This window comes from Haliotis rubra, unplaced genomic scaffold (assembly GCF_003918875.1).
Source record: "Haliotis rubra isolate DU_JTF1 unplaced genomic scaffold, ASM391887v1 Scf57, whole genome shotgun sequence".
Lineage (NCBI taxonomy): Eukaryota > Metazoa > Mollusca > Gastropoda > Lepetellida > Haliotidae > Haliotis > Haliotis rubra.
Genome location: NW_025767268.1, coordinates 2,683,955 through 2,756,043, shown reverse-complemented (window position 1 = coordinate 2,756,043; position 72,089 = coordinate 2,683,955). Strand labels below are relative to the sequence as shown.

General features: G+C 38.8%; 1 protein-coding gene across 3 annotated transcripts; it reads left to right on the top strand.

Moving 5' to 3' along the window:
• The first annotated feature begins 29,741 nt into the window (after positions 1–29,741).
• On the top strand, positions 29,742–60,650 carry LOC124254321 (homeobox protein araucan-like). 3 transcript variants are annotated; one of them, XM_046688245.1, is made up of 7 exons: positions 29,742–29,885; positions 41,484–41,726; positions 43,014–43,123; positions 43,439–43,818; positions 51,928–52,584; positions 58,873–59,031; positions 59,565–60,650. In XM_046688245.1, exons 1-6 carry the CDS (start codon positions 29,868–29,870, stop codon positions 58,908–58,910), a joined length of 1,446 nt encoding a protein of 481 aa, XP_046544201.1. In that variant the 5' UTR covers positions 29,742–29,867; the 3' UTR covers positions 58,911–59,031; positions 59,565–60,650. The 3 variants fall into 3 exon arrangements, with proteins under 3 accessions (XP_046544201.1, XP_046544200.1, XP_046544199.1); XM_046688244.1 differs by lacking the exon at positions 29,742–29,885 and adding an exon at positions 39,973–40,361 and having other exon boundaries at positions 58,876–59,031; XM_046688243.1 differs by lacking the exon at positions 29,742–29,885 and adding an exon at positions 39,975–40,361.
• Positions 60,651–72,089: the final 11,439 nt, after the last annotated feature.

Here is a 72,089-nt window from a genome sequence, read left to right as displayed (position 1 = left end):
CGTCTAGGCCGGGGACGGGCTATTAAAGTAGATGTTTTGACCATCAGATAAAGAATGAACAGTGGTTTACAAAGACAAAAATGTTTGGGAATTGTTTACAAGGACGGCTAAAACGTTGCTTCAAAAGGTCAATGAGAAACTTAAAGTTTTACAAGTGATCTTTTCAGAGTTGCTAGAACTGACAAATTCCATACGTCTTACATCTTTAATCTTTCACAGTCTGGCTTTTCAAACATAATCCAAACGTTCAACGCTACTAACAACAAGCTTAACAATGATATGAAAGAATGTGTGAAAAGACACAGACAAGAGTATAAATGGCTTTTTACAGACCATTATTAAATTTCATTTGATCTTGATGATAAAATCAGGCGGTGTGTGAAATGCCGCCTTAATTTGCTCGTCACTTGATGTTGTCTGAACTAAAAATTGTAAACGTTTTTAAATAGACAATGCCAGTTGCAATCGTAGGCATCCGTTCGATAATGGAGGTAAACAGTCGTTTTTTGCGGCCGTCGTTCGATCAAGCAATTAAAATGTGAGCTTTTAAAGGTATTTTTAACATTAATTAGTTTAATAACCATGGAGGACTCACATCACACCCCACAATGCCAACAGAAAACTCGAACCCAGTCGGTCACGTGAACAGGACAGTATTTCGGACATAGGGGTCATGTTGTCTGTGAAATCACACATACACAATACTTGTCTCTGTATATGTTTTGCTTTTATAGCACTAATTTCATTTGGCTAGCTGGACTTGCTTAATTTTATTTCAACCAGATTAGTTATAAATTAATCAATTTAATCAGGATATTACTTACAAACATCAAATTGCAATTTTTCCATTGTGTATTCATGCAATTTTTCCGTCAACAATTACAAAGTTCTTCTCGTGTAAAGCCACAGATAACCACTCTCACTGCGCGTCACTGAAGTAGATATCAGTATGGAACCAGTTTACAAGGTTTGATGTCAACACAGCACAACTTTACAAGGATGAATATCAATATAGCACACCGTTACTGGGAGTTGTGTCAATATAGAACACTTTTGAAGAGAACAAAGTAAATATAGTACAATTTTACAAGATGGGTGTCAATATAGCACAATTTCACAAAGCGGTTTAAAAATACATAGCACAATTATACAAGACTCAATGACAACGTAACACAACTTTAAAATAGAATGGTGGGTAAAAATATACAGACATGGATATAACTGACGTAATTCTACAGAGAGCATTGGACATAAGCACACTTTTGCAATGATGAATATCAAGACGGTTCAATTGTGAAAAAGTGGACGTAAATATAACACAATCAATGGAAATAAAACACATTAATTTACATGGACACACTTTTGCAATGATGAACATCAAGATGGCTCAATTTTGAAAAGTGGACTTAAATATAACACAAAGGATGGAATTAAACACATTAATTTACAAGGGTGGACTATACATTTCATTTTCTAAAAGGTTTATTCTCGAAGTACTTATGATATATTTACGCATGTGAGCAAATGCTTTGATATTGACCATACCCACATCAGCAAATTCTCTGCTATTCCAGGCAACTTTATGTTATAAACAGAAGTACATGTATGTTCAACATAGCCAGCTTTCATCGGGCGTCTCTACTGGACTGACATTCTGTCCAAGAAATAAATCTGTTATATTAGAAAATATACATTTTAAAACTAATAATAATAATGAAATTCAAAGGGAGACCAGGACAACTCCCGGAACTGAGGTAATTTAAACCTGCACAGTCATTCCCGGCTTGAGATGGACTCAATTTATTTATTTATTTTTTAATGCTCAAGACTCTAGCAGACAGACTAGACTTTGAGCATGTTCTATGCAATGCTTGGCAATGTCCATAAGTCGATCTGGATAACAGGGACTGAAACTATGTAGTTACAAGTTATACTGCTCAAAATAACTCAAGGATCATCCGATTCTTTCCTATTACGATACTAGTTAATTTTTTTCTCATGGTGTGACACATTATCTATAGTATGAACGACTCGAGTCACCCTTAACTTAATTTGAATAGTATATATAGAGTGACATGTGCAACCTTCGCGATGTTAATAACATGGTCGACGATGTAAATAACATGGTCGACCATGTTGGATTGATCGTTCATGTAAAGCAATTATTAGAGAGTTTAGCATTTTTGTCAGCGTTCTGACACTACCATGTCATTTGCTGATATGAACAACTTGGGAATACGTGTGTTGATTTCTCCTGTTGTGATTGTGTAACTCTACCGGCGCCGATGGCGACGTGTTAGATTTTCACAAGTCGGAAACGACACGTACCACCACAATTACGCTCTTATAAAAAATGTCTTTAAGGTGTCACAAGTGTCATATCCTCACTTTAACACATTTAGGACTTTTTTTATTTAAAAAAATATAATTTCATCGTCATGCAGAACATACTTACTGCTGACAAAAACACTACCACTCATTGCTCATTACAGAAGCATGTTAATTTCTGACAGCTGGTCATGGTCTGGCGTTTCTGGTCACGTGAAGCTGTCAATCAGCCGCCATGTTGCAGGGCCGGGCCACACTTCCGATGGTGGATAACGTCTTACTCATGGGGTTAGTCGAACAGAAAGAGAGATGCTATCTGATAATCCGTAAATCCCTCCCTGATTGTATCTAGAAAGCAAATCATTGCCCCTTGTAAACACGGCCAACTATTCCTCCAGGCAGCTGTTCATCCGCATGTGTCAATTGCTTGCTTATCTCAACATGGTAATTAGGTTTTTTGAATGGAAAAGGCTGATTATCGAGAAGTGGTCAAGATGGATGCTGTTTGGTGTTCGGCGCCAGTTAATTCGTGGGTGAAATTGAATTTTTGAATTTGTCAAGGCCAAATTACCCCATTTGACTGAAATAAAGTTTTAAAAGTGACCGCCTTTCATCAAAACGTTTGTTTATTGGTTTTAAACAGGAAGGATGCCAATCCCCTGCTCGAATATCATCACCCAGTCACATCGCTCACAGATGAATCAAGACCACTTATGACCAATCTCAAAAGTGTTGAGAAAAGGGTGCGACTGCAAGTGAAATTACTGAGAGAAAAAACGAAACATAAACCGTACATATATTTTTTCGGCGCCCATAATTATTTACAATGAATCTGCGTTGAATCTGCATATAAAATACGATGTTATTTGTGTCCCGGGGTACCGCGCTGCTGATCCCGAATATTCTTTACATTGGCCTGGAACCAACCCTCTGTTGGCAGCATTGGGAGGGCAGGATGTTAGATTATGGTAGATGATGGTAGTTGATGCTAGATTATGGAAGATGATGGTAGTTTATGGTAGATGATGGTAGTTTATGGAAGATGATGGTAGTTTATGGTAGATGATGGTAGTTTATGGTAGATGATGGTAGTTGCTGCTTATACTTTTAGGCCAGTGGAATTCAAATGCAGGATATTTAGCAGTTAGAGTGAGTGGGTGAGTTGTGTTTACTCCGCTTTTAGCAATATTCCAGCAATATCAAGGCGGGGACACCAGAAATGGGCTTCACACATTGTCCCCATGTGGGGACTCGAACCCGAACCTTCGGCGTGATCAACGAGCGCTTTAACCACAAGGCTACCCAACCGCCCCTTTAGCAGTTTAGTCCAATTTGGGTTCATAACGTCAATGTACAACTGATATATTTTCCTTTTTGTTTAAAATATAATTAGATATAATACATCAATGCCAGAGATTGACGCTGGGTGTAGCAAGGGTGACGTTGGGTGTAGCAGGATCGACGCTGGCTGTTAGCAGGGGTGACGTCAGGTTTTAGCAGGGTTGACGATGGGTGTAGCAGGTGTGACATTTGGTTTAGCAGGGTTGACGCTGGGTTTTAGCAAGGGTGACGTTGGGTTTAGCAGGGTTGGCGCTGGGTGTTAGCAAGGGTGAGGCTGGTTGTACGCAGGGTTGACGCTGGGTTTAGGGTTGACGCTGGGTATTAGCAGGGGTTAGCAGGCTGGGTGTTAGCAGGGTGATGCTCTGTGTATCAAGGGTGAAACCAGGTTTTAGCAGGGATGACACCGGGTGTTTTCTGACTCAGGTCCCGCGGCGAGCATCCAATATAACGATGAGAACAAAACTAAATTTAGTACTTTCCAGGCTATCGTTTCATTACGTTCTTAGCAGATAAACATTATCTTCACCACATAATTTGTTTGACTATCAACAAATAGACAAGTCGTTAATTTGGAAAGAAATCAATGAAGAAAACAACCCCAAAATTGAGTTCATGCCTCTTAAAATCACTTGTACTACTGTAGTAATCAGACATGCTTTATGCCCTTGTTTTTCAGCACTCGCCGACCCTCCCAATAATGATGCAAATCCAATGGACTAGCTTGCAGTATACATTACATCTTGTAGTAGCAAAGCCTATATGTAAACACGCACCGACTAAGAATACAACTGCTATACATAATACTCTATCGTAATGAATGGATTCCAAGTGGACGATAGCATCAGCGAGAGGCCGTGTAGAGATGCATATTAACAAAGACAAGTGTAATCGCGCGGAGTTCTATTCATCATCTAGGTGGTAGTAATCTGGTGATTGGTGGCGCGGGGTACTATTACATCAACCCCACCCTGCAAGAAAACGCTGTCTTAATTGTGGGACTTATGCTTGAAGAACCTTCTTTGCGCAATGCTTTTTTCAAACGTAATAACCTCTCCCAGGGTTCCGCTGAGAAGGGAACGCAATGCGCATATGTTTAAAGGTTTAATTCCTTAGTATGTGGATATGTACATGAGAAAACTCTTAGAGTGGTTATTAGTACTGGAGACGAACCAAAAAAACGATCTGATCCCTGGAGATAATGTGCTCGGTGGTGTTAGACGTGTATAAATCACAAGATATTTTATTCAGGGAATTTATAAGGGGATAAGAGTGTTATGACCCTTCTAGTGTGCTGTTGATATCTCTGACATGCATTTCACCACCTGACATCTGATATGATATTGACAAGATATGAATCACGGAATGGCTGTGTTATGTGTAAGTGTCACCTGGTACAGATGTGTAGATTTACATGCATAAAGACGGGCGTGATTTGAAATAAACAACCTGAAGAGTGCTTTAAATGGTATCAATGCGCTCCTGGTGTGTTCCACTGCATACATCGAAACCTGGTTAATGAGGACCGTCGGATTGGGGTGCACATTAGATTCACAAGGTGAAATTTACCATTACAGAAACCATGTTTTATCGCCGGTGTTCGTTGTTCTGTGAAATGGAACAGTGACAACAAAATTTATGAGACAATTGCATAGGTAATGAACTATCGAATCGCCGGAACCAGGTTCGCAAAACGGGTTATTATTGTGCGTTTTGTTCTCGAATATGGTGAGTGGGCAGAGCTCCAGATAAGATTTAGCTCATGTGGGTACTGTACCCACTGTAGTTTTGGAGTGGGTATTATGAATGTTGAGTGGGTATTTCATTTTCCGTTACCCACTGCTTTCAAATATGTGCGTATTTCAGTCATTTTACTAAGCAGGTATGTTCTGCCTTATGTCATACCTAATCAAAACCAAGTTAAATATAATGGAAATGATTTCATAAAAAATCACTCATCCTATACTGACAGTACAACACTAGTCCTACACTAACAGACAACACTAGTCCTATACTAACAGTAGAACTTGATAGCAATCGATGTCTTTGTCATTACGCAAGCGATTTTTATAAATATATTCCGTACGCATTTGTTTTAAACTTTTTGCGTATCTAACATCTTAAATGCGTAATTGGTACGCAACAATTATTTTTCAATGCGTAATTGGAAATTTTCTATGCGTATTTTACCCGGATACGCAGCTTATCTGGGCCTCTGTGAGTGGGTATGGTTTTACGCCGCTTTTAGCAATATTCAAGCAGCATCACGGCGGAAGACACCATGTTGCTTCACACACTGTACCCATGTGTCTCACATCCCCTGACCGCCATTTAGCAAGAATATTGCACCGTGCGGCGTTAAACAACAAACAAAGAAACAGTCCCTGAACCGCATTATTTTCCCTTCCACCTGCCCTCCCTGCAATGCTAAAACCCTAAATGAAGCAAGTATACATTTCCTCAGGTTTTGAATCTCTCTTGTCACCGGGGCTCCTTTACAATTAAAAAGGAATTGTTTGTTTCTATCAACATGTTATACATTCAGAGACTAAGCGTTAGCCTACCATGTGGGCACCGCATCTATGCTCTTTGGTGTCGCCAACGCCGTGAACGTCCGAGACCTCCACCACTTCCAGATTTCACACTGCAGTACTAAACCCAGTTAGTGAACATTGTCCCATTCGACAGTGTCCATTTTTCATACAAATTTTTTTTTAAAAATAATCCCACTGGTGTTTGTACGTAATCATTTCTATCGTAAGAGGCGACTAACGGGATCGGACCGTCAGGCTTATTATCGGAGATCGAAGCTCATGTTGTTGATCACTGGATTGTCTGGTTATTTATAGACCCCATCATATAGCTGGAATATTGGGAGTGTGGCGTTAAACAAAAACAAACAAACAAAATTCTCTTTATATTTCAGCGCAAACGTGCCTACTTCACAAATAATACTATATCAAAAGACAAAATAACTTTTGCATTGAAAAATAGTTTTAGAGAGTTATGTCAAGGTAATCTCAATACACATTACTGCGTAAACGCACCCCAGGTAACATGATGCACAGTTAGCATAAGTAAACATAGATCGTCTTGTAAATAGCACAACACGAATTTGAACTGTCTGAACATCTCGAGTGTTTAGAATCTGAAGCGAAATAACAAACGGAGGACGTATTTCAGGTAGGGCACATTTACGATAAAATATTTACCGTAATGTTAATATAACACCAACGGCCTCACAATATGGTGTGTCAATCAACTGGTGACATCTTGTCATGAACGTTATTTATAACATTGATGCTGATATCTGAACTCTACGGTCGATATACGTGACGCCCAGAGCATACGAACGTTGTCCCAGGCTGTATTCACCTTGTTTCGTGTCACTTTCACGGAGGACAAATGCGTAATCAATTATTTGTTCTAGTGCAGACGTTTTTGAAATATATGAGTGCTTGTGTAACGGGATCAATCATGCTTGACAGCAGCCATTACGTACTGTGTTGTGTATTAGCCAGAGTGCCAGGGTCACACATCGAAGTAGACGACACCACTTCATAGTGTCATATACACCTGGCGTCATACGATATCTCGATATGCGGTGTAAAACGATGTAACTCTATGGCACAGCCGTCCTATGTACATGTTCTGCTTAACTCAAACCAAGGAAAATTGGACATATTTTTTATTGACGCGCGTTAACGAGCTTTCGCTTCATATGGTTGTGTTACGGCGTTGCTTAATATCACATATACTTTGTTGTAATGTTTCGTGTTGCATCTTGTTACATCCAAGGGCGTTGGGGTAGCCTAGTGGTTAGAGCGTTCGCTCGCCAAGCTGAAGACCCGGGTTCGATTGACCACATGGGTGCAATGTGTGAAGCCTTTTTCTCTTGTCCCCCGGTTAAAGCGGCGTAAAACTAAAACTCACTCACTTTTCCCAAAGTGGCTTCACTGGTAGATACCGTTTGGGTCAGATCACATATATCTCCCAGAAGATATCACTAATATTGAAACCACAGCACAATGCTTTGTTGACCAGGGTGACGTCATCGGCTACCATGACGTCACAATCAAAAGGCATCACTTTCTCATTCTCTGAAGCTAGACAGGTTGCAGAATATAATTTCACCTGCACCTATTTTGATATCACGACAAACGATTAAAGCTCCAGGACAACGCCTTGGAGTTCTTCATAAGTCGTGCCTATTTATTTCACATCAAAAGACGCCCGGCTGACATTCTCTGCTTCTATTCGGGTTAATCATGATACCTTTCGGCACCGGCTACGAACTAAGTCATGTCAAGATTTCCTCATATGTTATGATAAAACTGAACAGATTTCAGCTGCCTTTCTGACTAATGCTGTGATCCACGTCTCTTATCACACAGGGAGCCCATTTGACCGCTTCAACAACATCCACGGATGTCATGGAGCCTTCTAAGTGAAAGTTAATGTTATCGAATGGTATGCAAGATGGCGACGGGTTATTGTATACGCCTACGACTATTATGCGATATCAGATCTATAACGGCATAATGACCCTGATAATGGACAAAATGAATACATCCTTCTGCAATCGATATGTTTTGAGTATAGCACACTTGTAAATAACAATGACAACACTCTTTCCACATTCACGAGAAATCTCCGTAGAGCTGATGGTACCATTCCGACTATATGATGACCATGTGTTTATGAACAAAGGCTATTGCCCCGACTAGTAAGCTTACGATACGACATTTACATATTTCGTTCATTATTTTGATCAATTCTTTGAAATGAGTGATGTATTCCATATTTAAAACATGGCTGGACATCTGATATAAAGTTGAGACTAAACCAGCAGGTATTAACACGTTTTAACCTATCTTAAGTGACTTACAAAGAACATCGTTATGGCGGAATAAATCGTGTGTTAAATTACGCAAATACAAACGCCATCTCCAGGGCAATATGGGAAAGGGTCAGAAAAATAGATCCAGTGTAGGCTTGAAACACTGAAAGATCAATAAAACAGCGGGCATGGCGTTTGTGATAAACTGTTGTTCACAACTAAAACAACACTTAACCCCAAGAGGGTAATTATGATTTTCAACAAGCGTTACACACCGAAACTCGCTGGCCCGAGCAAAGCTTGTGGAATTCGAAATGTACAACTTTCGATCATGCAACCGCCTACTCCATCCTCCTTAAGTTATCTCCCTTGGGAAGTGGGCGCGCGTTAGCACTACCAATAGTGCGATAACAGTGCCCAGCTTTCACATGAAGCAACCGATCGCGAAATTATTGCCCGTTAAAGACCTCAGAGGAATGAATCGCAATTTTACGCCGTCAATATATAGTTGTAGTAGAATATTGTGACTTCAAATGTCCTCTAAAGTTTGAAGGCAAAATACCGCGTCTCTACCCATTTGACCGTAGACGACCCATCTAATTTACATGCTCGGGTAACCGTGACCCGGAAATGAACTTGATGACATTGAATGAGTGTAATTAAGGTTTTATATGGACACTTTTACGTGGCCTATGACCTTGGTGGGCTCCTCAAGTAAATGTTGTGTTAGACGTGAATGCGGAATATTTCTTTTAAGATACATTGATTTATTGAGAAAGTTAACTAAACATTTTCTGTTGAACTCCATTTAATTTTTAATGGCTGTTCGCTTATCTCATGGTGAGGACTGTCACCGGTGATGCTAACAACGCTCGTAAATAACCAAACATAATCAGAGGTAATAATTAGTGTGAAATTGCGATGTAAGGCCTCGGAATACAACGAGTACAACTGTGTAAACCAGAGGACTGAGCAACTGAAACAAAACAATGCAAATGGGGATTATGGATAGAAAATGAAAGTCCAAGTCAACCAATGCCAGTTACGAAAGGCGAAAAAAGAATCGGTGGTTGCCGTCATAAGATATGAGATTTACGATCACCTCAGTGCCGCGGTCGCTGGAACAGACCTCTCACATCCGCTCTTATTGGTGTTGTCAACCTTCGAAAGTGAGTCTTTCGAATTGTGGTTAAACCTACTCTGGCTTACTTGCACAATGCTACGTCTATCCTAGGTATATGTTTGAATATGGGAGGTACGGTCATCGTATGGACTTCACTCATTATACCCATGTGGGGAATCGAACCGGGTCTTCATGGTGACGAGAGAACGCTTTAAACACTAGGCTACCCCACCACCCCTGGTGTTCAGCGTGGAACGTAATGAAACACATGCTTTGCTTTGTATTTTGTTTAACTCCTCACAATGAAAATCATGATTTTGTTTAATCGCAGGTCCATGTTATGCACCAACAGTATTAAACAAAGTGGATTGAGATTGTTAGTTGTATACTTGTTGAAAGGCGCACATCAAAATGCAAGATTGTCAGTAGTGGAGCGAGAACAAGCCATTGGAATGACGCAGACTGGGCCTTCAATCAACCATGTTGCCAGGACATTCGACTATACCAGGCAGACCAACGTGAGACCAATGACACGCGTCAACCAGACTGTCCCCGCAAGATGTCCATCTCCTCTGCATTCTGAAACTGTAAAACCGGCGTTGGGCCGCGTCTACGCTAGGCAAAGAACGTGAGGCGTTGGTCACGTTACATTTGGGTACGACATCTGAGGTGTTTGGCGAACAAAAAACCCCATCAATCCCCAATTATCATTTGTGCACCCCAGTTATTCCTGATATTTAGATAATTGATACCTGAACTACACTGTTGCGTTCGTGTGCGTGTGCGTGCGCGTGCGGGTGCGCACGTGCGTGCAGAATCTTGTCCCTTGAGCACGCAAGAGACATATGTTCGTGGGTTCGAATCCCAGTTCGTTTTGGTTATGGTCCTAGATTTGTTAGCTCCATACCCGTGCTGAAGGGTTGTACCATAATGGTAAACGTCTCAGGCCATTAGGGGCGGTGGGGTAGCCTTGTGGTTAAAGCGTTCGCTCGTCACGCCGAAGACCCGAGTTCGATTCCCCATATAGGTACAATGTGTGAAGACCATTTCTGGCCATGGTGTCCCGGGATATTGCTGGAATAATGCTAAAACGGCGTAAAACCATACTCACTCTCAGGCCATCAGACTTTCCTCCTTCCATGTCGTGATTTACTGGAAGCTGTTCAAGGCGGTGTTAAGCCAAACTCACTCACTTATATACACATTTGCATCTTGAGTTAAGATCTTGGTTTCTCAGCTACAATTAATAGTCTTGCACACCTATCTTTTCAAGATAATGTGTTTTTAAAACTCAGAGAACATCAAGGGATCGGCTGTCCACTACGCAAACATTTGTCCTTGTATATTATCTACTCAGAACTCTTTACTGCCTATTAACTCATCTGGTTTAAGGGCAATTAATTTGTTTTCGGGTAAACATATTGTAATATATTGCTCTGGAATGGCAAAACGGAAACCCCTCATTGGCAAAGCGGAGTTCCAAAATTCGTGGCAATCCCTGCAGACCGCTAAAGAAAAGGTGAAGTGTGAAATCTAGCACGTTGTAAAGCTTGTGATGAATCTGTTGTTTGACCGTTTCTAACCTTTCCTCCGCGGGGACTACTTTCACGTCGTAGCAAACGTTACATGTGTTGTATACGTTAAGCCGACACTGCTGCCGTCGGGGCACGGATGACGTCGACTTACAGCGTCCAAACATGCAATTTTACCATTAGCTTTCGCCAAGGACATTCCTGGCGGGACCCGAGCATATTCCAACGCGGCGTGGTGTTGAAAGTAGGAATGGATTTCATTCTGGAAGTGTCAATAGCTGTCAGTTTGCAGTACGCTGCAGGCATTGTTTCAGTGGAGTAACATTCTTATCGTGGTCAACTGCTCTTTGTTGTGTTGGGTCGTGTGTTAAAGGTCCCTTGGTGTTTCGTCTGCATCTCACACCGAATCTGAAATACGTATTTAGCGTTTATGGCTTTGCCCTGTATGTAGGCAATAGACGTTTTTTTTCGCGAATGCTTGATTACTTCTAAGAGCGAGCGTAGTCTTTGGGAATATGTGACAATATTTTTCAAGGACTGTGAACTTTACACAGTATTTCGCAATAAATTACACTCTACTTCTTGAGGTCGAAACATATTTATTTCAGTCATTGTATAATTTTGAGAAAGGACGTATCTTTACGCTCAGGGTATAGGGGCAGATATGTTATGGCCTATAGTGTTGTTAACAAAAATGGCTGTTCTTAAGGGAGTTGACGCAAATGTGTTATAAACCCCAAAAACACACATAAAACTGACACGTTGACCATGCTGTAAAATTGCTAAATCATTTCTTTAATTTAGGATAATTTCGACAGCCTTACATGTTTTGGTTTGCTCTTAAACTTTTACTTACTCATTCCTGATTATGTTTCCGAGTTTGTCGGAACCTTATCTCAGCTCATAGATTTCACAAATGGTAAATGTCCAAAACCTGCATCACCTACGGCGTTTCTCCCTCATCGTGTGAATGAGTAACGTTTTACGCCGCGTTTAGCAATATTCCAGCAATATCACGACGGGGGACACCAGAAATGGGCTTCACACATTGTACCTATGTGGGGAATCGAACCCAAGTCTTCGGCGTGACGAGAGAACGCATCAACCACTAGGCTACCCTACCGCCCCTCCTTCATCAAGCTGACACACCATGATATACTTGTAACTGGAACACTGTTTTAATCGGCCTTACACCAGACAACGACTCTTTCACTTGGGCCTTTTCTTTAAAATCTAAAGTTTCAATTCAGGTCCTCATGAAAAGCCCACTCAGGCTGATATTCAAGGAAGGCTGATTCACCAGGTACGGTCACGGCAGGTACGATCTTTCACGTCATTTGGCAGGGAAACAACAAATGCCTTTTTTTGGTACGACGTACCAGGAAAGATATCAACATGTACCATCTCTCTTTTGATATGAGCGGGTGGTGGAGTAGCCTAATGGCTAAAGCGTTCGCTCGTCACGTCGAAGAACCGAGTTCGATTCCTCCCATGGATAAAATGTGTGAATCCCATTTTGTTGAAATGTTGTTAAAAGCGGCATAAAACCAGACTCACTGACTCACTCTTTTGATATGAGTATCTCATCACCGACCGTCGCCTCCGATAGACGCTCTTTCCGCCCTATCACGGAGGCGGTCAATTTCTAATTATTTATTTACCATTTGTGTCAACAACAATAGTTGAGAAAACTTTGCAAGAAATACTTTTCTGTTTCATATGCCAGCTGTCAAAGGAAACGTTATAGGTTCGATAATTTCTGAGGGTCAACATAGAGCTCATTGCAGTTCCAGTATGAAGGATCCTTCTTCCATATTGAATAAATAATTTGCTCCAAATCTTCTCTCGGGTTCAAAGTTAAACCCACTTCCACCTGCCAGATCTACACAGGTTTTGAGAACAAACATGTCAGCGACAAAAACTAATGTTATTTGTACGCCGGATTTTAAATGGATTTTATGTAGCAATTAAAAAACTTGACAGCTTCAAAAACTTAATCTTGTTGCAATTACCCGACAGTTAAATCCCCCATTCGTATACAAATGTACATTGTCAGATGGGGACCTACATCTGGTAACGGTCAATGAGCGCGTAATTGTAATGTTGACTAAGAAAAACCTAGCACTTCCGCTCCAGAGACGTAAAAAGGTCTAGTTGCTAAACACGGTGGTATCGAATAAACATCTCTGCGTGGCGGCGGAAAACAATAATAAATATTTATCTGGTGCAGTGCCCAAGACACTAACTCGTCGCTTGTGTCCGTTTCGAACCATTTACTACGGCACCTGTTCCCATTCCTCATGCGCACGCGTCGAATTCGAACCTGTGGCAGAATTTGTTATGTGCAGGTGGGGCAAGTATCCCATGCTCCCTACTTCCTGTGCGATCTTATCTGATCGCTTAGACCAATCAAAAGAAGGGTGACGAGCAAGTATTCGCAGCATTTATTTAAAGCTTCCATCTCGGGGCAATTAGGGCTTATTACGACCGGGCTTTGATGTGATTAAATAGACCATTCAATCTAATTACAGAGGATATACTGTCTCTTCGAAGACGATAACCTTCCACTGGTAGCTCTCAGATGTTAATAAATCAATTTACATGGATAAAAAGTAGTTATAGCATGGTAACCTCGTCGACAGCTTCTAGAACATATGTTCACCCCATGAAATGTCTCTACTGTTATTACACTGCATCCTGATTCCTTGCGAAGGATGTGGCAGAGATTTGAGACGAGAGTGAAAGCTTTTAAATGAAACTTGGTATCTCTTAATCTACCCTGGAATCTGTCTATTTCTGTAGAATTACCCCCTCGTTTACCTGATGCGATGTCAGGTATAGGGTGTTAGGGTGTCAGTGTTCCTGTAGAGGCTCTGACACGAGTTACTTGTATCCTCGTCTTCAGCACTGAGCTATAATTGCAACGTAAAGCTAGGATTATCAGTTTTATTCTACCGTTGTCAAATTTCAGGATATAATATATGTGTCTCATGTTTCATGTCTCGGGAAATCGAGTGTAGCTGTTGCATTGACCAGGAACTCAGCAATCAGCAATTTACATTAGTACAGATTTACAGATTATTTATTTGTATAAGTGGCCCTGAGGCCAATAGTACATGTGTAAAAATTAAAACAGTGAATTTATGCGCAAACTGTAAATACGTGAGTAATAGGAACATCAATAAATCAATAAGTACCCATTAACAATTTACTTTTTTTCCCTCAACCTAAGTATGTGGTACAGCACAAGGGCTACCTTAAACAGGAAGTCAATATTTTCTGTGCGAAGTGGCATACAGAATTTATGTCTCGACGGTTGGTTGTAGAAAAAATAAGGCAAATATTTTTATCTTATTTCTAAATATTTCTGGCATATAAGTAATACATGGTACTCATCTTCTTGATGATAGATTACAGAATGGACATTGGATGTCTGTTACATTTACAGTTTTGGTAAATCGTGCAATTTACATTAATCTGGTATTTTTGCATTTACATTAATCAAGTACTCGTGTTTACATTAATCAAGTGCCCGTATTTACATTTATCAAGTGCCCGTATTTACAGCAATCAACCACTCGTATTTACATTAATCTGGTCTTTATATATTTACATTAATCAAGTGCCCGTATTTACATTAATCGAATACCCATATTTACATTAATCAAGTACCCGTATTTACATTAATTAAGTACCTGTATTTACATTTACATTAATCAAGTATCCATATTTACATTAATCAAGTACCCGTATTTACATTAATCAAGTATCCATATTTACATTAATCAAGTACTCGTACTTACATTAATCAAGTACTCACATTTACAGTAATCAAGTACTCGTATTTACATTAATCAAATACTCGTATTTACATTAATCAAGTACTCGTATTTACATTAATCAAATACTCGTATTTACATTAATCAAGTACTCGTACTTACATTAATCAAGTACTCACATTTACAGTAATCAAGTACTCGTATTTACATTAATCAAATACTCGTATTTACATTAATCAAGTACTCGTATTTACATTAATCAAATACTCGTATTTACATTAATCAAGTACTCGTATTTACATTAATCAAATACTCGTATTTACATTAATCAAGTTCTCGTATTCACAATCATCAATCTATGATAGAATCTTGTAATATATGACATACAGGGTAAACACACAGATTAGTGGGTTCGGTGCCAGTATACTGTGACTGGGTGGAAAGGTTGAGCCGTAGTATCTCCATACAGCAAACCCTACTGTAGTCCCGACTTATACAACCAAGCATAACACACGCGTAGGCACGCAGACAACCATACACGCCGCAATGCACGCACGCAGGGAACCACACACGCCGCAATGCACGCACGCAGACAACCACACACGCCGCAATGCATGCACGCAGGGAACCACACATGCCGCAATACATGCACGAAAGCAGGCACACACGCCACAACATCCGCACGTGCATGCACGTCGTTATATAGGTGCAATGATTTTGACAGCGACGTTAAACTTCACTGCACAAACAGAAGTGGTGAAGGTCACATCGATGCCCGCGTTAAAGAGGATTGTCCTTCAGGTGTTGCGCCAGACGAGCAATTGACACTGTCATGAGCCACCATGACACATAACAGATATAAGCACAGCGTGTTCAGCACAACCACCACCGCCACCAGCACCGACAACAACACAACACAACAACAACAACAACAACAACCAATATACCACATATAATTCTTGCTTAAATGACAAACCATGTCGAAGGATATACACACTCACGCACGCACGCACGCACGCACGGACTGACGGACTGACAGACATACAGACTGTAAAATGCTTTGTAATTGCAGTGACCATTAATATTACAACCAAGCAAGCTAACCCTACAAACAAGCAAGCATGCAACCAACCCAGTTAATCAACTAACCAACCATCCTCTCTAACCAACTAACAAACACACCAACCAATTCAGGCTGGTGTCACATTCACACCAAAGTCAGTCCCGGTTGCGATGTTAAAGTTTCCAATTCGGATACAACCTCTGTAGCCAGTGACCAATGTTTTGCTGCAGGCTTACATACGGTAACCATGGATCTAATGTATTTGAAATAATCATTCCTATGTTTTAGTTACATTCATGATCTATTTGAGATGTTACCAGCGTACAATAGTGTGTGTTACTTCGACTATTATAGATACAAGTGAATCTAAAAATCTTGAAACCCAGGGCATTTCAAGTTAATGTTAATTAAGTTTAGTGAAGTTTTGAAAGCGTCTCTCATGTCATATATTCTTCAAATGTGAAATTTGTAGCATGTAAAAAAGCGCTGTGTCAATATTACAGTAGTTAGATGTATTCCCAACTCGAGGATTGGAGTAAATTATGCTGACAAAATGTCCTAACCTTTGAAACGAGAAAACAACAAAAGTATTACAAGTTTCTCCCAAGGCTCAGAACTGTCGTTTCAATTGCTTCATTATCGCGCCTGCAATAAGAAACTGCAATTAAACCAACCAATATTCCGCGAAGAAGCGCGGTACTGAAAGGCAGGCACTCTCCAGACAATACGTTGGCATCCTCGTAACAAAAACAGCCCTCATTCCCTTTGTCAGTAAGCCCTTGTTTGCAGAATTACAAATAATTGCCAGGAACCGCCTGGAGAAGAACTTCGTCCGATCTTGTGGAGGCCTGTCGTGACCAGCACTCTGTCTTGATAGCACCACAAGAGCAGTTTCGGGTCACAATCGCGAGAAATTAATTTATATCTCAATAAATGTAAGATTTATCAAATATTTGGTGCTAAGGGGCCAATTCTTCCCCAAGCTATTCATTATATGGTGCGTTGAACACAACTAAACCAATCCGACCCGCCATCGGATAATCCGTCTTTCTTACAAGGGTTTTTCACCAGTGTCAACAAATTGAGTTGGTGTGTAAATACGTGGTGCCCATGGGAATTGGCCATAATTAAAGAAGAGGTGCCATACAGTAGCACAAGATTACTGCCTGACAGCACTCATCAAACTTTTAGACCTCATTACCTAGGAGCCAGTGTAACAAGGGGTTTGATTAAATTAAACAGCATACCGTTTACCACTCGGGACTGGTATCAAGGATGGGGAATGACGCTTTCAGTAAAGCTAATTTAACTACACTCTGTTGTACACTTAAACATTTTGTAAACCATCCCCCGTTCCAAATGTCAAGATTTATAACATTTCAATCTACAAAGCTTCAGTCCGCGTTCGATTCGCTGTTAATTGAGGTTCCAAAGGGCCACCCATCAGTGACAGAAGACCCTGAAAGATTCATGATTGTACATAGGACGATACGGCTGCCCCGTTGAAACACCGCGACAGAATGTGTGAATAGCATGTATTTAAATTCTGATTGTCTCAGCGCCGAGTAATTAATTCTGTCGGAATATTATTCCAGAGGTGCCTCACCCTTTCTGGTTGCAAGGGAGATGAGGCACTTAATGGAACTTGATTAAATATCTGATTGCAAGACTTGTTTTGTTAGTGTGTCTCCGTAAATATTTGGAAACAGATCAAATGAAAGCGTGTTGTGTTTCTTAAATTCGTTACAATTGGACATGATCACATATTAAGGTTGTCTACACACTGTGTACTTGTCACAGGATATGTTTACTGATTAATCATATCTCTGTACCCTACTGAAGCCTTGTTCAGATTTTATGGTGATTGGACAATACTGAGTCAACAGTAAAGATGACTTTCCTGACCCTCGCTCTCCATTGAAAAGCAATAAACAAGGAAATGATAACAACCAACGGTTCTTTATGGTAGGGATGTCGAGGGGCCAATTAAATTATTTTAAACAATCATACATTTTTAAGCAAAGTAAACATTATGTCAAACTGGTGTTCAGGGTGTTTTCGCGAACACCTATTATCATCAGTGATTTTTCTGTGGTTTATATATACTGAGAGAAACAAATAAAGGATCACAGGAAAATTCCAGCGTTCATTTAATATTTTCCCGTTTTCATCACCCGCTTTGAATAGCACAGTAGTGATGAAAACTGGAAAATAATAGAGGAACACTTGAATTTTCCTGTGATCCTTTATTTCTTTCTCGGAGTATATATAGTGGATACACTTATTCTACGACAAGTAGAATCTGTTTCGGTGGTTAGTACATATTTTCAGTCCTTTTGTATTGACGTTATATATTTTACGAAAACAAAAGAAGAATCGATTTATTCTCTCCAAATACCAAGTCAGTCAAATGGCTTACGAACAATCTTTTAATGCGCTTTCATCCCAGTATAACTTTGTATGACATTTGAATTTATTACAAAAATCAAGACCAATATAATCACAAATAAAAATGGAACGAAATTTGAAACAAACTTTTAAATGGTCCAAACATGCATGTCAAATCAAAGAGCATTCTCTTTCATATGTTGCTTCGCATCAACATGCACCGTTTTGGCAGCTGACACCTTTACAATACATGGCTACTATAACAACAGCTAGCAACGACATGGCCAAATTGCTGTCGCCGATCAGAACCTTGTCATGAGAGTGTTCTGATTCTCCAAGTTTCGTGTAACTAAAGATACGAGATCGCGACAAACAAACCAACTTGATTAATGACTAAAATTGCCCTGAAACACAATCAGTTAACCACATTGATTGAGCCAGCATTGTATACATTTTCTAAACAAACAATCAACAATTACCATTAACAAAGACGGAGGTAAAACACCACCCCGTCTGACACAGCATCCCCAGACATCTTTGTCACCCGCTGTGCTGAGTTGACAGCCGTGGACCCAATAAAAGGTTTCAAATAGACTGATAACCGGCAAATTACCTCCTTCAATCAACCTGATCATTTTGTGGGCTATATGAACATGTAATTATCACAAGGCAGCCCGATGTCGGAAAACGGCATTGCTTATTTATCACTTGACTGCCTCTGTCATTAAACGTCGAGAACGGTGCATCAACTAAACGCAAAAACGTCGTTGCAAAACCGCTCCGACAGTTGCCGTGTCTGTCACAGGCGTGCAAAGCTCTCACAGGTTCAATAGAAGCTTCGTGCAGACCCACAATTCTATGAAATATGATAGCGTAATAACGATTACTATAAGATGTCTGCGCTGAACAGAGTGATGAACGTTTCCTGTAGTGTTTTCAAGCGTATCTATCAGTTGGTCGAACTGGGACCATTTTCGCATCCTCTGGCGCTCAGGCTGTAATTGGTAATTAGCTAGCGAGAACAAATGTTAGCAAATTAAGAACACTCGGAGAACATGTCTATATTAACGAGAAAACGCTATCTGTATGTCGCAACGTTCAGTAACTCCTGCGGTTATAATTTCGAATAATTGCTCATAATTGCAAATTCGTATCATCTCGGTGGAACAAGTCCTTGGTATGTTCGGTCGCATTTCGGGATTGTTTTACATGCAATAAAGATAACTTTTATAGTAATTGGACAATTAATGGTAAATTAGAACCTCTGTATAACATAATTGATGCCGCTATACTACAGAATCAATTTATTGTGTTTTATTGTTCCAAGATGAAAAATCCCATCCACACTCCACCGAGAGATGTGATCATTCCTAATCATTTTTCAAATCAACAACACACCAGATGTTTGCTTTAGGCACGCTATGTTGTGTACAGTTGCTATGTATCTCGTCAGTGTCGTGAGTATATTTTTAAAGGTTTGACGGGGTTAAAGCAACAATCACTCACCAATTCACCCAGTAAGATATTTTCATTGATTTCCCCAATAAACGTTTTGAAGAAACGAATCATTCCAATCAATTCTGTATAGAGTGATGGCGTCAAAGTAACACGAACTCACATATTCACTCACTCAAATATTTCTTATTGATTTTCTCCAATAAACGTTTAGATCATTCGTCCCTGCATAGAGAAACGTCGATACATGAAGCATCAAATGACACAAAAGAGAAACTGACAAAGTGAGATTGCAAATTGCAAACATAAGAGAAGACAAATAATGCATATTAGAGAAGACAAACAGTGCATATTAGAGAAAAACATGCCCACATGAAGAAGAGAAAACGTGCAAGTGAGAGAAAACAACCCATGCATGATAGAACAGACATTTTGGGCAAACCATGAATATATATGGAGACAAATCTTGCACGTTAGATAAGTCAGACACAAGGGAAGACCAACCATGCACACGGGAGAAGACAAATCGTGTCTTGGGAAGACAACCCGTGCTCATTGGAAAGGTCATACCAGGCACGTGATAAAAGACAAATCATGCTCATTAAAGAAGAAAGAAAACTATGCATTTCACAGAAGACAAACCCTGCACGTGATAAAAGATAAACCACTTTCTACTGATCAGTGCAGTTCCTATTAGAATAAATAAAGAATATTAAAATTTAGCAAATATTCAGCGAGTGGAATTCATGTTACATCCCATTCCACACAGGCAGCACAAGTTTTATACGGAGGCTGCAATTACCGCCTACACGTGAGGCTGCTACACCCTGGAAGTGTGTGTTTTAGTGTGCGCATTCAGAGTACAAAGGTCAGTGGACCTGTGCTGGAGATATCATTAGATCAACATCCGAATCCATCCATCTACAAATGGAGTCTGAGGAGTATCAACGTCTTCTCAGCCTCCTGCAACGATGTGAAGATGTGCTGGAAGCAGTGCATCTTTTGCAACAGGGGAATCAGGACACTACCGCTCGGAACTGGTTCCTTACTTGCCGAAGTCTGGAGTCAGCTAGATGGTGGGTGGACGGAAACCACAACTTGAGATCAGTGTCTGTGTGTGGATCATGGTGACATGTGGCATGTGTTTGCCACTGACGCGTTGTATATTGATGGTATGATAGATGTGTAACCAGGTCTGTGGGACCTGCAACATGCAGTCAGTCCTCTGTATGGGGAGTGACACGATGTACCCGATTCTATTTCCACTGTCGCCAACACGAACGCTAGTCGTTCTTCCCACTGAGCAAATGTATAAGATTACCAGCTTTCCCCTTTTTATATACCACATTTTCTGTATAAGGTCACCAGCTTTCCCAAAGTTATATACCTCACTCTCTGTTTTAGGTTACCAGCTTTCCTTTTTTACATACCACAATTTCTGTTTAAGGCTACCAGCTTTCCCCTTGTTATATACCTCACTTTCTGTTTTAGGTTACCAGCTTTCCCTTTTTATATACAAATGTACCACAATTTCTGTGTAAGGTTACAAGCTTTCCCCTTATTATATACCACAATTTCTGTATAAGGTTACCAGCTTTCCTCCTTTTATATACCTCACTTTCTGTTTTAGGTTACCAGCTTTCTCTTTTTATGTAGCACATTTTCTGTGTAAGGTTACCAGCTTTCCCCTTGTTATATACTTCACTTTCTGTTTTAGGTTACCAGCTTTCCCCTTTTTATAGACCTCACTTTCTGTTTTAGGTTACCAACTTTCCCCTTATTTTATACCACATTTTTTGTGTAAGGTTACCAGCTTTCCCTTTTTATATACCTCACTTTCTGTTTTAGGTTACCAGCTTTCCCCTTATTATATACTACAATTTCTGTATAAGGTTACCAGCTTTCCCTTCTTATATACCTCACGTTCTGTTTTAGGTTACCAGCTTTTCCCTTATTATATACTACAATTTCTGTATAAGGTTACCAGCTTTCCCCTTGTTACAGACCTCTCTTTCTGTTTTAGGTTACCAGCTTTCCCTTGTTATATACCTCACTTTCTGTTTTAGGTTACCAGCTTTCCCTTTTTATATACCACATTTTCTGTATAAGATTACCAGCCTTCCCTTTTTATATACCTCACTTTCTGTTTTAGGTTACCACCTTTCCCCTTATTATATACTACAATTTCTGTATAAGGTTACCAGCTTTCCCTTCTTATATACCTCACTTTCTGTTTTAGGTTACCAGCTTTCCCCTTGTTATAAACCACATTTTCTGTGTAAGGTTACCAGCTTTCCCTTTTTATATACCACATTTTCTATATAAGGTTACCAGCTTTCCCCTTTTTATAGACCTCACTTTCTGTTTTAGGTTGCCAGCTTTCCCCTTGTTATATACCACATTTTATGTGTAAGGTTACCAGCTTTCCCCTTGTTATATACCTCACTTTCTGTTTTAGGTTACAAGCTTTCCCCTTTTTACATACCACATTTTCTGTGTAAGGTTACCAGCTTTCCCCTTGCTATAGACCTCACTTTCTGTTTTAGGTTACCAGCTTTCCCCTTGTTATATACCACATTTTCTGTATAAGGTTACCAGCTTTCCCCCTTTTTATAGACCACATTTTCTGTATAAGGTTACCAGCTTTCCCCTTGTTATATACCACACTTTCTGTATGAGGTCACCAGCTTTCCCCTTGTTATAAACCACATTTTATGTGTAAGGTTACCAGCTTTCCCCTTGTTATATACCTCACTTTCTGTTTTAGGTTACAAGCTTTCCCCTTTTTACATACCACATTTTCTGTGTAAGGTTACCAGCTTTCCCCCTTGCTATAGACCTCACTTTCTGTTTTAGGTTACCAGCTTTCCCCTTGTAATATACCACACTTTCTGTATGAGGTCACCATCTTTCCCCCTTGTTATAGACCTCCCTTTCTGTATGAGGTCACCAGCTTTCCCCTTGTTATAGACCTCCCTTTCTGTATGAGGTCACCGGCTTTCTGCTTGTGTATTAGGTTACCTGACCTCATCATATCTCAGGTGAGTGAGTAAGGGTTTACGCCGCTTTTTGCAAAATTCAAGTAATAACAGCGTATTAGCGTGGGACAGTAGCAATAGAAATTTTACCCATCTGGGGAATCATGCAAGTGCTCCTCCATTTGGTTACCAGATCCCTACGTTAATGTTATAGCCATCTCTTGGGGTTTCTTGCTTAAATTGCACCCGTGAAGATCCGAGTTAAAATATTGGCCTTCAGTAACCCATGCTTGTCGTAAGAGGCGACTAACGGGATCGGGTGGTCAGGCTCACTGACTTGGTTGACACATGTCATCGGTTCCCAATTGCGCAGGTCGATGCTCATGAAGTTGATCTCTGGATTGTCTGGTCCAGACTCGATTATTTACAGACCGCCGCCATATAGCTGGAATATTGCTGAGTGCGGCGTAAAACTAATCTCACTCACTCACTCTTCCTATAATTGTGGATGTCATAATACCAAGTTTTGTTTTGAGACTCCCCTCTGTGTCACTGTTGTCATGGTCACAGCGTCTCATCCTTACATATGTTTTGTTTGTTTGTTGATTAACTCTATAAGGCGGCGGTCTGTACACAATAGAGTCTGGACCAGACAATCCAGTGATGAACAGCATGAGCATCAATCGACGCATTTGGGATAAGATGATATGTGTCATCCAAGTCAGCGAGCATCTCCATGTATGTAGTTACTGGACCTTCATGTTGTTCATATGCTGACTGTCCTCCTCTAGTCTACATGATTACCACTCCATGGGTCCACAAACTCATCTTGATATATGTTTAGGTGTGGGAGCTATGATTGTTTTTGTGTTCACGTTGCATTGTGGAACACGGCCCAGGCATATGACCTATCTATACGGCCATCTTATACATATTTCTCCATGTATCCACGCCATCTCCTTATCTATATATTTAATTGCCTCTTCATAACGCTACTGGTGTTTCTAATCTGTGCCATTGCCAAACTTTCTCGGTCTAATTTAATGCAATACTTTGTGCAATGTCGCCTCCATGGTCATGTTGCTAGACAATGGTATTTATGTATCATTTGATATCAAATATTCACATGCAGAGTATAACTTGTAAACCAGCTGGTTATCATCTCGGCGACACAGCAAGCGGAAATTAACTACAATCACAAAAACATCCCTACGAGAACGGGTTTACTTGTGTTACATATGTAGGGACTCTCGATGGTATAGCGATGGAAGAACCGTGGAGATGTGCGCCATTGCATGTTACAGGTTGCTTCAATTTGATATTGACGGTATGTGTGCAACTACTTGTCTATCAGCACAGATTGTGGTCAGATGCTGTGAGATATGTCCATAACTGATTGTGGCAATTTCTAGTCTTTCTCCCGGATATTGCTAAATGCGGCGTAAAACCATATTCACTCAACCACTATAACTTACTGGGAAAGCTTGAGAATACATACCATGGTCATCTTCTACTTATCTCTGGGTAACCTGGCCTTTCCCTTGTATTATTAGTGACCAGATCTTTACATTTTCTACATAACTACTTTATATTTTCCATGCGGTTAACATATTCATTTACGTTGTACTTGGGAGACAGGGCCCACTGTATGTATGTATGTATGTATGTATGTATGTATGTATGTATGTATGTATGTATGTATGTATGTATGTATGTATGTATGTATGTATGTATGTATGTATGTATGTATGTATGTATGTATGTATGTATGTATGTATGTATGTATGTATGTATGTATGTATGTATGTATGTGTGTTAATTAATTATTTGATGAATATATTTATTATCTATCCATTCATTCATTCATTCATTCATTCATTTATTAATTTATTTATTTATTTATTTATTTATTTATTTATTATTTATTTATTTATTTATTTATTTATTTATTTATTTATTTATTTATTTATTTATTTATTTATTCAGTATTCATTCATTCATTCATTCATTCATTCATTCATTCATTTATTCATTCATTCTTTTATTTATCATACTCTTCCTCATTTAGACTATCTGACCTTCTTGACCTTCTTTGGTTTCTCCTATTCCGTATCATTATTGTTACAGTGTATCATCCATATCTATATGCTCTGGACCTTCTCCTTACCTGTATCGTTACTACACATCTAACTTGTCTATGTGGTTACCAGGAATATTATATGTATGTTACCTCATAGGGTAACCATACTTCATCATCTATAAGGATACGCTTTATGTATGTCGTGAACATATCTCATCACGGATGAGATTCCCGATTTCCTAATTATCTACAAGGTTTACGGACCTCCTAATCTGTAAGGATATGTGTATGTGTATCGTCAAGAGAATGATGCTCCTCATGTATATCGTCAACATGTCTGATCATGGGGATATTTACCAGACATGCTTCTGTTCCATAAGGATATGATACCTAATTTTGGTCAATATATTTCCTTATTTATAAGGACACCCGTCTCATCCGTACTATACCAGGTCATCACATTTGCCAAAATTCCTCATCTCTTGGGATACCATAGTCTGTCTCACAGTCCCTGAACCAACTTATTTTCCTTACTGCACAGCCCTCTCTGCGATGCTGAAGCAAGTCTAGATTTCCTCAGGTTCAGGATCTGAATCTATGGTCTCCCTTGGGCTCCTTTTCAATTTGAATGGGTTTATTTGCTACATTCAAAATTATATATATTCAGAGACTAAGCGTTAGTCTAGGGAACCAGACAATCTCCTTGTCGATAAGGCTGCCCGACCTTCTATCTGTCAGAATATAATACTATGCCCTTATCGATAAGGTTGCCTGTCTACCTCTTATGTATAGGTTATTCGGACTCTTCCAGTATTATGTATATGCAATTTATTTCATTTGAACCTTGATATTCATGTGAATATTTTATCACGAAAATCAGATATGGATTACCGAGCGTCTCCTTGATACACTACCGAGGAGGAAATTAACTGCAGATATTCAATATAACGGGAATAGGTTTCAGTGTTTTACATATGTAGACGAGATGGTTTATCACCTGGGATTACGTAACATGTTGCTCTAACTAGAATATAGTGATTTTTGTTTATTTTTCTGTAAATTAATGGGACATATAATTCATATCAGTAGCAAGTTGAGATTCATTATTAGCAGTTTATCATTTCTACAATATCCTGGGAAAGCAGGTTGCTGGTGCGGATAACACCTCTGCGAACTGTTATATTACACAATATATTTCCCTCGTTCTGTGTTTTCTGATGCTAATTTCATGAGTGAAATAGAGCTGGATGGACTCGATGTTTCCTAAATTAGATTGGGTTTGTTTTCACAAAATGTACATGTTTTACACCAAAATTGTTTATTTGATGGGGCGGTGGTAGTCTAGTGGTTAAAGTGTTCGCTCGTCACGCCGAAGGCCCGGATTTTCGCCTCATGGGTACAATGTGTGAAGCCCATTTCTGGTGTCCCCGGATACTGCGGGATAATTGCTGAAAGCGGCGTAAAACTAAATTCACTCACTCTGTTTATTTCATAGAAGCAGATGTTGGCGTTGTTCTGAGGATGCGAACAGATTATGCTCGTATGCTTGTTGGTGGTCTTCCTGGCCCGCGTCTAAAACTAATATAAAACATGCAGTGCATATTGTAAACAATGATATCATATTTGATAAGCTGTAGGCTGTATAACAATTATTTATCCACACGGATCAAGATAAGAGTGTTAATGAAAACGATGACGAACCACGGGAATTACACCACCTTTTTACAGAGGCATATCGCAGAGGTGTTTAAAACTTTAAACTATATTATTTACAATGTTGACATTTAAAAACTTGTTAATGATTAGCAGTTCTTATCTCTTCCACCGTGAGTTGCTCTTGGTGGTAAGTACAAACTGATTGATGCGACTTAGATACAATCAGTATGAAATATAAACCAATGTAAATATTAAATGTCAACAGCAGAGAATAATCATTCTCGATTATCTGCCGAAATAGATTCCACTGACTCAAAATCCTCGCTGATACCGGGTGTTCTAGAAAAGAGAAACGCTGTCTTACTCTACACGTAAATAGAAGAGACAAAACACTTTCCACATCCTTAATAAAACTCTGCTAAAATCACAGTCGATTGTACAATTGTGACTATATCATGAGTATGTACTGTATTTGTTTCAGCAGTATTACAGCTGTATGATGTTGTTTGTAAACAAATCGAGTCTGGACCAAACAATCAAGTGATTGTCACCATGCGATACGATGGCAGAGCATGAGTTTGTGAATCATTATCAAATAATGATAATACCAGGTGTTCGGGAAAAGGTGAGCGTATCCCTCCCCACTGCAGCACCCACCACGAACAATTCACATAAAAAGGGAAATATCATTTGCGGGACTGTCTAAATATTACATACTCGAATGTATCATTGAAAATGATATAATATCAGTAAGACCTATGTTGGGTAACCACGCACAATAACACAAGATCCCCCTGACGTTGTTGTGTGTTCTTCTGGTTGTAGCTGTATATCGTTTCTCATTAGCTATATGTGTTTTGCCAAGTGTAAACACGGAGTAGCATGGTGGTACTGTGTTCGGTCGTCACGCCAAAGTCCCTGGTTCGAGTCCTCGCAATGATACAGTACATCCCATTTCTGGTGTGCCCATCGACATGATATTGATAAAGGTGACGTATCCCATTTCAAACACTAGCGCATTTTATGTTTTATCATGCATTTTTTTTTCAAAATGGCGGCTGAGTGCTCCTCATTTGATTTCAAAGAACACAGTTAAATCTGTTTCATAACACTTAGACCATAAGAAAGTAAGATACTTTATGGATAACAGCTTCTTTATTATATATGTTTCGGAAACGTCTCATCATATATAATAAAGAAGTTGTTATCCATAAAGTATCTACTTTCTTATTACTCACCAACTTCTAAAATGTCAGTCACACAGATCACTTAGAACATATCTGTACAATACATGTTCAAATATACTCATGCCAATAATGGTTGTCACCCCCTTCAATTTTTAATTGAAGAGGGGTGTGTGGGTGGGATGGGGGTGGGCTTTGGGGGTGACAACCATTATTGCCATGAGTATATTTAACAAATGAAGTAAAGAAAACATATGATTGTTTATTGATAAACTGGGAATAGAAACTTTAGGAAGGAATTTGAATATCGTGAATAAAACAAATATATCGACACGTCCATTAGCTTAGGATGCATATCTCTTTCAAACCCCCCCCATCCCACCCCACACACACACACACACACACACACACACACCTCCCTACAGTACCCACGCGACTTATACGCTCTGTAATGTCTTCCATCCATAATGCCCTTTCAGCACAAAACATTTTTATGGTTAAAAAAACTAAACCCGACAGAGGTTTCATTATTTAGTTCTTTTTGTCAAATCCGCAAATCCGATTGGTAAAGGAAAGACAAAGCTTATTATTGGTTTTTCTCGTGATAATAATTTCTGTTTAAAATTCTCTGTATGTTCAGGGAAGAACGTTACACAGCCCAACCACCTCTTTCAAAAAGATATAATGTTGAAAAGAGAACGTCTCAGGGATTTGCAATTCTGTACTTAGGCCATAGTGCGAATTTGACCATCTGGGCTAGATTTCCCAAGAGAGTGATATCAGAGTTACCTCCCCTCGATTGACCACCAATCAAGCGAAACATTTTATGTAGCTCTCCGTCAGGGCCTCTGCTACCACCAGTATCTGACGGCTTGTGTTTCACACGATGATCTAAGAATAACCCTCAGCAGCACCGAAGACAAGCAGTCGAAACACACACGCGACTCTCGGGCTTGGTGATTTGTAATTAGAGTTAATTTTTAATGTTTGTTGGGATTTGAAATTCGAGGTAAATAGGTTGGAAGTAGGTTTGTTTTAACATTGAAATCAGCGATGAATGTTGAATGGTAAGATACAGCATGTTTATGATATTCTATTCAGGAACAGATGCAATATAGCATTTTTGATACAACTGCTAATGAAATACATTCCCAGTCGAGGCACGTATATCATCCATGACGTGGTTATAGGAACATGGTGTATTTTGTGGACTTTCATCAATCGGTGAATAATAATCTTGGGAGGTCACTTTGGTCTGCAAGCATCAAAGGACCAGGAGCAAGGGCCCTAGTTTTTGACTCGAGGTTTGACACACGTCATAAGTTGAGAGTTCTACTTCCCAGGAGTATACACATGCCATCCACACTAACCGTACACTTTGACCATCCGATACTCCATAATTATCTTTTCAGCTGATATGATACGAGGGGTGTGTTCTTTTCCACGGCTGATAATATCGCAAAGAGATTATAAGTATTATGTGACGACACTTAAAAAATAACACCTATATTGCAATCAGTTTGGACAGGTCATGTGGCAGTTATGAGTCATGGTATATGATCATATATGATTTCAATATGCAGTTGTAATGTTGTTTTAACATTAGGGAAAATAAGCCATGATAGTGAGTGAGTGAGTTTAGTTTTACGCCGCTTTTAGCAATATTCCAGCAATATCACGGCGGGGACACCAGAAATGGAAGCCATGATAAATGAGCTACACAATACAAAAACAATTACGTATCGAATTCTTCACACGTGATTGTGAAGTGTATAACTGACGTTTTCGTCTTATCAAAGAGCAATGTCGAGATCATTACTGCTCCTCAAATGATGATGAAGATATTCATCATGATCATCATCACCCAACTCCATGAGTCGATTATCATCCATTCATTATCCAGGTATTCTGTTTCTGCGAATAAGGAAAACCACAGCTGTTTCGAGCTGTTTGCTCGCCTTGAATCAAGATGCTCTGTTGAAATAATTGATGGCACAGTTAGTCTTGCCACGGAAGCCTAGACAAGGGAGATAACCCAACCCATCTTATGACTAAGCTGTTCCCAATGGACCTTGTGCAAAGTTGAGTCCAAACCTGAAACGAAGGTCTTTCAGCACGGCACGATGTTTCTAGGCAGAAAGGTGAGCTCGTTAAAATTGTTATTTTTCACATGGTGGTACAATTACATTCAGAACATAATTACTTACCACTTCTAGAATATTTGGTGCCATTGATTTCCAGGGACCCGTGTACATATTTTTCATCGTTGTTGCCTTCGACGCCCTGTACAATCTGTTTCAGTTAATAATCTAGTCTGATTAGTCTCTGGTGTTGAAATATTTAATCTATGTCATATATTCAATGCTGCATTTAACATTTCTTATAAAACACGTAGACTGCAGAATAGTCTTCAGATAAGAGATATGTCTAAATAGGACGGGTTGTTTTGTCATTTTTACAGTTCATTGAGTACAGAGTATCAAATTTTCAAGTGTGAAATGACAAAAACAATTCGAACCTGCCGCAACCCGTACCGTTTCAGTTATTCAATATCCTGTGCTTACTCACACACTCATGTAAGTACGAGGACACACCAGCTTATGTATTCAAGGAGTTTCTATACTATACATCTTGACTGGTACGAGAACATAAAATACAAACCTAGCATTATGTGTTCTGAAACAGAAAGTCGTTTTAAAAGTGATATAACCATTTCTTACATGTAAATTGTTCGTAGTCTAAACAGACCTGGGAAGTAACACTTACATTTCAATGCAAAGGAAATAGAAATATCAAATGACAAGTTTCATTTTTGTAGTTTATGTTATGTTTATATATTCTGTATGTACATGTGTTCAGGAGGATATCGATATTTAATATAATATATGATATTTTCATGCAATTAGGATGTCACTGAATTCTATTCCGTTATAATTTCCTGCATATCTTCAAAATCGTGTATGTATCTGCCTTAAAAATGCAAGGAAATTGATTAAATCAGCACTTATGCAATTCAAACATTTTCTGAAAATTTGTTAAACATAAAGGATCGATGCTAATTCTGTTGCTTCTGCTTGGATACTTTGAAATATGATATGAACTGTTGATTTTAGAGTGTTAATTTCGCCAGGTTTTTAGTATCCGTGTAATATGGATACTTACCAGGGCTCGGCATTGTAATATCCCCGTGTAATCTCATCCTCCTCCCCAAACCGTCGAAACTGAGCGAAAAATGTTAAGGCTCAATCAGTTTATTTAATCCACCGTTGCTTGTTGGAGATGTCACTAATATACTTGAAAAATATTCAACTCTCTTGGCCGGTCGGTTGCGACTTCATTTTATCTTGACAGTGTTGAAATGTTTACACAGGCACAGCGACGTGAAATGTACATCGACAATAATGTACATATCAGTCAATTGTCATGATTGACTTGTCGTTCGTATGTACATATCCTTACGATTAACAGCAGTCTTGACGTTTTCAAAAGTTTAAAAGATTTTACTTTTACTGATGACTTTAAACGCGTACCTTTGGTTACATGACGACATAGCGATGTGTTATCTAAACAAGCATTGGAGAGGCTTACTTGGGAATAATATTAGCCAAGATAGGATTTTGTAGTTATATATTGTTACTGTAGTAATGGTGATCATATGAAAAACGACTCAAGTGAGTAAGCTGAGTTCAACAACGTTTTGAACAATTTTTCAGATATATCGGTGTGGAAAAACAATTAAATCGTGTGGATAAACAAGCACATTGTGTGGATAAACAAGCAAGTTAGTATGAAACACTCCCAGTTATAAGTAATACAAGTGGAATGAACACTCACATGTCAAGATCATGAAATGCCGGCCAAAAGAAGTTATTCACTTGAAAACTTGAAGTTGGATTCTAAACGTTATCAAAACTTAAACTGGCTGTCAACAGTCGCCTCAACCTTGCCAACTTAAGGTCTTAACTCAACTATAATACCAGTATCAAATCAACGCCATCGATTAGCCATTTTGTCTTTGTTTCTTTTTAACGAAATATGTCTGTTTGTGTGAACATTTTAACATGGTTTAAAAATATTGAATAATTACAACAATAAGTAAAGATGGATGTGAAGATAACACATACAATAACCCCAAAACAAAACATACTATATTTTGAGAAAATGTAGAGATCGAAATATATATTGTAAACAGAAAACAAATATTGTTTGTTAGTCAAATGTATAAACAAATTATATAAAGAATATACTGTTACATATAGATGATATAAATTAACATGATTAGAAGTGAAATATATCTCAAATCACATTTATATCATACGAAGGAGAAATATTACGACATATAGGCTGGAATATAGATGTGTTAAAAAGAAAGCACGGATAATCTGTGTCTAGATGTATGTGTTATCAGTAGCAACACTCCACTGTGTTGACTTCTAGAGCCACTGTGAAAAATCATTTGGTTGGTAAATCAATGACGTGAGTCATGATGTGAAGGTGAGACCGTATATATTGTGAATCACACAGTAACAGTTATGACATAGATGTATGATAAGAGTATTTGAATGGAGGTTCTTTGTGATAACGTTACATAAAGAGAAACATATTTTCTTTTGAATACACTCCGTCTAATATTCATTTGACATTATATATTCATTCGCCTTAAGCAAAATGTTCCGTTGAATTGTATGTTTCATGTAGAACACTCATTTGTTCAATATGCAGTCGGTGAATATTAAACAATTTGCTATTGGTGTTTGTGAAGACGGCATTGATGTTTATAACATGGATGCCGAATAAAGGTAAACTTGTATGTATATTGAATAACACGAATTCATAGCTAGTTGTTCATGTTCAATGATTGTATCTTTACGTATTGCACAAATAGATTGATGAAAATTATATAGCTACAAAAAATACATAAATGAAGTCCTCAGAGGATAAAGAAATTATGACATGAATCTGTGTAAAGGAAGCCATAGCTGAAGTGATGACAACGTTGATATTAGAAACAGTGCACCTCCTGACCCGCGTGTTAATAACAGTGGGCAAATATGAAAATGACAATTTACAAAGTAATAAATCTAACGCCGAGTTGACCACACGTTTATGACCCCGTGAGCTGGCCTGAGGCCACGCTCGGACATGGAATGGACACGGACTGTCAACGGAGGTGTCGCTTTCACCTGTTTACTTATGTAGATTTCAGCTAGATATTTGATGGACAGAAATATACATCTACAAGTAGCATTGTGCGTGAGCCTTCGTGTTTCACAGGTGTGGAGGCATTCAAGTACGTATTGCTGAAGGTCAAAGGTCACATATACATCCCAATGTATACACGCAGGGGGCGGAGCTTCCAATGAACCTTTGATGTGTTAGTCTTTAAGAACAGTAATGTCCAAGGTTTAGTTTATGAGTCGGAAAAACGATTCATTTAAAATTTAACGGGATCACACATAAACGACGGTAAGATTCGCTCTCAAAGTTATTGAAACAAATCTTTACAAAGTTTGAAGTGAAATTAACAAAGTTTATGTATCGATGGTGTTTTAATATGATTTGGTTCTCACACGAAACTGATAATATATAATATATACTGTATCATCCTCATCACCTCTTTCCCCACTCGACTGTATCCCCTTCCCAGTCCCCCATTCACTCTCTACTTCTGTGTCTGTCCAAAATGTAAGATATATTGTCCAACACACATATACAGTGATTTATCTTCTGTTTTTTTGGTGTGTTTTCATTACTATTCAACATTTTATTTGAATTATTTGATTCACGTTAAGAAGGAGTGGTTTGCAGGAGAGAGAGAGAGAGAGAGAGAGAGAGAGAGAGAGAGAGAGAGAGAGAGAGAGAGAGAGAGAGAGAGAGAGAGAGAGAGAGAGAGAGAGAGAGTTAAGAATACTGGTGGAGTGGTTTGAGAGAGAGAGAGAGAGAGAGAGAGAGAGAGAGAGAGAGAGAGAGAGAGAGAGAGAGAGAGAGAGAGAGAGAGAGAGAGAGAGAGAGAGAGAGAGAGAGAGAGAGAGAGAGAGAGAGAGAGAGAGTTACCCGGTTCGATTCCCAACAACGTGTGAACCCCAAATCTGTTATCCTCGCCGTGACGTTGCGGCGTAAAACTAAACTCATTCTCTAGAGAAAACAATAACAACACAGCATCGTGGATTTGAAGTCGGTTCTTTAACATATCATCTGCAGAAAACAAATCGAGGTTACACATTCATGTGCCGACACAGGTTCCTCTGCGCGACACAGGAACGCACAGACCACTGTGACAGTCACAGCATGCATACACTAGTATACGGCACACTCAGGTACATATGCACACGAGTTCAGGTATGGAAGAGTGAGTGAGTTGGGTTTTACGCCGGTTTAGCAATATTCCAGCAATATCACCAGAAATGGACTTCACACATTGTGCCCATGTGGGGAATCGAACTCAGGCCTTCGGCGTAACGAGCGAATGCTTTAACCACTAGGCTACTCTCTATGGAAGAGATCACAAACATCGAAATGTGCAACATTGTGGATTCTAGACGTGTCATGTGTTTCTTAATTATGCAGCCTTATTATTCACAATGCCATCGTTTACGTCTATGTTATCGTATAATATTCACATTTAAAGCGCACAGGAATACCAATACCAGAATTACCAGACAGTGTTATGCAATCGTCACTGTTGTGGTGACATTATATCTGAAATCAACATGAAATGTACGTGCATTGCAATCCCTGCAACTCCTACAGATCAGAAACACATACAAATGATTGACAGCTATGTGCAGTATGGACAGATATGTAAGAACCAAATACCTGGGTTATGATTACACGATGCCATTCAGAAAGTGGTCAAATGTAACATATGTTATATATGGGATTACACTTTCTAAGTAAAGTACAGATTCTTAAACTTTTGTTGGGTTGAGTTCCATCCGGGATTCGAACCCGCACCCTCAGAGTCAGGCAGCGATTAGATGCTTGACTCTTGAGGGTGTGGGTTCGAATCCCAACAACAGTACAAGAATCTGTACTTCACTAAGAAAGTGTAATCCCAAATATAACATATGTTAAAAACCTTGGTTGTGGGAGAACTGCTGCAGATGTAGTAAATGGCTGTAGGAGCAGATATCTGTGGTACAAGCTGCAGAAACCTTTCCATATTAACATCTGCTAGAATCAGAGTCGATATACGAACATGACTGTATCAGGAGCATGTGGTTATGAATCAATATGAATTAACGGTAACACCTGGTGTTCGCTGAGATGAGCCTCTCCTGCCCGTCGGGTGATACCCGTCTCAATGCATCATCAAATGACTCTGGTTAAGCGAATTAGGACAATACACGACGATACACATATAACGCTGATGTATGGTCTAATCATAACAATGTGTCCTGTGATATTATAATTATCATCATGAATGCATTTGGGTTGATGTTGACTAACTGGAAAAGGATCATCTCCAAACACGGTTATGGAGTTATTTTATACTACGTAAACCCTATAATAACCGTGCTTTTAAATAATGGATATAATTTATATATCAAGCAGGGGGGGCTTTATGGGATTGACATTCATCATCTAAAACGCATGTTAGGTTCATGTATTGTTCAAAATCTGCAATGTGATTTCTTTCTCAAAAAGAAAATCAGAAAAATTATTCTGAATACTATGTAACACGTATAAAACGTACTGAATACTGTGTAACATATAGAAAGTACTGAATACTGTGTAACACTATAAAACGTACTACTGAATACTGTGTAACATATAGAAAGTACTGAATACTGTGTAACACGTATAAAACGTACTGAATACTGTGTAACATATAGAAAGTACTGAATAATGTGTACCATATAGAAAGTACTGAATAATGTGTAACATATAGAAAGTACTGAATAATGTGTAACATATAGAAAGTACTGAATAATGTGCGACACACATAGAAAGTACTGATACTGTGTAACATATAGAAAGTACTGAATAATGTGTAACACTATAGTACTGAATAATGTGTAACATATAGAAAGTACTGAATAATGTGTACCATATAGAAAGTACTGAATAATGTGTAACATATAGAAAGTACTGAATAATGTGTAACATAGAAATAGAAAAGTAGAAAGTACTGAATACTGTGTAACATATAGAAAGTACTGAATAATGTGTAACATATAGAAAGTACTGAATAATGTGTAACATATAGAAAGTACTGAATAATGTGTAACATATAGAAAGTACTGAATACTGTGTAACATATAGAAAGTACTGAATAATGTGTAACATATAGAAAGTACTGCATACTGTGTACGAACACATATAAAACGTACTGAATACTGTGTAACATATAGAAAGTACTGAATAATGTGTGACACATATAGAAAGTACTGAATAATGTGTAACATATAGAAAGTACTGAATAATGTGTGACATACATAGAAAGTACTGAATACTGTGTAACATATAGAAAGTACTGAATATTGTGTAACATATAGAAAGTACTGAATACTGTGTAACATATAGAAAGTACTGAATAATGTATGACACACATAGAAAGTACTGAACACTGTGTAACACAGAAAGTGGTGAATACTGTGTAACACATATAGAAAGTACTGAATACTGTGTAACTTATAGAAAGTACTGAATACTGTATGACACACATAGAAAGTACTGAATATTGTGTAACATATAGAAAGTACTGAATACTGTGTAACACATATAGAAAGTACTGAATACTGTGTGACACACATAGAAAGTACTGAATACTGTGTGACACACATAGAAAGTACTGAATACTGTGTGACACACATAGAAAGTACTGAATATTGTGTAACACATAGAAAGTACTGAATAATGTGTAACATATAGAAAGTAGAATACTATGTAACATATAGAAAGTACTGAATAATGTGTAACACACATAGAAAGTACTGAATACTGTGTGACACACATAGAAAGTACTGAATATTGTGTAACATATAGAAAGTACTGAATAATGTGTAACACACATAGAAAGTACTGAATAATATGTGACACACATATAAAGTACTGAATACAGTATGACACACATGGAAAGTATTGAATACTGTGTAACCCACATAGAAAGTACTGAATACTGTATGACACACATAGAAGGTACTGAATATTGTGTAACCCACATAGAAAGTACTGAATACTGTATGACACACATAGAAGGTACTGAATATTGTGTAACCCACATAGAAAGTACTGAATACTGTATGACACACATAGAAAGTATTGAATACGGTGTAACACATACAAAGTATTGAATACGGTGTAACACATAGAAAGTACTGAATACTGTGTAACACACATATAAAGAAAGTATTGAATACTGTGTAACACAGAAAGTATTGAATACGGTGTAACACATAGAAAGGACTGAATACTGTGTAACACACATGAAAAGTATTGAATACGGTGTAACACATAGAAAGGACTGAATACTGTGTAACACACATGAAAAGTATTGAATACTGTGTAACACACATAGAAAGTATTGAATACTGTGTAACACAGAAAGTATTGAATACGGTGTAACACATAGAAAGGACTGAATACTGTGTAACACACATGAAAAGTATTGAATACGGTGTAACACATAGAAAGGACTGAATACTGTGTAACACACATGAAAAGTATTGAATACTGTGTAACACACAGAAAGTACTGAATACTGTGTAACACACAGAAAGTTTAACACGACACACATAACGTTAACGTATATCAATTACAAGTGTCGGTTTATAACAGGAATGAATTGCAATCATTTCTCAAGAATAAAAAGTCTGAAAACTGAAATGTGCAAAATCGTTTAATGGCTTTTTTCGAATAAAAGATCGCAGAGGACCGGTGATTATAGACAGCCGGCTGTTCTACATGAAACACTTTTGTAACCGTTCTTTAACAACTTTCCTCCCTGAAGTATCAAAAGAGTTACCGGAAATTATAGAAAATAGCCCCTTTCCAAATGTCGTTTCCAATGATTGTAATGAGTGTGTCATTATGAAATAAAACACATCTTCCCGTATAGAGTGTCGATGTTCATTTGAAATGACACTCATGTTTAACATGTAACTGTGAAATTGACGACACATTAATGCAATTATTATAAACAATAGAATGGTATATTCATTGTTCTGAATCACTACTGAGTGTGAGCGGAGAGAATCGAGAGCGGTAAAGACGGACACAAAACTACCTCTGAAATGTACATTTGTCGATTGCTGTAATGAACATGTAATTATGAAATAGATCACACGATCATTCCCCCACGACGACTACAGCGGGCGGTTGACACACACATGCACTGATGAATCATCTGTGTCATTTGCAAGCTAAATTTATTCGCAATCTTGGCCACAAAACCGTCCACACTTTATAGGTTATTGAAGCTTTTATAGGGCGAATTTCGCGCGTGGCTACCCAAATAGCACTGGGGTAAGTGTCTCGAGACCATAAACTATCGCACTTGTCAATATACAAACTGTAATAAACACAAGCGACCCGTGTAGAAACATGTAAATGAACAATGTCCGTATCAATGAAAATGATGATTGGGCCAAGCATCTTTTGTTACGTGTGTTCAAAGTCTCTCAACGTCGAGGCAATGTAACATATACCCAGTACAAGCTGTTCGGATACTCTGGTGGGGACGGGCCGTGGGGAGGGGTGACGTTTGCCCTCTGCCCTCATGCCCTCAAGGAGCACTGTGGGGGTCAGACTGTAGCCTCAGAACTTCATCGCTACCATCCCTGTGTGTAGGTCTTTAATGTTAAGGTATGGGGAAATACCAGTCACTAAGCTTTTATTGAGCATGTGTTATTATATTTCACGTTGGAAGATTTTATGAGACTGAAGGTAAAATGTAAATCAGGGTGACGGGATAGGGATTTCGTATAAAATACGCTTTTATGCCATTACCTTTGGGTACGTTGTAAAAGAATCATCGAGTTTATACGTTTTTGGTCGCCATAGCAAAACATTCAGAAATAACACAACACCCGGCTCTTAAAGTGCGTGAGTCTTTCATAGGACTAGACGGGATATTTACCAGGGATATTTTGGTTGAAACCATAGGGTGTTCATACAACACTTCCATGTATATCAGTGTCATTGCAGTTTTGGGACTGTTTCCATTTAGAAAGCGGCGTTCGTGTGCTTGTAATCAATGTGTATGGTCGTGACGAAACTAGCTTCTGTGCATGCCCCATAGACAGAAACAATCCAAGACATTTACATCCATATTTTCTTTGTTGTTTTGTCCAGAGTTGGAACTGTTTACAGTATTCTTGCCACGGGTTTGGGTATTTCGAGAATGCACGTTTAGCAACTCAAGGTTACAAATTCTGACTTTTTCAAAGAAAGCGGCTAGTTTGACCGCAGTGGTCAGGCAATTCTTGACTGACGATTCTGTTTTTAAAAGGTAGCGTTCTCAACTGCACGGCAAGCACGTAAGGAAGGGTTTACACATGTTAACAAAGTTAAAATTAGCGAAATACGCATCGCACTGTACACTCATCCACGTGGCCCGTCCGTGTTGACAACTTGGGCAAACGAAACAGAGCTTTCGAAATAGCTGATCGTTTCTGCTTACGATGACCGTCAAGGGGCACTGTGCACAAACACCCTCTCCCGTGGTCATAGCGAGTGGTGTTCGTGGCGGGACCCACCATATTCTTCTTGAACACACCTTCGTATTGACACAGCTCTGATTTCAGAGGCAGCTCGTCCCGGTGTGTGTACAAACGCACGCCGCGTTCGGGTAATATTGTCACATATATGTGTTGACATTGTATTGAAGTTGTGTGGCCGGTGAATTACTTCGGTTGACAAATCAGGGCTCTCCTATTACAATTTAATGCTTCCATTGTCCGCAGTATATGCAGACAGAACTTAACTCTGGTCGCAGAATTCGCCTCCCAGAATTTCTGTTTTCTAAAGTAAGCGATAGTGTTTGTTTGGCGAAAGCGAAATGAATACCCAATGCCTTCTCCGTGGCTATATTAACGGATAATTATTCACTTGTCTTCCGTCTAAATCGCGAAGGCAAACACGAGATTCAGGAGAGCTCCCTTATCGCTGTCAATAAGCACTGCGTGAAAAAGGGGCGGTGTTATTGGCCGCGACCAGCGAGAGGCGGAGCCTAGCGAGAGTCATTACTAGTCGATCAACTTACAGCCGTGACGTCAGGTTCCCGAAAACCAATGAACATAGGGCTTTTGTTGGAGTAAAAATGCGCTAAAAAGCTGCTCTATTGGCGAGATTTAGTTCATAATAAATAACGAATGATTCAATATTGAGGGGAGACATTTGGTTTTGGTGAATCTTAGGTTGACCGGTAGCTCTCTCGCGTTCCTGTTGTTCTAGGATGTGTCTAGAGTCGACACAGTTTTTGTGATTTGAGTTGTGGGAAACACGCATCGAGACTCTGGGAGTACGTTTCATTGGACCGCTAGCTACCGGAGCGGTCAGTCTTTATCTGGACACACTGGACTTAGGAGAGTGGTCAGTGTAAGGTTATGTCTTTCCCCCAACTTTCAACATTAAGCTTTGCATCCAGCTCGGGTTCCCCACTGACAAGTACACAGGTAAGACAGTGTATGGTGGCAACACTTCAACGATACGGAAAGAATTCAAACTATTTGAGGAGTTTAGCCTCTAGGTCTTTTACTTGGGGAAACGTCCCCCGTAGTTTGTGTACTCATACGATTGATGGGTTTGCTTAACTGTTACAAGCGTTTCATGACAGTTGATTTAGAACGTTTTTTTATTTAAGAATTTATACAAGATGCAGATTGGGATTAATTTCATGTCAATTTCATGAAAAATTTTTACACGTAAATCTAATGTTGGTTCAGTTGGTTTAAAATAACACTATATGTTTCTTTACAATCGTTTGTTTTTGTAAATTAATCATTTTAATTTGAATATTTCAGACTGTATTTTATTGTATTAATATATTAGCCAATTTGTGTTATTTGTATTTTGATATCCTATAAATGCATCATTTTATCATTTATTTTACGATGATATTACAATGCATGGCAATCGTAACTAGATCAACAGTGATATGTAGTAAATAAATAAATTCTAATATTTACTTTCGAGATAATACAACGAATACAAATGTCAGTAATAGTTGTATGTCGTTGCTGTAATGATGGCCACATGGATTATAGCACAGAGTACAACAAGGGGCTGATATATAAAACTACCCTCATTAGAAGATCTGCTTTCCATAAAATCCTGGCTCTGTTCGATGTCATCATGAATGGACATGACAGGTGCATTATGACTAGAACGTTGTGTCAGGGTAAAAGAAGTATATATTTTTTAAATTACGTTTCTGAATATGCATTGGGGATGTTTCTTATTGATGTCCGAAATTTTATATTTTGCATATGTTGTCTAGATTTCTTAATATATAACTCACTGTCATGATGGACCTTTAAATATAACCCTACCTTGTGTGTAATAATACTCTTTATTTATAGTTTTCGTTATAATGAAATTTAATTATATTTCAATTCTAGGAAACATACCAGTGTCAACAGTATAATCTATCTGCACCCCACCCCAGCCCATATACATTGCTGTCTCCCCTTACCCCCGCAAAGTAGCTCCCCTCATAAATAGCTGTTCATTTTCCCATCTTACTCAAGTCAGCCCCACCCCAATACATCACAATTAAGTTATTTTTTGTGTTCCAGATGACTACGACCACGCCCGCCGCCCCCACCCCCCGGGCATGTTGTGAAAATGGTCGGCCGATCATGACTGACCCCCACACGGGTCAGACTATATGTTCCTGTCAGTATGGCTCTGCCCTCCTAAACTACCCCCGAGTCCCGGGGCTGGCAGAGAGCGTGTACAGCGCCTCTGCCTACGCTGCTGCAGTGTCACAGGGGTACGTGTCACTCGGAGCCGAAGGATCAGCCTTCTATTCACCCCTCGTAAGTATATTTATTAAAACAACAACAATCATATTCATATCTTAATCTCTTACAGAAATCCTTATAATCCCTCTCATCAAATATACCTGAATGAAAATAACCATTTTACTCGAGAGACAGTTTAGTTGTAATGGACATGATTTGATGTAAGTCAAATTCGTATTTGATTTAATATTCATGATATCTTGATCGATGAATTTCTTTGTTACCAAGCTGAGAAATTCGTGAATTATTTATTTTAATCGGGATTAATTTCATTTGTTATCATTATATTTAGACTGTAATAGAAATAAATAAAAATATGTAGCTAATAATAGTTTTAAAATGGGAATCGACAAAATACATACATATCAAAATATCAAAACAACTCCAATTTGACAGTAAACTATCCCTGTTAAGCTCATTTCAAGAAAGAAAAAAAGGTGGAAAACAGTATCAATATTATTTTCAAACAAACCGCCCTCTTAGTAAGAAAATCCCTTAATTAAGTGTTGTAATCGCTCTCGGAGGAGTTCAAACCGGCACTCTAAGAGCCCCCAAGTCGTGAAAGGGTTCAATGACTGTGTTGGTGTGTCTCAATTTCACGCTTTTGGCCACTTCTTCAGTTATCAGTCACGCTCGAAGCCCCTCCGTACTCCCGAGCGTTAGCGCAAGAGGAACTCGCATGGCCCCAGCAATTATTTAACTATTATCGGTCACCATGGTGGCCCGATTTCGACGAAAGCGATAAACAAGGGATAATAGTACTTTCGGATACAGCTGAATAAAGCTGAATTGTTTGTTTATTTATCAGAATGTCATATTCGTGATTTGTTGGCTGTCAGGTGGATATTTAGTGTTATTAATCAAACCTGGTGGCAAAAAGGACTCGTTTTTAATTAAAATAAATATTTATGATTACTTAAATTTCTTTGGATAATTATGAGATTTTATTGAAGGGTATTCTGTCTGCTACAGTCTCACTGATAGATAATAGTACCTATCGTTCATTACGATATCTCAATTTCAGTGAAATATCGGTTTTGATCAGTTTCATTGCTCGTTGAATAATTTTCTTTCCAAGGAGTACGTGATCACGTACTTAATTACATACTGTGGTCTGTGTAGATAACTTACTTCGTCTTTAGTGCAAATATTAATTATCAATTTACATTCAATACTTGTTTTGATAAAAATGATGAAAGGCCGGTTTCCTGGAGATGAAATCGAATATATTTTCATGTTCTCTTTAAAAGAGAAATTGTTTTGTAAATATATTTCTCATTCAATATTTTATTCTAAATTTAGACTGGCACCCCGTATGACTTGAAAGACACGTCAGAGGCATGGCGAACTGCTTTAGCACAGCCAGGGTTTCCTTACGACCCAACAATGGCGGTGTACCCTTACGGACCAGGGTAAGTTCACTGATTAGAATACTATGTAGCATTTTTTGCATATTAAATTAATTTGTTTCTATTCCAATAGACAATAAATACAATTACTTCTAACATTTTACAAAAAACTCAAAGATAATATTAAAACTAGTACCATCTCTGAAAAAATGTGTAAACAGAAACGGCCGACTTTTACTTCCGCATCAGCGCTGTGATCTTGCTGAAGCCACGTGTAGTTTAGAATGTAAATGTACTATTAATAAAATATGCAACATTACTAATGTCTGTGTGTGATTGGTTTTATCACCTTTATCAAAATACATATTTTAATTCCAGATACGGCGGCTTAGATTTAAACGCAAGGAGGAAGAACGCAACTCGGGAAAATACGAACACTCTGAAAGCATGGTTATACGAACACAGAAAAAACCCATACCCAACAAAAGGTGAAAAGATTATGTTAGCCATCATTACCAAAATGACTCTCACACAAGTTTCCACGTGGTTTGCTAATGCCCGGAGAAGGTTAAAAAAAGAAAACAAGATGACCTGGTCCCCACGGAACCGATCCGAGGACGGAACGGACAGTCTGGACGGGAACGGTGATGGTGATTCAGACGCTGGGAAGGACGACCACAACGATTCAACGTCAAACGCCGGAAATATAGACGATCTCGACAACATCGACTGCAACGACAGGTCCTTGCTATCGCCAGGTAGGTAGCGGTTTGTTAAAATTGTTGCGGAAAAATCCTGTTCTTTTAGTTATTTTTAAATGCAATTATACCGTGTGAGTGGTAATTACAAGGGGAGGTAACTCTACCTTTTGACGTGTTTCTTTACGCTGTCTACTTTTTGAACTTGAGATTGTTGTAATTTTTTTAAGTGTGACACTTTGAAATTTTAATTCATTTTATTATCGTATGTCGTTTCCACGACTTGTGAGAAATTAGCAGTGGAACACGTTCTCTTAATGTGTCTGTAGTAATGGGATTTATTGTGATATAAACATATGTGCTATGAACCTATTTTTCATCAAAAGAAATGCCTTTAATGTGGAAGCAATTTGTATTGGGGTCCGTTTTTACATGTATTATAAAAATATATTATTGAAAAAATTGAAATGTTTTGGCCGATATGGTTACGTTTTTTTGACAGTCATTATCCGAACGTGACACGCCTCGTGCCAAAATACGTGACTCGCAAATTCATCACCTTCTTTCCTCTGCGGTGTACCCCCGACCTATGTTTTAAGTATTTATTTATCTTGGGAGGGCCATTACCTAGTATTGCAGCAACATAACTCGAGCTATTAATATCATAAACTTGGATGGGCCTGTTAAGTAGGTTTAAACTGCTGTAAAGCGAGCAATGAGCTCCCGCACTATATCATATGTGTGTTATTGTCGATCGGCGGTCATTTAAGCTGGTTTACTGCATAGAGCTGCCTTCATTCACAAATGGTGTATATTTCACTAATGGCTGATAACGACATGAAACTGACATGGTGTCGGTGTATAAATGAAAATATGCCATAGCATTTTCTTCCTATTCAACGTACTTACAATCTTTTAAAAACATTTTGTGAAGACAATTCTCCCTGTGTATCAATTTAGTGATTTATTTATCAGCATAATTGTGTTTTCGAATTGTGAAATGAACAAGCCTTGAAATTGACAATATTTGATCAACACTTGAATGATGTAATAAATCTGCTATCGGCGACAAAAGTTATTGACAATGCTCATCAGTCCAATAATCTGAGGATGTTTTTTGCCCGACTCTCATTTGCTAATGGGGTCTGGTTTCAGTTACGGAGTCGAGCTCTCTGATTCATGAAAGTGAGCGTTAGCAGCATTGTGACTTCACAAAGGCGGGACGTAATTGTATTGCAAACAGACTGCAAATAAATTAATCAAATATTTGATTAATTGATTTTGCCTTCTCTTTAGCGGTGAGGATGCAAACTGTCCTTTTGGTACAGAGCGCCTCGGATTGAGTTAGACTTGGGCGATTATGTTCCTCTAACGGCTAATGACAAAAGCATTTGACACCCCTCGCAGCGACATCTAGCGGATGAAATTGATACCCTTCATTACGCTGCCTGTCAGCTGTCTGACCGAAATAGACAACAAAAGATGAAGCCTGTTTAATTTAGGTTATCGATTTACTCTCCTGTTTAGGGTTTTCAAAAATTTCGCTAAAACTTCCAGTGAAAACTTCTTCCTTTTATTGCTCAATTGAAATCGAATTGTTTTCGAATTTGTGATTTTTCCCGTCGTTCAGTGAAACAGCGTTTTGTTGTGATCAAGGAAAGAGTGGTGTTTAAAATGTAATTTATAGGCTAGGTTGATTAAAATCATCCTCATCATATTGGATTTTTCTTCACTGCATTAAGAGTGTAAATACGAGTTAATATGCATCATATTACGATTAAATTGCGTCGGTTATCAGGAAATATGTTGTGTTGGATTTCATTTTGTCACTGGGCAAATACGCGTATTAATTCAACATTAACATACATTTTATTATTTATTTTCAATTAAGCACATTAACGTGGGATAGAGTAAACAGACTAACAGCTGTTTTTCATGCCTTATGTATCAATGGGAATCGTCTCCTTATTATTTTAATGCAATCGCAAATCTTATTATCATGATAATACCAGAAATGGATATTTCGTAAAAACAAAACCAACAAACTAGCTTTGATATAATTCAGTGAAGTAGTGCTATCGTTACTGATCAAACGTATTGAATTAGGAAACACTTTCAGCGCCTATTGACGGGAATATTATCACGAAACATTATACAGTATAAACACACGTCTTTGTTTGTGATGGGGTGTATTTGAGCCGGGTTTGTTGTACAATCATATTTAAGTTGCAGGTATATAAAACTCATTTTTCTCCAGAGAACAAATATGTCGTGTGGAGATTAATATCAGAATTTATATGTATTTTCAAAAGCTAATCGTATTCATGATATAGGGGATATGTCATACATGATTTAAACTCGTGACGTGTATGGTAATAGATATCACAATATATTGGACATGAATATAAAAATATATTGACTGACGTGTTGAATACTAAGACGGGTGGTGAATACATGCGGGACATGTCCAACCAGCATTGAATAACAGAATGTATCGTGTTGTACACAATATTCAAGCCCTCTAGGCGAGACATACAACAGTACACACATCTCGTCAGAATATCAAACAAACTTTAACAGTAATGTTTTGTGAAATATACAAACCCATTGCACTTTTACCAAAGTACAGAACACCGTGTGTATATTTTGTGTTTTCATGAACTACAGCCTACTTTGGTAGAGCATAACAAAACAAATATCCCCATGTAAGTTTCATGAAATAGCGAGGTTTTTGTTAGTTTCACCAGGTATAATACTGCATTAACTTTACCAAGTGTCACATTTCTTGTTAATTTCAACAGGTAAAACCTTTCTTTTTAATTTTATCAAGTCTCAATTTCTTGCGTATTTCATGAAATCAATTTTTGTGTGAATTTCAAGTGCACGCCTCCATTGCTTGGCGGAGAATGTATGTTGTCAGTTGCATGAAATAGACCATATCTAACACGGTAATGCACCGAGAAGAACTGCAACAGACACCGACTGGGTATTAAGGGTTTATTTACACACACCACAAATCACTCACCCATAAACGCCAGCCCTTGATCTTTCTGCGTCACTAGAGCCTTTCAATCAAAGTAATTAATACCGATAATGATGGCCAATATCAATTATACATTGCTTCAGTGGGCTCTCTTCTTTAATCTAATGCTCTGCGGCAATCTGGGCTGGAGTCACCCGTCTATTGTTCTCAAGCGTTTACCTGTAACCGGGAGATTCTAAGGGATCAACTGAACCACGGGAATATGCAAACATTCTCCGGCCGAGCCGTTACGATGAAAAACAGAGGAGTCATTCGTGCAGTTGAGTTGTCTGAGGGTCGCAGGGGTTCCGATAGCGCCGTGGGGAGCGTAAGCGATAGGGTCGAAAATGCGGGGTGGGGCGTGGGGGGAAGAGTGGAAATGTTGTGGGGAGAACATGGGTGGAAGAGGGCCAGTCCAGGGTGCTGTACAGGTGTTTGAGAGGGACGTGGTGGGATACTGGGGGTATTGGTGAGGTGACTGGTAACCTGGCAGGGTGATGGGGTGCGTTTCTGTGTGTGGCGTGAGAGGTGGTTATGTTGGGGTGATGCATATTGGAGTAGGGGTGGGGTGTGGTGATGGTGGTGTGTGTCACGTGGTAGATACTGACTGTGTGATGTAAAGAACACTTGGGTGGGTACTGAGGGTCTGGTTGGTCAAGGACAGTGGGATCTCGGGTGGCATTAAGTCAAAGAAGTTATAAATTAACGGTTATAGATTAAAGGGTGACCAAAGTTTAGCGTGAAATAGTGATTTGCTGGAACTGGAACCGAAGTAACTTTGCATGCCACTTCACAATTACAACTTTCACTAAACATATGTGACATAACATTCTTCCGGGATATAAAAGAGTTAGTCGTATGAATGCCACAGAGACATGGTTTTACCCACTGTTGCCATGGAAATAACCGTACATTAAGTAAACTCTTAACCAAACTGTCTACACCCCACGTTATCAACTGATGTACGTTTTTCTTCAAAACGTCACACGCTATTTATTATTATTAATAACCGTTTCATCTCGGTTCAACCCCCAATATATCCTCGGGGCCACCATAGACGATAGGTCCCCCTTCCCCCGCAACGTTTCGTATCAAGTTACACGCAGTTCTAGCGCCTCTAAGCTGCTGGCAGTCACAGCCAAGTCGAGTTATCACAAGTTTGTGGAAAACGGCACGAAAAATCCTTTTATCGAAACAGTTACGATTTAGCAAACGGATCTTATGTGCCTAATCGCCAAATTTAACAACTATCAGATACTTTTTACTTGTTTTCATTTTGCAAGCAAGAATGTTCTGGCTATTTTCGTAAACAATCTGTTAAGAATTTTGGAAGTTCGCGTACATTTATCGTTGATCATCAGTTGTTTTCTGTTTTATAGTATGGCCTCGTTGTGATCTCGGGGTCTCGCGCATTCTGTGGTGTTGTTGATAAATCTCTATATAGCTGTTAGAATGTGCATGTGTGACTCTCGAATCGTCTTGAGATTTGTTTACAAGTAATAGTATATCTCACCCTTCCCGATACAAATCGTGATAGGTCCAAAAACACGAATTTCTTCCAGAAACAATTTAAGATTTATTTTTGAAACACGCCATCAGTATCTGATTGAGGAGAAAGAAGTTGTAATATATGAGACAATTCTTTCTCCTATTTCAATAGTTTGACAGTTTTACTGTACTGGGATGGAGTGCAACTCTGTTTCATTTGATGAATATGTGTACGTACAAAGTGTTTAATATCAGAATAGGAAGCAAGTATATGAACAATTATCACAACAATGCTAATATTCCCTGATGCATTTACGTCCGAATAATAGTAATATTTATGTTAATAAATCCAATAAATATCAAGGTAATACATGTCTTTTTAAAATATTTGCACTGGCTTTCATGCACGTACTTTTTAGTGAAATTATTATTTTGTAAATACTAAGTCATTAAATATATGTTAATGATTTTATCATTAAAGGCCTGGGCGTATGCCATCGTCCACACTAAAAGCATGAAGGTATGAATATATTTGTTCGAACTGAGTATCAAGTTATGAATATATTTGTACGAACTGAGTATCAATTTTATTTCGATGTCGTTAAATAAATTGAAATAAGACATATCCTTAGATTTTTCGAGTATATTAAACAAATGCATTTTGTCACCTCGAAATCCCTACATTCTAAAACACGTCTCGATTTCCTTGCTATAAATCATTCACGGCAAGACAAATATTGTCAAAGGAAAACAAGAGATCTTCAAATCAAGATTCTGTCAAACGGTTTATCACAGCGCACGTCCCCCGTGGATTCCATCATGGGATGTCATCCCAAATCCCCTTCCCCTAATCCGTCGGATTAACCCTGGATCCTGGTTGATATGGTCTGCCCGACTGCCATAGCCCAGTACATATCCGGTCGCCGCTGCAACCCACCTTTTTCGTGTTTTGCCGAGCTAGTTGTCCATTTCATTCTTGTCTTGTCAGTTTCAGTGCTAACGGCTACTGTTCTATTACTCACAGTGCGAGTTTCATGGAGCACTGCCAGGGATAGCTAGTCTCAGGGGTGTCTATTTCGGGATTAGGTCATAAGAAAAAACAACAGCACTTGGTGCACAAGATAACAATTTCATTTATTATCTGCTTAATTTTCCAGTTTATTTGTTTACTGACTTTGCCGTTAATTCTCACCAGTTTGCTAAGACAAATGAAACTAATAATTGATATGATATTTAAGGAGTGAGTTTAGTTTTACGCCGCACTCAGCAATATTCCAGCTATATGGCGGTGATATTTAAGGAATCGGTCTATAATAATTAATATCATATTCAAGGAATCCGAATAAAATAATTTTGAAATGATTAAGCAAATATTGGCAGTAGGCCACTTGCTAAACTGAATTTGATATATCTTCTTGGGTCATGTTTATTCAACTTTAGATACTAAGCGTGTATATTTCCAACTAGCCGACTCTGTACAAAGGCCAACGAGGCACAATTACGCATGCTTTCCGTGACTCATGTGTGTAATCCTTTGAATGAATATTGATATCTAACTTTGATTGATCTATCGATCACACGTTATTGATTGACTTGTTACAACTGTCAGTTCCCCCACTGAAATACACAACCATGTCAATTTCAGTACCGGCAGAGAGACGTACCTGGTATGCGCTGACACCGGGGTTGTACATGACTGTTTAATCAGAAATAAATAACTATTCCTTTGAAATATACACTCTCAGAAGGGGAACTCGACAGTGAAAAGATTTAATAAATCATTTGATGTATAGAATTTAGACTCCCGGAGTACAATCCTTAAATGAACAAACACGAGTCTGCATTTATCAAATTGACGTAAACGTTGAATAGGCGACACATAGATATGAAATTGCACACACATTGAAAATGACATACATACATCGCACACAGACATTCATTTATTAGTACATCGCCCTGAACTATATCCAAAAGTACTTGGGCTTTACGTCTTGCATTGAGGACATGTTTTCAACAGGATAATGTCGGTTATGCTTTGTCGGCTAGCAGACCGGCATGTTATCTCCATTCGTTCTGTCAATTCATGATATAAACGTCTTTAGATAATATTCATATTTCATATTAGAGACTCGGAACATGTGGATAGAATTGACTCAATGGGGAAATGCGTATTGGGTTAAATGAAGCGTGATATCGCCGTACAGAAACATTCAAAGATCTTAAGCGACACGATGAGGGCCGGGACTGCTTGTGTGAGACTTTATATTCAAAAGCTGGGGTCTTTGCAAATGTAATTAACCCTTTCCATTTCACAATAAATCTTTCAGATAGTCTCCATTTATAGTTTCAGTAATAACCTAAAATACATAAAGACTCCTAAGAGTGATGATATTATTTGATCTTGATGTGTTTTAGTCAAAGAGAAATATTGAAGGTTTTATTTGAAATCCAGTTAGGCGGAAAATTTATAGGGTTAACCAAACTCTAAGTACTTTTTATGAAAACGAACAGTTGCGAAACATGCACCAGTTAAACCGACATGGTTAAATTTACATGTTTCGTCACAAATGGCGCACTAATCGATACAATCTTTAGAAAATCGTATTTTTTCTTCAATGATTTCCTATTGTGTAAATGAACGTTTTACACAGTTTGAGCTTCTGATACAAAACTGGCTTTGAGAGAATAACCAAACTGAATAATATATGTAGATGGCGTGTTTCGAAACCGATACAAATTTCAAGTCTATTTAGTGAAGTTTGCTTATTGATGAAAAAGTTATTTCTACGCAAATACGCTGAAAGAAATATCTGTAAACTATCTGTGAGTGTTTGTGAGACATAGCAGATCTTTAGGCGGAGTCTTATCAGAGCGATGCCACTTCATAACTGAGATCCGGTTCCAGGACAACTTAATTCAAAGTTGACGGATCAGTGGAATAGGCAACAGAGTTAGGCCACCCTTGCCAAAATGGCGATTTCAACACATGTAATAACAAGACATCCCACCTTTGACATCCCGATATTTGGAAGGAATTTCGGAAAGCTGTAAAAAATACTAAGCCCCAGACAGGAGCATTGGTTTTTGCTTTCTCGAGTGTTTTGTAAGAAATCCTCACTCGTTAATCGTATCCACTCGTTTGCCCTGGCCGCGGAGAGGATATTTTTCTACATGTCTTCAAGTGTCAGAGAAAAATGCCAAATAATGAATCGTGGTTCCTCGCCTACTTAAAGTGTAATGTATTCTAAAAATGATGTTTTTTGACAAAACGTTTAGTTTAGGCCTGTCCTATCTGATATACCGGCAGTTTACTGACGAGAACAAGCCTATGGTTTATGGAAGCAATGTGGCAACATGCTCAATCTTGTTAACCAAGGGTTTGGCCGTAGGGGACTAGAGAAATAGGAATAGTGCAAACACGAGGTGATGCAAAGGGTTTCTGTTTTCTTTAGCAGGTTTTGATTTAAACATATTTCATAAGTATTGGATTTATGTTTTCGAACAGAAAACTATTAAAATATGTATGTATCTTGCGGTTTTGGTTTTAATCATTTTAATTGTGGTGATTAGTGGCTATGTATGTATCTTGCGGTTTTGGTTTTAATCATTTTAATTGTGGTGATTAGTGGCTAAATTAATTTTTGTTTATGGATTTTCAGATATTTCCTCAGACAGGGATGAAGGGAAGGAGGGGATCATCAACGTTGAAGATGAGGATTCGAACCACAGCTTCAGGGAGGAACTGTTGCATAGGAATGCTGTGTTGGACGCGAAACTTGCAGCTGTGAACAGTGAAAGACTCCTTCGGGAGCGAGCAGAGGACAGTGGCGACGAAACATCGGACAGTAAATCTGACATCCCTCATCCTCCAACCACCCAGGGGGAGGAGAGTCGGTCATCCTCGGGAGGTGTGTCTCATCCCGTGTGTGGGAATCAACCCCCGACCCCCAGACCCAAAATTTGGTCAATATCTGAAGTGCTGCAGTCAACGACATCTTCTAGTGCAACGAACACTTCACGACCAGCAACCATCTCAACCCAAGCCCGACCCAACTCGGGATACCTATACCTCCCCACATCCAGTCCCTCCTGGGCCGCAGGGCGGTATCCGGGGGTAGCGCACCACCCACTATCACTCGCCCATACTACCTTGTCGTACCCCTACTCGTTGAGCACCCACACGGCAGCCAAACCCTCTTTAGCCTCAGCCGCCGCCCAGGTCCGAAGTCTGGAAGCACTGAGGGAGGGGGAGAAGGCGTTAAGGCCTAACGGACTCTTCTCACCTGCAAGAGACATTGATGGCATCAGACCTTCAGGTGAGCAACAAGGTTTTATTAAGCCGTATAATCCGTGTTCTTAATTTCCAGCTTGATTGAGAAATTACGGGTGTGGAAATAATATCTGAATGAAAATAGTAAGTGTTGAGGTTTATGCACGTATGGTACAACCGTATTGTACTTTTAAACAAGAAATTATTATTATAGATTTATTTTGAGTTATTTATTAATTACAATCATAAAAAGAGAGAGAAATAGGAACATAAAAGACTCGCGCATACAAATAGATTCGTGAAGATCCTGGTTAGAATTCGTCTTCAGTAACCAACGCTGGTCGTAAGAGATCGGGTTGTCACACTCACTCACTGACTTGGTGGATGTCATCGTATCCCAATTGCGTAGATCGATGCTGGATTGTCTGGTCCAGACTCGATGATGTACAGACCGCCGTCATGTGGATGGAATATTGCTGAGTGCGTCGTTACACAAACAAAACAATACCTAAAAATAATATTGCTACTACCCCTTCCCCCTCAAAATACCCTCCCCCCAAAACAAACAGCAGCACAATAAAAACAAGGCAAAAACAAAACACAAAACAGACTAGAACTTACCAAATGTACTTAAAATAAAAAAATATATTGTCAAACCAAATAGTACCCAAATTTTCTTTTCAAATGAATCAAGCCACAGATTATCGTTTTTAGAAGAAATCGAACTTCTTCATACCTAGTCTCTAATTACTTGTCAAGTCTGCCACACCTATCCACCCCGTTTCATTAACACCACCCTTAAGTGAATCCACCTCGTTTCAGTGATACCACCACCCTCAAGAGAATCCACCCCTTTCAAAGAACACAAACATCACTGATGAAGGGATCAATTATTAATAACTATTATATCATATACAGAAACAGGGCGTTGCTGAACCAATATTGGAACCAAGAATATCACACGGTGCAAGAGAGTTAACAAAGGCATATTGATGATTAATATAGTACCAAACATGTATTATACCATGTGCTATTCAAACACTCTCATTAAGACTTTAGTAAATTCTCATGAATATTTGTCATAACGCACGATTTACAACGGTATCTAACATGCCGACCGATCTGATTATCCGAGTCCAACGCCATTAGACGCCCTCAGTGCTTGCCTCGGATGGACGGGGCCATTACTCGAAATCGAAACATAAATAATACGCTTGTATCTAAGAACACGTCTCGCCCAGACAGAAGTTAACTTGTAATGCTAAAAATATATCGAACCTATTGGCAAATCAAGTGGCAAAGTTTTCCCAGGTTTTTGAGCCATGGACGCAATCAACGCAGCCCACAGACTGTATTGACGCTTGTTCCATTCCATCTTTTGTGCCAGAGCCTGAAAAAGGAAAAATAACTGGTTTTACACAAGTCGTGCGGTGTTTACATGCTTTCCTAATAATCACACTAACATTTCTGGTAGACCGGGACAATAGCTATCTGACAGCATCCCTTCTTAAGACGGCTGATTTTTCTACTTGATTAAGCGACGTCAAACGTCGAAGCGAGCATCGTAATTGAGTATGTTTTTGCGATAAGGGTCGAGCGAGCACGACGTTTGGCCTCGGGTCCAAAAACAGTCATTACTGGTCATTTAGCATGATCGCGTCACGAGCCGTATTGTTAAGAGCAAGAACTCCACGGTCGTTCTGTTTCCTCCCGCGCTTCAACCTCGCGTCTTAAATCGCGATCTCTAACCCATGTGGCATTTAGACCTCTGCTCATTTCCTCTTAGCTTGGCGTTCGACGCCCGTCTTGATCCTGTATTGTGGTCCCATGGGTTAGACAATGCCACGGACAAGCTTACTCCTGCTAGGAAAGGCTCCTCGCGCCTCCACTAATCCTTAGACAGGAAATTTTGACGGCGTGTTCTGGCTGTTTGAAATTGAATGTAATTTGCAGGACTTAATTCGAATGCATGTAGAAAAATCAGTCACCGTCTCAAGACCAAGACAACTCGCCGGTATTACTAATTTACGTGGGATTGCCTTTGTATCTTTCATTAGTAGGCCACCGACAAGCCGTTCTCTGTCAAAGCATCTTTTTATATCAATTTCACATGTCAACGTCGTAATAGCTAATAGACCTGACTCAAATAGCCAATTTATCATTGTACGTTTGTAATGATTTCGTTTCCAGGCTTGTTGGTCTCAAATTAGAACCACCTTGGATTACTTTCTTATAGATAAAAACAAACAAATGTAAGTTCCCATCTTCGATTAGCCTGTGTAACATCCCCATTCTATTATGCTAAATAGCGGGTCTTTCATTAGTGAAAGTCGGTTTGAGCAGTGACTTCGCCATTTCCTTTCCTATTGGGAAATGTCCGCAATGAATGTAATTTGATAAGACGGTTGTTTTAGCGCCCTGACCTCCGAATCGAACCTAAAACTCGAACGGATCCTCAACATTCGTCAAAATGATATGGAGCTGAAACACCCCAGATAATATGGTGGATTAGTTCCAAGTTACGTAATTCTTCTCATTTGACAACATCCGTCGACCAAACACACCTATGTGCCCTGTATCCGAACTGTAACAATTTCACTGTAATGTAAATCTACTTCTAAAGTTATTAACACAATAGTGCCTCGACCCGATGTCAAGGTCACGGTTTTCTCGCGAGAACAAAGGGGGATAACTACATACATAAGCACGAAAAATGACGGCCTTTCACAATGTATAGCACATTTCGCGAAACAATGCTAGTTCATCATGTTTTAAAAGTGTTACAACGATGATTAACTAGGACATTAAAGGTTTAGGGCGACACATATGTGACCCCCGTGTCTCAAGGTCACGTGGAGGGGCTTTTGCAACGCACATAATTTATTCTGCATGACCGGTGGCGTTTATATATCAGGCTTACAAAGGCTGTATGCTTGTCGAGGACTACAGAGAGCGGTGGCAGATCCCCGCGAGATAAACATTCCACCTTTTCATTTCTCTAATAGATTTCAGTGTCAAAGTTCGAGATGGGACCATCAATTTTCGAGCAATGACATAACGCAGAGGAGAGCATGCAACGCCATTAAGAGATAAGACAACAGGGCGATCGACTAAGCAAGGGCGATAACCCCATTGTTTATTCGCGTCAGCTTTGAAAGATTGATATTCGTAAAACTGTATATTTGTGCCATTTCACGCTGACGTGTTGATCCTAATGTTTAGGATAAATGACATGGGAGTTATATTTTACATTGTAAATTTCTAACAAAGCATTGTTCGTATTTCATAAATGTCAGTCAATCATTTTTCATCCTTTGAACCAATCACAAAAGTTTTTTTATTCTATCCATTAATTATAAGAAATAACTCGAAAAGTTTTGAGTTTGTTTTGATTATATCTTAGCAACGAAGTTACATATAATATGTTCATTTAGTTCAGATCGATTTTTTAAAGAACAGAAACTCTTTTCTTCTGTTTATAAGTCCTTAAATCGTTATGTTAAGTGATGAATTACATTTATAAAACTCATCCATTACTTCGCGTAAATTCATTGAATGACCAAACAGTGTTCATTTAGCTGTCGTGGTAAAATGGCCCCAGTAGCCTTTTAACCTAACCTTTGAATTCCCAGTCGAAGCCATTTGGTCTTAGTCCATAAATCATGTAATTCAGGTGACCTCTTCTCTGACAAATTTGCCATAAACTGTTTGAAAATATCGAAACAAAAATTTGTATAGGGCCACAATCGTTGTTATACAAAGAATATGAAATCGCAACATGATTAATGGAGATAATGGCTTGTCCAGACTCGTCGTGCTCTCTGTTTTGGACAGACTGAATGTAACACGCGCAGATTTATTCACTGTTAATTGAGAAATGAAAGCTTTTGCGATACACTGACCACCGTTTGGGCTAATCAAACCAAGGAGTTTATTGCAGTTTAGAAACTCGGGCCTAACTAGATTTCGCGCATGAGCAGTCGAGAGCAAAGGCCGGCGGACGGTCTTTGACATGGATTCGAGGCTAAGAGCAGCTCTTAACCCTCGAACCGGACAAATTTCAGATCAATAATTAGAAATAATGGGAGTCTTCAATTGAGGCTTTTAGACAGAGACCCACAAAGGATCGGCTTTAGGTAGCGTGCTTCTGCACACTGTTTCTGCTGGGGGTCGGGAAAGGGGGTTTGGGTTCGAACGCCCGCCCTTAAAAGTGCCCCTCTTGCCAGCCCAGATGGTCCATGCCAAACAATGATCTTTGTGAATGAATAAATGGATTTCCTAACTGATAAAAAGAGCTTATGAGTTAATTTAGCAGGTCTCTCAACAGATTTTGGCCGGGGTCAGGTTCGTTAGATCAAAGGCCCTGGACCTGGCACTTCGGGTAATTCCGCTCTGGCGGACTAACACGAAATTTGGGGGTTAAAATAGGAAAGCGCTAGAATTCCCAGCCTGGTTAGAATGGGGCACAGTCACGATTCCGAAAGCCAATAGATCAAACGTTTAATATAACGAAATTGCATCCGACAATTTAAAAAGGTTGAGGAACCTCTGAAGTAATATTCTTAGAGGTAGTGTAGCCATTTCCTTGAACAGCCATTTGTTCGATCTGTGGGGATAGGGATTAAACATTAAATGGCTTTATCGTCCTTTCTCCTGATAATTATCAAACAGGGGTTTAATTTTGAATAGCTGAATTGCTAAATTTGAGAACGTGTTAAATTGTTTCTAAAATATTTATTAATTAATTTATTTGTGCAAACATACACCATTAGGGTTCACTGGGTTTAATGTTTGTTTTTCACAGCGTCGAAGCGTTTACGCTTGTTTTAGTATTTTTCTTCTCTCACACTCTCTCGTCATAATATTTTACAATTTGAGAAAACGTTGGCCATTTGATTAAGGTATTGGATCGTTTAAAGATAACATATACCCCGCGTGTTTGTTTACGCAGCGCCACGTCCCATTAAATTCCAGCAAATAATTTACATATCGTTTCAAATTTTATTTTCTTTGCTAGGAAACTAAATGACACAAAATCAAAATATCCACTGGCTGAAATTCCAAGATCTTTCAGTCATAAATAGATCCTTCTCATTTTCCCATCTGCACCCAACGTAATTGCTGTGGTTGTATTTGGTTTATATTTTGTTTATTTTGACATCAAACAGCTTTTAGGCACGGTCCACTTATAATGTAGATGTAACTCAGCGTCTTGTGTGGCGCATGCATATCCCCCAATATTAAACACCCGATAACTGTTAGTATTTTCGCAGTTTTATCGGAATGGCCACAACTGTTACAAAAACAGCAACGCTGTCGAGATGTTTTCCTTAACAACTCGGCTCCTAGTATCCTCGTATCACATCGCGATACCAAAATATTTTATTGGCCTTTTATGACAAAATCATTTAGGAGATGAAATTAGGGTGAAATCCTGTTAAAATGCCCGCGTTTTCCGAAGAGGATTTCAGTGAGCTGGGTATATATTAACCAGATACGCTCCTTTTCTCTATGCTTGAGTTCGAACGCGTTTATAGGAGATCTCCACAGGGAAATTGAGGGGCCGAGTATTATCATATTATCCAGACCCTGACCCTGCAAACCGTGATGAAATAGTCCCCGGGGGTTAGGGTTCGGCTAAATGTTTCAGTGTTGAAATTGAGAAGGAGATTCTAACAGGCCGTCTCGTTTCCCATCCTCCGGGATCCATTTAAATGTGTATCGGGGGACAGTTGTAATATGATACTGGAAAAAATGATTATTTTTGACAGAAATAAATAACTTGAACGTTAGATATTTCCGGAAGATTATCGAATTCTCCTTATCTTTCTTTGCTCGAAGCAGGAAATCATTTGATTAGATGAATTTGTGTTCGACTTGAGCTGAAAGTATTTTGTTTTCCATTCAAACGTGTATTTTCAGCCCGACTAAAACAATAATCTATTGATTAAATTGTTGGACTTGATAAAGTGAATCATTTAAACAATGTAATTAATTTTAGATGTTGCAGATAATTTTGAATATTTTCTAAAGATTACAATCAAGCCGTATGAGTGAATAATAAATTATTTAAAACCACAAATTCTATTTAATTCAGATTATTTCAACATTGATTTAAATAATCAAATATTTAACACACGTAAACAAATTATTGATTAATTTATTACAGATTGATGTCGTAACTCAAACTGTGTCCGAATTTTTATGATTGAAATATTAAACTTCAAAAACAAATATTTACATAATCGAGAAAAGCATATTACCATATCTTTACTGTATATTAAAATGGTGTTTGTTTTAAATAAATACATTATTATTTTGTTTTTATTTTCAGCAGTGGCCTCAAGCAGATTGGTAGAGTCAAATATCTAGGATGTGTTTTGTGTATATAGAGGAACAATTATTTCTGCAAAAATGGACTCTTTGGCGAAACACCTGTTTTCTATTGGAAATCCATCTACTGTGATCTCAGTGACGCACAAGCATATCTAAGGTGAGTCCTTTAATTTTAATTCCAAATAAATTAAAATTTCTTCACAATACAATTAGTAGTGCATACTTAACTTCGGAGAAATATTAGGCTTGTTATTTCGAAGGTTTACTTCCTCATGTGGAAAGAAGATAAGATTACTTGAGATATCATTTTAGGAGGTAATGTATTGGAAAGAAGAAACAGGAAAGTTTATATGTCACTGTTTTTAATAATCTAGACGGCGTAGTGTGAGTGTTTTAATTTTACACAATATAATCAGAATGTACGGAGTCAGAAAACAATGGGCAATGCTTCTTCAAATCGACTTTGAATTTTTAGAATTCTTTTAAAATTACCTCTAAACCCAACTCATCCAAATTTAAGTTTTTAGCGTGTTTGAGACTTGACGTTGTTGATTTAGGATGACGGTGACGGGGGATGAATGTTTGTGTTGACCAGTGACTGGACAGTGGTCATGCCACGCACAGGGCTGAACCTGTCCGTGTTTTCCATGTTTTTCCAGTGATTTTACCAGTTTGCATTTATCTTGACAGACTTGTGCGATGACGGGTTCGGCGTATGGACACACACCCTGCAAACATAGACAGATGTGGACGGCTCACTTCATAGACAACTTTAAACAATGCCGCTACAAGAATTAGTCCTTCTGAGACAGGTGATTCCACTCCGGAACTTATCGGAGCTGATTCGGAGTGATCCAAACAGATTAGAGCCCTATCGCTACAGATTATGACCTTTGGTCAAACAGATACCAGACCGACTGAACGCTCTCGTGGTCAAAGCTCGTGCACTCAACTGAGATGTACATACTGGCCTTATCAGGCGCGTGGGACAGGTATTTGCTGCAAGACACGCCCGGGATCAAATCCAACGGGTGTGGAAAGGATTGACTTGGGGAGGGACGGGCGCTCTAGCCGTGTGAACACTGGCGCTGAAAACCTAACACGGCTCTGTGTGCAGTCTCAAGAAGACGAAGGTATTGTTCCCGCACGGATTGATGGCTGATGTTCCGACTTTGTTCAGCAGTGCCTCTTAGCCAGGGCTTTCAGTGCCAGACACCACATCCGGCGAGCTTGTCATATATGTACAATATACTGGTTGTAGCCAGTGGTCAAGCGGAAGCTGGACACTGTGACAGCTTGTGATCTACAGTGTCTGATTCGTGTAGTCCCAACGTGCTCGGGACGAGTCTCAAGTGCTATAAGACGTTGTCACAGTCGATCTGTCCCACAGTTGCATCAACATCCATCCAGACCTTCTCCAGAGTGCTAACGTCCTAAACACCCATTATTCCCCTAAATGACACTCGATACAATTCTATCTCCATTGTATTATTAAACCCAATGAAATACGCTGTATTGGCCTCAGGACATTTTTGTGGCCATACTCCTCATGCCCGGCAACCCAAAGAAAACCCCTTTTGTCCCAAATCCCCTTTCCAAAAGCCCCACAAACTGACTCCTAAGGGAGCGAACCCGTATGTTAAGTGATGCCTCTGACAGAAGGAAGCACTAGTTTATGGCATGGAATCGTTAGAAATCCCTCATTGTGATGTACATTTATTTGTAATTTTAAGCCATCAGTGTTTTATTCTGGGGAATACATCATCATTGATCGTACGGCTCTGTTCTCGTGTTTTCTTTGTCATACTCTTCAATCCGACACAATTGCGGTTTTAGTTCACCAAAGGTGACAGTTTTGCCCAACACATAGCTGCCAAACATATGCGGAGTGAGCCTTTTCACGTGGTTTAGTTCGTTATTCGGGTCAATGAATTTCAGCCAGAAGCATTTATACCCAAAGAAATATTCGGCACAGAGTTTTGAAAAGAACGTGCAACAGATGCTCAGAGGTTTAAAAACGTTGACACGACGGTTTTTAGTAAAAGAAAGAAGTATTATCCTTACTTAAGCTTAGAAAAACTATAAAGTGTGGTTGATGAATGCGAACCAAGGTTTCAAAAGCTACCATCGCTGTTACCAACTCTGTTGTCTCGAATTATTGTATAGTGATCCTTGACAACAATCACATATTATGCAGTGTATGTTAATATCGATCTGTCGAAACATGGTCACTATGTTTCTGGTCTTTTTTACTTAGTTCCTAAAGGATGGTGAATATATTATAAATTTACGAATAAACCCCTTTCCAAAGCAGCTCTGCCAAAACGAGTTGATGGCAAAAGTTCTACCATATCACGAATATACTTACATCGATCAGTTTATGCAAGAAATCATGCACAATCGTTCACATTATTCTTAAATTTATTGAAAAGGTTTCTACCCACAAAGGCACCCAAAGACAGTCACCCACACCCAAAGACAGTCACCCACACCCAAAGACACCCACACCCAAAGACAGCTACCCACACCCAAAGACAGTCACCCACACCCAAAGACCAACATCTCTGGTTCCAGAACTAGAGGCCGCAACATCTTTAAGACAACCCAAATTCAATCACAGATGTGAACTGCAGCTCAATCAGAGTTTCAAATTAAAAGTGATTATACGATATGTAATGGTCACCTCTTGGGTCTAACCATCTCAGTGTGTCAAACAACACTCGCCAGAAGTTGGATGACGAAAGTAATTAAAGTGTTTGTCTTTGGGGTAAGCGGCTGTTGTCCTCGCCCCTTGAGTCTCGGGCTGTCAAAATCTCGCGCGATCTTGGCATGTGGGCTTTTGGTTCGTGGCGACGTGAGACACGAAGAGACAGATATGATGTTTGTAAATGTTACACACGCACACCTCTAGAGGCATGCGTAATTATCCGGTAAACAAGCCAAGACAAAATGGACTGTATAATGAATGGATAAATGAGTTTGGAAACACAACACATCTGGTATTTGTTAGATTTCCAACTTCGTAATGAAACAGCACCCGGAAGTTAGTCCGTTGACAATACACGACAGCGTCCATGTTGTGTGCATCTACTTCCACACTCTGGCTGAAAATGGAAAAAGAAAAAAAAATCAACATTATTTTCATCCGAATGAACCAAGCAGTGGCTCTTTTTCAAATATCAATTTACATTTTAAACTTTGAAACTGAAATGGACTTCAGACATCAGACATACGTAAGTTGGATCTTTGAACGAACGTGAACATTGAATACGTCTTAATTGTCACAGTCAATTAAAACTACATTTACAAAATATACTGAACCTTGCCGTGAAAGGTACTTTGTAAAACGTCAAAACAAACCTGAAGAATAGAGATAACATAATTTGTCATTGAATATTGTTCAGGCGCATAGTGGGCGTGGTCATATTGATTATAGTCAAGAAGTAACTTGATTTTACAGTGATCCATTCGTATACTTTTCACCGTTATTGAGGAGTTATGCTTTAGCATTGACTTTTTCTATGGAATATCAATCACAATAACAATAGCAATAACAATGCTTACAATAAGGAACAGTACATGGTCCAACAACACCCCAGTAACCCCATGTTGGGTCGCCATGGTAACTATGGAGAGATTCAACGCGGAACAGCAACGAACTTTATTTTAGGTTTTGGGTTAACCTTGAGACAGACTTCCAAATGATGAAATTCTTCAACGAAACAGGATCACTTCGAACGATTCTTCTAAGAAATGATATATTGGCAATATATTGTTTTAAACACGATATCCTAGTTGTATGGTGTAGTTTTGTATATGATATTATAGTGTATGGTGTAGTTCTATGCCACTTGTAACTTGAACAGAACCATTGCTGTGATGTAAATAAGTAGTCAACAGCGTTATCGATTGACTTCCTGAAATTACTCGAAAGGATACGGAGATCCACATGGTCAATTTCGTCACACAGAAATACTAACCGATGGTTTATAGATCGATTTGAGATGACGAAGTCTAAGTGGTGTCCTTCCTAAGGAGCTGAGAATGATCTGTTGAGCGGAGCATACACCCGTACACATAGGGCCATACAACTATACAAATACTACTACTACTACTACAACAACAACAACTACTATTACTACGACCACTACTACTACTACTACTACTACTACCACTACTACTATTATTATTACTACTACTACTACTACTATAACTACTGCTACTTCTACTACTATAACTACTACTACTACTACTACAACAACAACATCAACAACAACTACTACTACTACGACCACTACTACTATTACTACTACTACTACTACTGCTGCTGCTGCTGCTGCTACTGCTACTACTACTACTACTACTGCTGCTGCTGCTGCTACTACTACTACTACTACTACTACTGCTGCTGCTGCTGCTGCTACTACTACTACTACTACTACTGCTACTACCACCACCAAACCACTACGACTACGACTACTACTGCCACCGAGTAAAACCTAGACAGCATAAAGGACAATCTGGGTTCACAAATGGGAACCTGGAAAGAACACCGTCAATGATCATAAACACGTGTCTCATCAACGTGTTATAAATGATAATTTATGGACAATCCGGATACTTTCTGCACGTATCCGACCTCCCTTAGAGTGACTGGTTCAGTGAGTGTTCTGTGCTCTGAGGTAAACACTATGTTCTCACGTCATTACCTGTAGCATTCAAACATCACTACAGTGAGGATTAGCCTTCTTGCTCTAGTCTGTCTCACAGTGCTAGTCTGTCTCACAGTGCTAGTCTGTCTCACAGTCCCTGAACAACATCAATTCCCCTACTGCCTAGCCCTCCCTACAATGCTAAAGCCTAAATGAAGCAAGTCTAGATTCCCCCAGGTTCTGAATCTCCCAACTCACTGGGGCTCCTTTTCCATTTAGATGGGATTATTTGTTACTATCAACATTATATATATTCAGGAACTAGGTGTTAGTCTATTCTTAACCTTGCTGATTATGGACTCGCTTATAACGAAGTGGTGTTGAAGAGCCACTAACGTTCGGACATGAAGGGCGAACCATATGACTATTGCCGCCGAGTTACTCTGGGGTGTTCGCATATTTCGAACTCGTGCAAAAAAAACATACTTTACCAATTAAGTGAAATACAACTGCGCCCGTTGTGCAACTCGACAATTTTCTTTCCAATAAAAAATAGTATAAAATGAAAAAGTCTGTTCTTGTAGTTAATTTATGAAAAAAACACACCCTCTGCAAAATACGCAACATGTTTAATTTTTAATACAGCTAGGTGTTTCTAAAACCCGGAATACTCCAATGCACAATATGGAAATAATCCATTATTCAGTATTGTTACAAATCTGTAAAATCACAAAACACACGCCAGAAGTCAGTCTTCTCTGAAAATTGCGTGTACAGATGAAAGCAATGTCAAGCTTTCAAGTAAAAGGTAAACAAATCCAAGCTTCAATAGAATCTAAGGTGTTGGCTCGCACAATATCAAGCGTGCTTCCATCAAAAGTTTAAAAATCACTTTAAGAGAAACCGTATTCAATTCGTATGAGTAATCAACGACAATTGAATAAACTTCAGACGTGTTTAGCGATGCTGTTTTGATAATCTCTGAGTGCATCTGAAATCAAAAGTTCACCAACAGTATTTAACGGGGATCATTCACAGTCGTAATTGTCTTGTAAAGAAAAGTGCCGATGCAAACGTGATCTGGATTGAAACAAATTAATTAAAAATCAAATATTTTCACTTTTAATGTTCCATGAATCTCCTGGTTGTTAGCCCATCAATTACCCTATGGGGTCCGCCATGGACATGGTATTTGCCCAGTTAAACCACCAGCTTTGAAGTTGTACCTCCGATTCACAAGTCCAGTGTACTGTGACACCGTGAAAGAGAACAGAGAGTTAGCATGTAGACATAAGGGTGTTCTTGGTTGCCCCCATCCTGGGTGGTTTACTGAATCAGACTCGTCTAATGGGCTTCACAGATTTACGCGGAGAAAAGAGACACAATTGAATAATTTGAGCTATTTTGATACTCCGCCGAAAAACATCGTGCGTACATGACAAGGTAGTGAATAAGGGTCTGTGCTTTGATCCTTTGTATTATTTCGTTTCAATGGTGTGTTTTCAGTGCTAAAGCAAACGATTGCAGGGTATCGTAATGGGGGCACCTGCGATGCCTACTTCTTTAGTTTGCCTGCTGTTCAGAACGTGCCACAGCCTCGTTTTCGGCTCATCAGCCAACGCGCACGCTCACAATGGCGTCATGATACGAGCTCGCACTCACGTGAGATCTCGTGGGTTTTGAGAGACAGATCGAGGACTTGTAGGACTTCTTGTTCGATGCCGATGTTGCAGCAGTGACGTGTGCGGGGCATTGTTTGTAATTGCCAAGTGTGTTTAATGTTTAGCAAGATGCGACACAGAACTCTTTGATGTCGCGATCTTCGTCTGCGCTGCTTGTCTATGGGGTCCGCATTCCAGGGGGCAAGGGGCGAAACTTCGTGCTTTCTGACTCCTAGAATGAACATGATAGATTTCTCAGTCGGTATAAAACGAGAAGAAGACTTGTGGAGCCCTGGAAAACCCTTGGTGTAAAACTAAAGGTCAAACGGGGAACTTTTTTTCAAGGTGATTTGAACCAGTGTAGGGAATTGTAACATTACCTCCTCTCAAGTATCGTGACCCCTTCTGAACAGGTGCCATCCTTAACGTGGTTCATTATAACAAGGATGTTAAAAGAATTTGAGTCAAATCGACAAACGCATACCTGGGCACATAGCATTGAAACGGAAACGAATCTCAGAGTTTAAACGCGTTGTTTTGTTTTGTTATTTGCTTAACAATGACATCATCGGAAGATTAATTCGTTGACCCCAGTGGCTGTGCCATGCGGTGCCCTAGCACCACACGTATAATACATGTAGAACATTGGATCTGATATGTTCTTGCCATGTGTCAGAGGCGATGTTATACGTTGTGGTTATAGATTATAGTTGTTGCTTCTATGTTGGTAGCGGAGGTATATCACCAGGCTTGTTTACCAAGAGATCAAAAGAAAACGAAAACTGATGCGATGGCAAGTGCAAGCGTGCACAGATTGTACATCTCCTGTCTCGAGTTGATGGAATCTTTTACGTACCTCTTTAACAGGTTTCAGTGCATTTGCATCAGTATTAGCTGAATGGAAAAGCGGAAATGCTGTCTTCCTAAAGTCATATTGACAGAGTTATATAGAAGGGAATTAGTGTGAGGGACAAAACACAAAAAGCTGTAGGGGAGTGTTAAAATATGGGTCTAGTTCAACAGTGTATAGTAGAACATATGTAAAGAAAACCTTCTTAACGCCTTAGAAGACAGTACATACTGTAGCAGCCCATGCTAAGCCCATGGATGTACGGTAATTTTATCCTGTAAAGAGGCAAGTCTAGACAAGCAGACAGTAAGGACCCCAGTCTGTTATTTATATTTTTAAGAAATTTTGATTTAAACTTTCAATTATTACCTTAGAGACTTGTGCAAGTCTAAGGCTATAGCTGCATGTTCAATTACTTTAATGTTAATAATTCTGATGCACGCTTTTTTTATAAAGGCTCAATTTAGCTGAGTGTTGTAACAATATAAAGTACAAATTAAGAGTCCTCGGTGTACATAAGATTTTTGTTTTATAGTAAAAACACATTGGAATATTTATACAGGTGATCGACTTTACGGAGTGACGTACCTAGCGAGACGCTAGATTGGGGGTTTGTCTGTATCGAGGGCAAGTCACTGCCTCCCGATGTTCATCCCCCGCCTTTTGTTGACACCTCCCTCTCCGCCAAGTTACTGTCACCGTGGTGTGAAGATATGTACATTACACTGTTTTGTTTACCGGGAGATTGTCAAGTGACAGTGTCCTCTTCCTCATGCCGAAGAGTACCGACAACAGGTGACGTATAACACGTCGCCCTGGGGGTAACCTTGTATCATCAACAACAAGCCATTGTTGACAACAATGTCAGCAACAACGATAGCAAAAACAGCAATATCTCCATCGACATCAATACTGACAGCAACATCAGTATGTTGTTTTGGTCCAGATTCGACTATTTACAGACCGCCGCCATATCGCTGGACCAAAACAAGCAATCAAGCAATCAAGCAACAAGCAAGCAAGCAGTATCAACACTAGACTAACAACTAGTCTCTGAAATGAACATATTTTACTGAAAAAAGTTCATAGTAAAAAAATATAAAATATAATGAAAAGGAGCCCTGAGACTTTCTTCTTTATGTGGTCATATTTTACAGAAAAAAGGCTCATGGTAAAAAAAGAAAGAAAATATAATGAAACGGAGCCCTGAGACTTTCGTCATTTTCAGAAGCTGAGGAAATCTAGACTTGCCACATTTTCTAGACTTGTGTGGGCTTTCTCGGATATATTTGCTTCAGGGTCTGTACGACAGACTATATCAACACCAGTATCAGAAATAGCAACAATACCCGAAACGGGGGAAAAAATGACAATACCAACAGAATAATCAGCAACAATATCAGCAAAGACAGCAACTTTAACTGCAATAGGAATATCAGCAACATCAGCAACAACAGCAACATTAATAACAGCAACAATAGACACAACATTACCAGAAATGAAAAAGTAGCTGCAACAATAACAACAGCACAAACAACAAATAGAACATATTAACTACGTGCATGTTCTCACAGACGTCGTGAACAATGCTGATAAGTTGACTGGAAATGAAACTAATTGTAAATCTATCACATTTTAACTTTTGAAAATGCAGATAGATTTTTAATTTCCTGTTCGAAACCTATACATATCATGTCATTGTAATCCACGCACGTATATCGATGCCAGTTAACGGACAGAATTAAACAAAACGGACATACGTTGGATATCGACAATATGTTTTGCATACAATTTTACTCGTGATAGGAATGATTAACACCAATCACACGTGTAACCTCAATCAGGTATTGACAATAATGTTGTACCGAAGATATAGTGGCAGTATATCCTGGTGTTGATTGCCACTTGTGTTATATATCGATGGCATATATACGTTCAGAACTTAAGCCATACATGTGACAAATATAATCTAATATATTATTTATTTCTCAAAACGAGAATTGTAATGACAAATTCTGCATAAGTAAAACGTGTAACCAGGTTCCGCTTGATGGTATAACTTGAAACCAGAAATGACAAAACCCATTAAATTCAATACATCTACATATACTTCTGTAACTAAATCACCTCTAAACTTATGGGGTTGGCAAATTGACAACGCAGTGAAGGGAGGAGATGGGGTCAGACATGCACTTTAGGCTAGACTGTCAGCTTCTCTGTGATAATGTTTGTTTCATTTACATAAGCTATTTGTCTCTTTTAACCCAAGGCTATTGTCTCGAATTAAGAATCATAGTCAACCCTAATATTGCAATTTGCCATCCCTTGCTGGGTTCGGCTGGGGGTGTTTTGAATTAAACAATTCCTTGAATGTGGTCGACCAGAAAATGTATCCCAAATTTGCATAATTTCAAGGGGCCGTTTTACATAACAAAGGATTTAAAATAGACACATTCGATGATTGAAACGACTGTGCGATTTTGCCTTCCGTTTTATGACCTAGGGAGCGCCACTTTTCTAAACCTCCGTTCATACAGTCATCATTTGGGTGGACAATACGTATCATTAAGTCATTTTATGTTTTTAACGATTGTTATTAACAGAACGATGTTGTGATTAAATTTAGATAATGAGGTATTTTGATTTTATGTTTAGATAATGCCTATACACGATGATGTTTTGGAAATCGTATGCTTCTTTGTAAAGCCGTACTCATGTACCATATAAATTGAAAGCGAGAGGGTTTTGGATGTCTGTGTTAAACGATCATATATGTATGTATTCGATTACTCGTAAACTGGTTCGTGGATTCGACATGATACTCGAACATGCTACGAATGTTCAATTCACCAAGTCTACGCATTATGCTTTCAAATTACTTAATTGCTATCAGTATTGCTAGCATAATGTATCACACATATATAATTCTATTGGCATTGGTGTATCAGCATCTCTGCGATCATCATCAGAATATCTTTATTCCACATTAAACAGACAAGTCGTGATACAATGGTTACAATGCTGTTAAAAATAACGTCAAAACCGACACACCAAACTAATGGGTCACCAATCCACCCCCTATCACTCCCTCACACCCTCACTCAATCTAACTCACTCACTCACCGACTCTATACGGAATAATGATAAAGCACACGACTTCATGGATAACAACTTCATTTTTGTTGCACAGAGCGACGTTTTGGTGTGGATTCTCACATCGATTTCAAGCTAAATCTAACTACAACCAACTCTGGAAGAAGTATATATACATACGAATACACACTAGACAGTGGTCAAATGTAACGTATGTTAATTTGTTGAAAACACTTTCTTAATAGAGTACAGATTCTAGTACTTTTGTATGTATCTACATGCATACATAGTATATTATGACAAACATAAGATTAACATTAACAACATCATGTACTACCTGACCAGCTGTATGCTGAACAGTCATCAACATTCTAGATTTGTTTAAAATTGAAAATTTCCGTATGCTCATTGTTAACGTAAATTAATTAGATTTCATTTCGCACCAACAGATATTGCCAATATTCAAGTGATAATGACTCCTTAAAGGCAAGGGAGATACGTAAGATGTAACATTTAGTAGTATTTTGCGTTCAGTGATGAATAGTAACCGAGGTGGCACATAACCTTTTGTTTAGAAATATCAAGTCTCAGAGATAGTATGTAACAAGAAGAAGGAGAAGAAAAAGAAGAAGAACAGCAGCAGGAGGAGGAGCAAGAACACAACAAAAACAACAACAACAACAAAAACAACAACAACAACAAATATGCGAGTCCTTTTCGTCATCCTAACTGAACATAGATGAAAGGAATAATTTTCAATGCATGGAAAATATTCAGTCTCTGGGTACACTAACCGCCGAACATGTCACTTCCGCCGATGCTCATTTATTTTGGATCCTGTCGGTAATTAATGGTCCGGTTTGATATATAACACGGAACGGCCGGATCACTGATAAGGCGCAGTGTTAAGCTGGGTCTCGCTCAGTCAGTGTATTATTCATGATAGACTGACCACTCCTTGGGTTGACCAATATGCTCATCCAATTTGACTCCCGGTGTTTTAAAGCTCGACATCTGTTGAAATTCAAATCTAATTTAGCCTTGATGCCTAGAACACACTGATTGACATATGTCGATGGTGGAGGCTAAATACTAGCACGCAAAGACTTCTGTTTTCAAACGTTGCTTCAAAGGCATCATTACACTGTTGCATTGCTGTAATATCTTACATTTCGTCATTACAAATTACTTTAAAATAATGACTGACTGACTGACTGACTGAGTTTAGTTTTACGCCGCTTTTAGCAATATTCCAGCAATATCACGGCGGGGGACACCAGAAATGGGCTTAACACATTTAAAATAATGAACTTACATAGTTAAAAAGATAAAGCAGATCATTGCCTATATTTCACACATATTATACCTTGCCCGAATTAAGGTAAAACAAAAATTAAACGTTGCCTTTATTTTCATGTCGCAGTTTTAAAAATATAACAATGTCCGTGGCGATCAGGGTAAATCTTTAAAAAATTCACACATGAATAAAATATCTTAGGCAAAATATTCAGATCTGTATTTTCAAATAATTAAAAATGCAAAATGTGCATAGGAGCGGAATTCTGTACTGAGCATATTATTACTGGGTGTGTGATGAAAGGGTGCACTCCTTGACCAGCTGGCAATATTAATATTGATAACCACAGCCACAGCACGATTTTAACATCCATGTGAATATGTGCAATTCCTTATTAACATGGCACCGAAGGTAATTTATTTGCAAAGCACATGTGACACAGACGTATATGTCTGACAGATGACATACTTGTGAGTTGAAATCCTCCGTAGACGACCTAGAAGGTCGAAAACATACTAACCTGCACCAGAAGGACACCTCTTCAATCAAGACAGTAATCTAAACAATTCATACCAAAACAGGCCAAAACAGCAAATAGTCTTGGCGTGACAACACAACTTCATCATAACGGAATCCTTTTAATACGGACTATATGATAATACAATATTCGCATTAACGAAGTTCTGCTTACATCGATACCATACGAGCGTATCTTTTTTTGACGTATTGGCCCCAGTGGTCCTTTTTCCCAAGCATATGCGAAAATGTGAGAAATATCCGAAACATGCCTTTCATGGAAAGTTAAGTTGCCATGCCAACTGTTTCGGTAGTCACATAACCTAGTCACGCTTATAACATCAGAGATGAAAAGCTACGAAACGCGATAGACAGTGAATAGGTATGGAGAGCAGTGGCGCATAGCAAAATTTATTATTTCGTTTTGTTTTTCTTTTCATCTGTGCAACCGTCAGTCATGTATGTGCACGTAGTATATAGTCTATGAATATTCGGCGACAGCAGGCTGGGGCGTCATGAAATCTATTCCAATTCCATAAAGACACATGAAACACCGTATACATTAGTTCAAATAGTTTTTACCTTTTATTTGGAAGATATATTTTATCGCGTTTGAACATCAATCACATATTTAAACTATGATTTTTTTCAGTCACTGCATAAATATGTTTATTACACTGTTGATATATTTGTTTTGCTACATAACGGCCAGGTACAACTAATCTGTATGGAAATGTTTGTTTTGTGAAATGTATCAAATACAATCTGTTACATCATTGATGATAAAACAATCCAGGCCCATAAATGTATAAAAAAAGAAACAAAAACTGTGAAACCGCGAGTATTTTTAATATCTCATTGCCGAAATGTAAACAGAAATTATTCATGCAAGTAGTTGTGCTGACAATATCATCTCGTTCTAGGGACGGGTTATTAATCAGATCTCATTTCAGCGTTAATTGATATGTACACACCTTGCAGATTAGTTTGCCGGTGTATTTGGCTTGACTGACAATCTGTCACTCAAAATTAGATATTTACAACAGCAATAGTTCATTATATACATTTGCTGAACAAATCTAAGCGTACTTAATGGCCCGGAGAATGTTTGGTTAGGATATTAGCAAAGTAATGATATCTTTGATT

Bases quoted from the DNA above. Each gene is read 5' to 3' on its own strand.
- LOC124254321 (XM_046688243.1), top strand. From the start codon at position 40,293: ATGTCTTTCCCCCAACTTTCAACATTAAGCTTTGCATCCAGCTCGGGT. The intron at 41,727-43,013 runs GTAAGTATATTT...TTCTAAATTTAG, and splicing joins CAGCCTTCTATTCACCCCTC to ACTGGCACCCCGTATGACTT. The intron at 43,819-51,927 runs GTAGGTAGCGGT...ATGGATTTTCAG, and splicing joins CAGGTCCTTGCTATCGCCAG to ATATTTCCTCAGACAGGGAT.